Source organism: Carica papaya, chromosome 9, assembly GCF_054855325.1.
Source record: "Carica papaya isolate Zhongbai chromosome 9, ASM5485532v1, whole genome shotgun sequence".
NCBI classification, from domain to species: domain Eukaryota; kingdom Viridiplantae; phylum Streptophyta; class Magnoliopsida; order Brassicales; family Caricaceae; genus Carica; species Carica papaya.
The window spans coordinates 19,693,110-19,765,198 of NC_142317.1; the positions used below are offsets into that span (position 1 = coordinate 19,693,110).

Below are 72,089 nucleotides of genomic sequence, written 5' to 3' on the forward strand. Positions count from 1 at the left end.
ACGGTTAAATAAAGACATTAATTGAGAACAATTGAAAATGCTATATCATTTGTTAGACAAAATGATCCAGAAAATCCTTAATTATATATTTTTATAAATATTGAACCTTTTTAACATGAATATCATTTAAATTTCTTGCCCCAATGTATAAATTACTTAAAATCTCACTTCTGTTTAGTTATGAAAATTAGATATGCATTAAAAAAACATATATCATGTAAAATAAAGAATAAATTTCTTGCTTTCTAGTAATACTCTATTGAACTCTCTATAGTAATATCAAATGCAACAAACTCCTTACAAGATATAGGACAAGGAACAACTGGTGATTTTATACATCTCAAAAGTGCCCAATTAAGCCCATCAAAAAACTGGTGTCGTTTGATTGCCATTGCACCCATTGTGGACCCCATTTGCCTAGTAGGGTCCTTGATTAATAACCATGTGATCAAATCCTTTGCTGACTCCAAAACCACGGCTTCTTTCGGAAACTCAAGTGCTCAAGCCATAATATTCGCTAGGGGCAACTCTTAGTCAACTCCCTTACACGACGTCGTCCCGTATAACATTTTGAATATGAATATCCTTAGTGTTCACTAATCAATTATGTTTCCATGCCCTTCACCAGACACAATTTTTTGGTGTTAAGTACTCGTGGGTCCCAATAAAAGACATTGATTGGACATTGATTAGCTTTGTGATGTGTTGACTTTTTTTTCTATTTGTTTTGCCTAGGGTGTAAGAAGGAGGTTACTGCAGGTGTGGTACAATTGGGTAGAATGCATGAGGAATTAGAAAAGTTGGGTTGACATTAGGATAATAACTTGTTTTTGTGATTGATGATGCATTTTGATCAGAAATTATGTGGACTGTTGACGTGGAATTATCGTCTTTTCGTGAGAGATCGAAGTCAGTCGACGAAATGTGGCCATCGAATCTTAATAACACGTTTTTGAGCTTTAAATCTTGCTAAACTATCTCCATCTTGTGTAAGTATTCTATGGCCACTGTGACTTCATATGCATAAAACCTGTGAAGAAAAGAGAAGGTTACAAATCTTTTAAAAATAAATAAATAAATAAATTTAAATAAGTTCAAAATATGTAAAATTGAGTTTGCTAAAGTTATGTGAATAGCTTGTTGAAAATTTTAATACTTTATTCTATTTAATATATTTAAGAATATGTTTAATATACTATTGAAATATAATTATCTCTTGTAATATTATACAGATTACTAAAAATATATAATATATTTAATTTATTAATATATAGATAGGTTCGTGAACTTGTAAACCAAATTCCTTCATATTTGAATTTGGCTTACTTTAACATTTTGGGACCAAATTAAAATATGAAAAGATGATTTTATTAATTAATAAAGATGAAAATGAAGATGGTATCTATATATACACATATATATTTATGCAGAAATATGGTAGAATCAAGAAGGTGAAAAGGGAAAGTGTTAGAAACTTCAAAGAAGATACTTATAATTGGGAATTATATAAATATATAATGTGTGTGTGTCTACATATATATATATAACCTTCTCAATTTATCAATATATATATGTGTGTGCGTGTGTATATAGATAATGTATGTACATATATCGCAATACTAATTGCGCTGAATATCATAATAATAAATTAACGATTCGTATAATCATATAATATATTTTTATAGATACAAATAATTAATGCTATTGTACATATATACTAGGCAGCAGCTTCATTGAAGCGTTTATCCTGCTGCCTTTGACAGAGGACGTGAAGATTGACACCAGAACAAAACACAGTGAGTAAACCCAACCATCAATCACAAATGAATTTCATGCCTATTGGTGCCACATATGATTTATGCCACATTGATTGCTCATACGCCATCATATGTATGATTTATATGTTTATATATATATATATATATATATACACACTTATCAAGGCATCTGATGAAAAGAGTAAGGAAGGGTATACTTTCATACATAATTGATGACGTCATAAATAAGATCAATTAGTGAATAGAATTTCATACTTATTTTTTATTGTATATATTATTTATATATTTCTTTTCTGAGTTTTTTTAAAAGTTTTTTTAAATTTTTTTTTGTAAAGGTGCATAGGCAGTGAATGCAACCAAACATGAATTCTCAGTAATGAAGGAAAAAATAAAAATCATTCTTGGGGTAATATTCTATTTTATATATTTTATGAAATTTATTTTCATATATATCTTTTTCTCTTATAGATTTCGTAAAAATTTTAATTGAATTTAAATTTACAGACTTATACATTATAAAATATTCTACATTTCTAATAGAAGTTAAACTCATAAATTTTAAATAGAACATAAGAGTTTTAACTACTATCATTTTATTATAATTCATTATAATTATGTAGGGGGCAAAACAGATTTTCAACGAAGTACAAGTCTTCCTTTATAAGTATGCAAATTTAAATTCAGTTAAAATTTTCACAATGTCCAAAAGAAAACAGATATATATATGAAAACAAAATTTTACAGAATATATAAAATAGAATATTACCTTAAGAAGAATTTTCATTTTTTCCTTCACTAATGAGAATTCATGTTTGATTGCATCTAATGCTTCCATGCACCTTTTTTTTCCAAAAAAAGAAATTTTTAAAAAAAACTCAATAAAATATATTAGTAATATCTGCAATAAAAAACAAGTATAATGTTCATTTATTACATGAATATATAAAGATTGTTAATTAATTTATGACGTCAATTGTATGTAAAAGCTTACCCTTCCTTACTCTTTTTATGAAATGCCTTCACGAATTCCTCACATTTTAATGCCATTTGACAAGCATAAAGGCTGCAATTAATATCGGCTAATTATTTTTTTAAAAATAAAAATTGGGTACATCTATTAATTAAGTGATATGGATCAATCATAACATAATACAAATAATCTCCAAGTAAGAATATACATAAAAATATAGTTTGACTTGAGATTAGTAAAGTGATATACAGTAATTACAAAACAATACAAATAACTTTCAAATGATGACACACATAAAAATACAATCTGACTCGAACTTATAATCTCTTGTAAAAGAATAAACAAATCAACTATTAAACTAATTATTTAATTAATTAAGTATACACATATATAGTTAATTAAATTAATAATTATTTATCTTTTGGGTAGATATCTAAGTACTTTTATCCTTATCTATAAGAGTATGAGTTCAAATCAGACTATACATATCATGATATATCATTTAACTAATAAAATGTACAAATTTTTACTAGCAAAAATTGTATTTGAGAATTTTTATTATTAAATATATATTATAAGATCAATAATAACACACATAAATATTTCCAATTAAAGAGTTTTGAGCTGTGATGATTAGTATTACTTACATACCTTGAGGAGGCTCTTTTAATCTTGATCCAAAGTTCACAAATTATAGAAAAATCCGCATCAGATACTGTTTCCTTACAAATTAACATAAGAAGACCAAATAACTAAAACCCATCAATTAATCAAATATGGTTAATAACTACTCAAATCTATATCGAGATATATATTATGTACAAATATAAAGCTTTATCCATGTTTGATAAGGTGATTTCAGATTCAGCCACGAAAGTGGAAAGCAGATCATAGAAATAATTAGGACCGCAACCAAAATCTTTTAATTTCATATGCTGCTGCAAGAAAGTGATCTACCATATCCCTTTAACAAAAATTGAATGCAAATCAATCAACAACATTGATATATATACATGATTGGTAAACTAATAGGAGAAAAATATATCAGATATTAAGCATTAAACCTCTTGTTCCATCGAGTGAATCATGTAGAGGAGCTGAGCACTTAGATCCTCCTATTCGAAATGATTGGGTAAGAGCTGTAACAACCCATACCTGCATAGGGAGTCGGGGTAACATAAGAACTTATATTCCTAACACAAAAAATACAATAAACATCTATCGCCAAATAAAAATAACTATGTCCAAGTGTAGTGTTCACATTCTTTTGCCAGCGAGGGTTAACTATTACATCTATCTAAAATCAAGAAAAAATCCTTCTTTATCCATGTCTGATAAGGTGATTTCAAATAGCTGCGAATTTTCTTCCTCTCCCTCTTATCCTTCAACCTGACGTCCTCATTTAAAGTGAAGGAGGAACTATCAGAACTATTGAAGATGACAATGAAATCCCTAAATTAAATAGAGATTACAAAATAGTTATTGATAATTGAGGCATAATCAATATTTTTACTCTTAATAATTAAGGTAGAAACTAATAACATCTTCTTAAATATAATTATATAATTATATATTTAGTTTTTGAAAAGAAGATTTTTATCTCTTTAATTGATTTAGTAATCAATTTTTTAAATTTTAAAGACTAATGAAGAAAAAAAATCTCTAAACTTTGACTTTTAATAAGCATTCAATTCTCTAAATTTAGATATTCTTTAAGTCTAATCTTATAATAGTTTTTTTATAGATAACATAATGAAAATAATATTAAAACTCTACAATATTTGATTACACAAGTTCAAAATAATGAAAATAAGATTTGTATCTCTTTAATTTTTAAATTTTAAAGACTAGTGTAGAAAGAAATCTCTAAATTTTGACTCCTAATAAGTATTGAATTCTCTATATTTAGATAATTTGTAAGTATAATCTTGTAATAATTCTTTTAGAGATTACATACTTTAGAATGAAAAATAATGTTAAAACTCTAAAATATTTGATTACATAAGTTTAAAAATAGATTATTACACTTCTATTTTTTTTTCTTTCTTGATGTTTTTGGCTTTTGTTTCAATCTTTCTTTAATGCTATGATTTATATTTATGATGCAATATTTAGAAAGAAAACAATAAGATATTTTTTTTTAATAAAATTAGCTTCATTAATTTCTTCACCACAATATAATTTCTTCATAATCTTATCCTCACATTTGTTATTGTATTACAATGGGATCAATTTTAAGTAATCTAGAAAGATAAGAAGAGTTAGAAAATAATTGGGAGAAAGAGGAGGAAAAACATAAGGAAATGAAATAGGAAAACAAGAGTTAGATTAAAGGCATTATAGAGGTAAGTTCTCTTTTTTTTTTACCTAATGTATAACGCTCAATTAGGTAGTAATTATAAAGTAGATTCGTTATAAGGAGTCATATTCTTCCAATGATTCCTAAGTTTCAAACTGCAAACTAACTCAAATCACATAATTGACTTTCAATGAAATTACCTCTTTACCCTAAATAACAGAAAAACATAAAAGTACAATCTAAATTAAATATATCCAAAAGTAAATACGTGTACTTACATTAAGCGATATTAAATCTATCTTATTCATTGGATTCAATTTTTACCATTTGTGTAATTACTAGTAATCCTTTACATATTGAATTAGGTATATATTCATTAATTTTATTTTTAGACCACTTATATTTTTTGCTTGAATTCATTGAATGAAATCTTTTTCATAATCCTTCATATATAAGAAGATCAATTAGAATTCAATTCTCGAAAAACATAAATAAGAGAGCTTAAATATTAAAATTGTGATATATTGTTAAATTATAAAATATTGGAGAAATGTAACAATTAAATTTCTTAAGAAAATGATGACGGTTGTTTAGAAATTAAAGCAAATGGGACAATTAGATACATATACAAATATTTTAACTTCTAATACTATACTATACTATGTCTATTTTTACAATATAGTTTCTCAATGAATAGTGTAATTTGACCCACAACCTAAAAATTTCTATGTAATTTCTTCATTACAAATTAAAAACATATACATAGATATATGAGGTTAATTTCTATTATTGTTGGAAATATATTTATTTTTTGTGGCACAGTTTGAGAGAAGGATTGTGGCTAATGCGAGAACCAGATGAAGCAAAAGTTGTTGAATGTTATATGTTTAGTTTCCTTTATAAGCTCATGCTAAGAATTAAAAACTTACAAGTCTGTAGTAATGCAAAAATATGTAATGAATAAAAATATGAGTTTGCAAGAAATATCTTATCATCACTCTCTAATCACTCTTTGAGACAATGTTTTACATACCAGTTGAATTTTTTCAACTTATATGGAATCAACAGAGAAAATGTATTAAAAAGTTCTATTGTCAAGCATTAATTTAGATGACACGGTGATGATTTATGAGACAGAAAAATACCATAATAAATCCAAAACGATTTACTAGATATAAAAAATGTTATAATTGAAAAATAGAGTTAAAATAATGTAAGGGTATTCTTGATTTACAGTGAACTCTTTAAAAGAATGCTACTATATATATGATCTAAAGTTTGTAAACAAGAAACAATTGTTTAATCTCCGATGCAGGAAGATGTTTCAAGCTAATGCTAAATCAACATATCATCTTTACATTAAGATCCTATCATACCCGAATCACTGCTCAAAAGCTTTAACCTCTAAATAAAATGAAACATAAACCACTATTATCATCACCTTTATACATTTAAGTTGTTCAGATAGGTAAGTTGAGCCACAAATTGAAGTTACCTATCCTTGTGTGAAAGTAGCTTTAAAATCTTATATTACATAAGTCTTTTAGGAGTTCTTCTGACCACGCTTTCCCTTGGGGTTAGCACTTATCATGCAAGAGAAGGCATTGGCATGCTCAAAATCCTCTTCAGTTATCAGAATTTTGGCTATACTTGGGGGTTTGCAAGTAGAAGCTTAGCCACCAAGTATCTAACAATTGACCATGTTTCCAATAACCGTGCTTGCTTCCCAATGAACCTTCCTCTTTTCGTGTCATAGTATTAAGGCCACTTATCTCTTGATATGCGTCTTTCAGTATCTTCAACAGCTCTTGCAGCAATTTTTGGCCTTTTCGTCTTTATGGCTTTAATAGTAAGCTGCAAAAAGTCTAATTTTAAATTTTTAAGCTGCACTGCCAACATTCCTTCATTATTACTTTATTTTATAAAACAACAACAAGGTGCCATATCCTATTGGATCTAAGCATGACAACTTAGGAAACTTATTCCTAAATATAACTTCTACAAAGGGTCTGGAGCAATGAACAAAACATTAGTAGCAGAGAGAATATTTAAGCATAATAAACTAACCTACCATAGCAGAGTTGGCCAAGAATCACCATTGTGGTAAGACTAAAGCCTACATTAGAAGGAAATAAAGTGAGAAATGTTGAAGATAATGATGAAATAGATCATAAATAAATAATACGAGAATAGTTATCTTACATGATTTTAGGATCACTACCAGTGATTATTTGCCAGTCCTGACCTTAAGGAGCATGATAACATATCTTCAATGGCATGTCTGCTACCAAATCTACCCATTTTGCTTCAATAAGATCAAGTATGGCATGTGACTGATCAGTTGTTGCCAGACTGCTTACAACATAACACATGTTTCCTAAAGAACAAATTAGAAATCCATATGTGCTGCCTATAAGTTTCCAAATAGATAACCTCCTTTCTTAGGCATCCATTCCACCAACCAAGGAAAAATTTGATCTGTGTAAATGTTGAACTTATTAACTGCATCATATGAGTACTCCTCAGTCTTGTAACGATAAATCTCATTTGGTTTTCGCAAATTAGTCCAATAATACTCCCTGATGTGGAATGAAAGAGCAAGTAGGCGATCATTCAGTGCCCGAACAAGATCAGCTGATCCATCTTCTGGAGCAAGCATTTCATGTGCACAAAGTAAAGCAAAATAAAATAGTGCATGCAAGAAAAAAAATGGATTAACTAGAGATACCACAAGAAAAGAAGGTAAATAAATAAGATCTCTTAGTTACCAACTTATAAATTTAAATAATAGCTTATTCATGTAGGCTAGTCTGTCATATCATAATCTACTGTTTCCACCAACATGTTACAAACATACTTAATGCACAAACTAGATCTCCATGGTGTCAAACATGTAAGCTATGAACTATCTCAAAAATTATAAGCTATAAGTTATACAATCTCTATAATTCTAGGGAGTTGCACCATTCGGAAGGAACCAAAAATACAATGAGTAATAATTCCAATTGTTGAATATTTTCTGAACTGACCAAACTGGAATCATATACTTATTACACCTGCCAAAAACTCACTTGAGAGGCACCAAGATATGATATCAATTTAACTCAATCTTGTCAAGTACTTAATCCTAGCTTTATTTTCAAACTTCCATTATTGTTTCCCAAATTGATTTAGTTTTATAATTTCACTTCCACCATAGTTGCTGCAAAAAGCCCCTATTACACCATGTGTAGAATTATTTTGTATAACCCCTCTTTTCCTACAAAAATTGCAAGCACTAAAAAATCAAAAATTAAATACCAAATGTCCATTACCATTTTAAATGAACAGTAAAGACAATTTTTTCCTTAATTAAAATAAACAATTGATGAGCAAATATGGTAGTTCAAACAACTGTTAGAATAAAAAAAGAATCTACCCTGATGATTCCTTCATTCCACATAATAGAGTTAATTATCTCCCCTTTTTACTGAGAGGGTTAGGTTTTGAAACTTACAAATGTAAATTGAATGAAAATAGGAATTGACTTGGTCTAGTACCAAGTCAGTGTTGGATGACCGTATTTTCCATTTGCTTTGTTTGGTTGTAAGATTTATTGTTTCTAGCAGTGAGACCTTTTTTCACCATAGAAAAGTTATTGTTGTTTCTCTCAATAGTCTATCAATTGGCACGTAAAGGGTGACCGATGGATATGGTGGATGGCGTGGTGTCGTCGTCGATCGTAGAGGAGGAGGATGGGAGCTGGGACTTAACTGAACTTCTCCCTGACGAAAGCGGTTGTGAAGTTTGAACCGATGAGGAATACACTAGCAGATCTGTGGAGGCCGATAGGGAGAGTAAATATTATAGATCTGAGTTTCGGCCATTACTTGTAAAGATTTTTATACGAAGTGGATATCCAAAGAGTGCTCAACAGAGGGCCATAGACTTTTTACAACCACTTGTTGGTTGTGCACCACCTTAGGGAGGGAGAACATCCAATGAAAGTAGCCATTGACACGAGACTCTTTTGGGTACAGATTCACTCACTCCCACCAGGTTGGGTATCGGAGACAATGGCTAGGCAATTTGAGAACTAGTTGGGGGCTTTTTGGACTATGGCACATGTTCATCTTTTATGGCTTGGATGGGGGGTTGTCTGTGGGTTTGGGCGACCATTAATGTCTGAAATCCTCTTTTCAGAAGAAAGAGGCCAACCTGAGAATTGGAGAATCAACATTTTCAATCTTCAAGTATGAACACCAGCCTTTATTTTACTTCTTGTGCGGTCGGTTGGGGCATTCAAAATCTTTATGCAAACTCTACATCCATTTTAGTGCGGCGCCGCTTCAGCACGGGTGGGATGAGTCTGTTCGCGTAAATCCCCGATAGAATAGTGCTCCAACGAGCAGACGGTTACGAGATTAGCGGGGGCAGGGGGGAGCATTAACAGAATCATGAGCGATTATCCCAGCAAGTATCTTAGGGATAGGGGGAAGGAAGGAAGAGACGAGTATCTCGACCGAAGCGAGAAAAAAGGGGGATTCTTCAAATTTTTATTAAAAAATATAAATTTATACATTTTATTAATTATATAATACTTATCCAGTAATAATAACACAACTTATGAATAATAATATATAAAATGTATAGTTCATAGTTCGAACTATAAATACAACTTTTATAAATAATGGTTAAAGTATAAATGATTTATCTAAAAAATATTAAACCTTGATAAATTTATATTTAATTAAATTGTAAAATTTTAAAATAATTTTTAAGAAATAAAAATTAATTTTATGTAAAATTAGAATAAAAATTTTAAATTCAATCAATTTTTATTATTTTCTAATTCGTTTCATCTCGTAATTAAATGAAATAAGAATTTTCTTATCACCTTAATCAATAAACTGGAATTCACTTATATTTTCTTACGATTTGATAATTGATACAAACCCAATAAAAGTAACTATAGTTTTTTAACTTTTCTTATCGTTAGATCTTTTTGAGAACTACACACACAAACACACAGATATATATATGTGTGTGCGTGTGTTTAATAAATTTAAAGGGCTATTGTAACTTGATGTAATGCTAAAACACTATAAAGTTTTCAGTAGAATTTATAATAAGAAGTGGATATGATGATGATGATTATCATATCGTACATAAGAATCAGTAAATAGATATATATATATATATATGAGAAAAAGAAATACATATTTTGGTTCTGATAACTAAAAGTTGAAAAATAAAGGAAATAAAAATTATAATATTTTGTTTGGTTTAAATTTATAAATGAAAAATAATTATTAATATTAGTTATTAATATAATGATGAGTTAGCTACTGAGAATCAAAATAGAATTTTAAAAGAAAATTAATCATTTCCTCTTTCCTCTTTCATGAAGAGTTCTTATGTGAAAAAAGATTTATTATTCATGAACGATAGCATAATTAATAAGAAAAATATTTTAGTATAAAATACAAGTCTATTTCTTCTTCTTTAATATTTCTGTTAATAAATAATATAAGAAAAATGCTAATTCAGATTTTTTTGCTTATTATAATTATTCTAATTAAAAGAATCTAGTCTTTACAGAATATTATTTTCGTTTGGATATGTCATGACTCTTTAGGACAAAATGCAATTTCATTACTATCTCTCTACCAACGCAGTCATAAGCTAAATCTTTTGATTATATTGAATCAAATATTATAAACAAATCATCATTAATCCATATAATTACATCTAAAAATTGATAAATTTTACATTTTAATAAGATTCAGACTTGTTGTCTTCAAGAAAAATGTAAGAATCTTAACTGTTCAAACACTATGTTTATGATAATTTATGAAAATTCTTAAAAACTTCATTGTAGTGTGTGCTTAATTTTGATAAATAAACAATTGTCACAAACTTTAATGGGCGCATTTTTGGAGCTTGATATCACAAACTTTAGTGGCTATTTTCTCTTTTGCAATGATATCATTCTATGTTTACCTTATAAATTGTTAGCTCCTCTACTCTATCCTATCTTATTGCTACATTTCTCTCTTGCTCTCCCTTTTATCTCTTTTCTATCACTTTCACTTTTCCCCAAATTTTCTTGAAAGATTTCGAACTTTTACTTTCCTAGTTGTGCAAATTAATAAAATCTATGATCTACAGCTAAGCTTATTGTATCATGCAATAAACATGTCAAAAATCTCTTTTCTATACTCACCTTATCTGATGACCTAGTGCACACCTCAATCCTTATAATGTATCCTCAAACACAATTCCTATTTGTATAAAAAGTAAATGTTTGAGGTAAATTCTTCTATCTTTTCTAGCAAGATACTTTTACGTGAAACTATTAAATATCAATGATTCATCCCAACCAACAGCAACAAAATTTACAATTTTTTGAAACAATACCCTTTAGTTTGTAATTATCTCAGCAAAATAACTTTAAGTTTCAAATAAAAAAATTAAAAATTAGGTCGAGATTTGGACCTACTGTAGTTCCCTCAACTAAGTGAATCTAATAATCATGAAATGTTTCTTTTGCCTAAAAACATAATAGGCACATTTAGATTTAACTCAATTTAATCATGACATCACCATCAACATAAAAATAAGTTAGAGTTTAAATTTGTTTTCCATGAAAAAGGAATACTTATTACAACCTACAGAGAATTTATTGGTATTGATTTTTAGAAGCTTTCATCCACCCCATCTGCCCAACAAAAGAAAACATAATTACTTTATAATATTGTTATTGAAAGCGATTAAAATAGATAAAATACTAACAATGAAAAATTAAATATTGAAATGAACTTTTATAAATTAAATAAAGGATAATAATTACTTTAGTTAAGTTACAGTAATTAAAAAAATATACAAATCTTATTTTATTCTTAATTAATTTAAATTTGAACTGAATTTATTAAAAAGAAACTGTATTTGTTACAATAGCAAAATATTTGAGAGTAATATTATTCATTTACTAGAACTATTCGAATTAAAAGATTAAGGAACTAAAAAAATAAATAAGAATCAAATTAAATAAGTTGTAAGAAGCAAGAGTACCTTAATTTAAAGGAGTGTGTTTGCGCTTGAGATGGGTGGTGCTACCTTCTAAATGCATCACCAGACATACCCATTTCAGCGAATAATAATAATAATATTATTATTATTATTCTTCTTTTAAAATCAAAATCTACAATGTTTAATAATTTTTAAAAAATAGTTTTATTTTTTATTAAGATATAAACTTTACATCTTTACTGAAACTTAAACTCGTAAATAATAAATAAAACACAAAAATTTTAACTACTACCATATTGTTATAATTCATTATAATTGTTAATAGCTATAATTATGAGTCGAGAAAATAGATTTTCAATATATATGCAAATAAAGGAAGCCACTTGTCCATTTCATGCAAAATCTATTCATTTCTTTGGAAAGAAATTATTTAACTTCTATATCGGCAAAATAAATACATAAGAAGCTGGAAATAAAATAGTTCATCTTTATGTACTCAAACCTAAAGAAAATTTGATCTCTTCTATTATAAGACATCAAAGCTTCTATCTTTGTATTAGTTGCATCTCATTACAGTCGCCATCGATCACCTCTCATTATTTATTAAAGCATCAGTTCTCTTGATCAATTGTCAAAACACTATATTTTTAACAGTAAATGTACGTCATTTGATTCATTCATTTGTATGAGATTAAATAATTCATTCAAGTTAAGTTCTACTTTGTTATTTAATTGACCTACAAAATTTGTCTTATTTCTTTCTAGTACGGTGTTACTTTATACAATGTAAGTCAATACAATAACAACGATTACATTTACATTTTTTTAAGAAAATGTCATCATCCATAAATAGTAAAAACAGTTTTGCTCAAGCAAGTCAACAAAAAACTTAGGCTCATGTAGAAATATATATCTTTCAATAGTCCTTACTACATTTCTAGCTAAGTTATGTTCTATTCGATTAAACTTTTAAGCTAAGAAGAAAAAAAAAGAAAATACAGAATGAAAGCTTAAACATCCTTAAGTACAACCCAAAGTTTAGAAAAATATTCATCAATTATAAAATTTGTATATGGTATCCTTGATAAGGATCTTTGTCATGCCCTGATACTCGATATGAGGCACAATTCCTGCTCAAGCCATTTCATGCTGTGGGCCCATAAAATATATACATGCGTGGATAAAAAAATATAATACAACCTACCATCTCATGTGATATGTACAGTAACTATATATACAAAACATGAACTTAGAATTTAGAGTCTAACAAAATAAAATAAAACTCTTCAAACATATGCACAAAATATATAAAAATAAGAACTTTTTTACAGGTTCTACTCGTCTAGCAATGATGCTAACTCTTTATTCTCTCTGAAAAATATCTTGACAAAATTTAATGTGTAACGACCTCAAAAATATCCGAAGGAAATAAATTATAAATTAAGTGCGGAAGCGTAGTAAATGTTCAAGGTTTACATTCCCTACAAAATAACTTCAAGAAAAAATTAAATATCTTAAAAAAATTGCAAGAAATAAGGAAATAAAAGGAAAATAAAGAAAAGTAGCATCTATTCGCAATCCTCTTGTGGTTCAAGCTTTGTAACTTGGTTCTCTTGATCTAAAATGGTTAAATAAGGAATGGGCTACACTAGTCCAGTAAGGACATCACACTATATCACTGACAGAGAAATAAAGGTTGGTAGAAAATCAAAAACCACTAATAGAGCACTAAATTTAGCAAATTCATTTATCAATCATAAAATCATTTACCCTCCACTTATCGTAATGGAATTTAAAAAAATAACCTATACAGACAATAACATTATACTGATCATGATTTCATATATAATCAGCAACATAGCACATATATAATTATATATCCATCATCAATAAATCAAATAATAACTGTCACTCTTCTTACCAGCCTGCTGGCATCCATAGAAGTTCATAGGGAACCCTTTCCTTTAACATTCTCCATTATGGGCTGTCCCCATACCCCGTCTGGTATGAGCGCCAAATTATAAAACCTCAATACCCTATCTGGTATGAGGGTGAAGCAGGCCGTCCCCATACCCCGTCTAGTATGTGTGCCAAATTATCAAGTCTCAATACCCCGTCTAGCATGAGACAACGTTCACAGTAGGGTTCCCTACGTACCTAGTCTGTCCACCATCTCCCAGGATATCCAGTAAGGCTGTCGTTTTATCCATTCACTTAATCACACAATTTTTACCGTTAAACCTTCTTTTTTTCCCAATTCAACCGTAAACACATAGAATAAACCATACATGCATTCAAAGCCATAAAATAAATTAATAAGATGCCATCATGTATATAAACTATAAAAACAATCAACAAACAACAGTAGATAATTTTCGGTCCTGGCTCCATTAGTAATCTGCAATTAATTATGCGCATTTTCTAAATTCGCACAAAATACCAGATTATTATTTATTTATACTTCAATTCTATGATAGGGAATAGGGTGAGGGATCCTTACTCAATTTGATGCCCAAAAAGCTAAGTTGTTTGACTGCGCATACAGGCGATTCTCAAGCTCCTTAAATTTTTCTTCGGGAATTAAAACGCACTAATAGTACCTATAAATGTCCCAAACAAACCATAAATCAGTCCCAGGGACAACATGGCAAATTTAAAAATTTCAGCATAGCAGCTCTGCTGTGCTCTAGTGACGGTGCTGCCACCCGCAGCGGTAGTCCACCTCGGGTTGGCTATTTTTGGCCGAATTTGCATCAATCCCTATGAGAAAACACATTAAGCGACCTCGGTTGGTCGAAAAAAGTTAAAAAATTAAAACTTACCGGCGGTGGTGCACTTCGGTGAAGTGGCTCCTCCAGTTCACGGTACGGTTGGGTGTTTTGCTCCGATCAACCTGTATAGAAGGACACGGTTATCACAATAGTAGAAAAATTATACAGAAAAAGAATCGGGAAGGGCCCCATCGGAGGCGTTTTGTGAAATTCCCCACGACAGTGCTGCCGGGCTTCGCCTAAATTTTTCAACCAATTAGCCGGTCCTTTTGCTTCGATTTAGCCATGGGTGTGTCTAGATTTGGATTTTGAGCAAAAGAAGAAATTTTTACCTTTTTTGGCCATCAGAAAGAGCTCCGATGCGGCGGCAGGTGGCAGTGGTCTCCTTCCCGGCAACCGACTCTTCTTATCCGGCGAGGGGGTATGGTGGCTAGGGTTAGTGTTTGGTGTGGATAGGAGTTATTTATATCTATCTGCTTTTCATATGGGCCATCCATCGCGTTTGATCTATACCATCTGATCGTTATTAAATACAAAATGGATCTAGGCTGTTCATCGCAATCCAATTTGGGCCATCCATCGCGATCAAATATGGGTCATCTGATCGCGTTCAAATTTGATCGTCCAATCGTGTTTGGGGAGGGAATGCATCTGGCCCGTCCGTGCGCGCGGGAACGGATTTGTATCACTTGATCATGGGCATGCAGATAGCCCGCGTGGCCTCCTGCGTAGAACCGCGTGAGCGTCCGCTGCCACGCGGCGCGTCTTGATTCATTGGGCCTGCTAATCGGGCATCTGATGTATCAAAACTTTTCTAAATTGTATTTTGACCCTTGGTTTTTAATTTTTCTTTCAAAAATACCCCCAGAACCCAAATTTTCACCCATTTTCCCAAAAATTGTTTTCAATTTCATCCTCCTTCAATTTTTACTTCATTTTTACTCTAAATTAAATTTAAAAAAAATTAAAAAATTATATTTATTAATTTTAAATTACATTTCAATTTCATTTTACGGTGTTACAACTCTCCCCCCTAAAAAAATTTTTTCCCTCAAATTTGTCTCTCTCACTTTCAATCAAACAATTGGGGATATTGGACTCTTAAGTCTGATTTTACCTCCCATGTAGCCTCTCTCGGTGTGTGATTCTGCCATATGACCTTTACAAAGGGAATTTTCAGTAGAGAATTTTCAGTTGCAGAGTAATCTGTTCTTTCGATCCATAATGCTGACCGGTACTTCCCGTAGGACAGATCTTCCTGGAGTGGAAGAGGCTCATGGTTCAAGACATGAGAGGGGTCTGGGTTGTATTTGCGTAGCATGGACACATGAAACACATTATGAGTCCTGAAAAGTTCTGGAGGTAGTACCATTTCTATCTAATATTTCGAATGGTCTAATAAATCGGGGATTCAGTTTCTTCCTCTTGCCGAACCTATTGATTCCCTTAAAAATAGTGACCTTAAAGAACACCTTATCGCCTTTCTCAAATTCAAAATCTCTCCTCCGAGTGTCCCAAAACTCCTCTGCCTACTCTGAGCCATCTGAATGTACTTCCTGATCTTAAATATTTTGGATGTAGTCTCCTCTACCAGATCTGGGCCGAACAGCTTTTTATCACCCACTTCCTCCCAAAAAATTGGTGATCTGCATGGGCGCCCATATAGCTCCTCACACGGAGCCATGCCAATACTTTCTTAGTAACTATTGTTGTAGGCGAACTCTATCAGGGGTTGATGGTCATCCCAATGGCCCCCGAAGTCAAGATCACAAGCTCGGAGCATATCTTTAAGTGTGCAGATTGTCCTTTCTGCTTGCCCATCGGTCTGAGGGTAGAATGTAGTACTAAGGGACAGTTTCATTCCCATGGCTTGCTGAAGGCTAGACAAAAATTGAGAAGTGAACCTGGGATCCCTATCGGACACTACTGTCACTGGCACTCCATATAATCTGACTACTTTCCGGATATACATTCTTGTCAACTTATTCAAGAAATCAGTCATCCTGATGGCCAAGAAGTGGGAAGACTTAGTAAGCCGGTCAACAATCATGTCCTGAGCATGCCTTAGGTAATCCTATCACGAAGTCCATGGTGATATATTCCCACCTTCACTCTGGGATTGGTAATGGCTGAAGTAGCCCACCTAGGCATTGATGCTCTACATTGACCTGCTGACATACCAAATACTTAGAAACAAAGTCAGCTATATCTCTTTTCATCATGTTCCACCAAAATCTGGGTCGCATACTTTGGTACATCTTAGTACTTTCGGGATGCATGCCAAACTATGAGCTATGGATCCTCTGTCATAATGTCCTTTTTAACTCACTGTCACCTGGAACACACACTTTTTCGTAGAATCTGAGTAACCCATCGGCGGAGACTCAAAATTCTAAGTTAACTCCCTACTCTACATCTTTCTTGAGGACTACTAGGGTGGAATCGGCGAACTGAGCTTCCCTTATTCTCTGGATTAACTCAGGCTGAACAGTTAGGTGGCCCAAACGTGTGACTCTCTTCTGATCCTGAAGCCATAATTGTTATGCGGCCCCTATCTACCTGCATTCTGAAACCATCAAATGGGCTAATGTACCTGCACTTTTCCTACTGAGTGCATCGGCTACCACGTTGCCCTTACTAGGGTGATACAAGATGTTGTAATCATAGTCTTTGAGAAGTTCTATCCACCTTCTCTGATGCATGTTGAGATTCTTTTGAGTGAATATGTATTTTAAACTCTTGTGATCGGTATAGATTTGAAAGGTCTCCCAATACAAATAATGGCATCAAGTCTTCAAGACGTGTATGATTGTGGCAACTCTAAGTCATGGGTGGGATAGTTTTTCTCATCACTCTTCAACTGTTTGGACCCATAGGCTATGACCTTCCCATGCTGCATTAAAACACAACCCAAACCTAGGTAGGAGGCATCACTGTAAACTGTATATCCATTCGATCCACTCGGCAAAGCCAACATAGGTACAGTAGTCAGTCGCTTCTTTAATTCTGAAAAACTTCTTTCACAGTCCCTGTCCCACTCAAACTTGACATTCTTCTTTGTGAGCTGAGTAAGAGGAGCAGCTAGACTAGAAAACCCTTCCACGAACTTGCAGTAATAACCTGCCATCCCCAAAAAGCTATGGATCTCCTTAACCAATGTCAATATTTCCAAGCCGAGCACTGCTTCCAGCTTTTCAGTGTTCACTGACAATCTATCCTTCGATATGATGTGTCCCAAGAAGGTAAACTGCTCAAGCTAGAACTCACACTTACTCAATTTTGCATACAGCTTTTTTTCTCTAAGAACCTGCAAAACTTGAGTCAGATAGTGGGCGTGTTCCTCTCTACGTTTTGAATAAACCAAGATGTCATCGATGAACACAATAACAAACTGATTTAGGAATTGTCTGAAAACCTTATTCATCATGTCCATGAAGATGGTTGAAGTGTTTGTTAGTCCAAATGGCATGACCAGGAACTCATAGTGTCCGTACTTGGTTCGAAAGGTTGTTTTAGGGATGTCTTCTACCCTAATTTTTACTTGATAGTAACCTGAACATAGGTCTATTTTGGAGAAGACCTGGGCACCCTACAACTAGTCAACAAGGTTATCAATCCTGGAGAAGGGATACTTATTCTTGATCGTGCTCTGTAATCAATACATAACCCCAACGTCCCATCTTCCTTTCTTGCAAATGTGACTCCGGCACCCCAAGGAGACACACTATGTCAGATGAACCCACTGTCCTGCAATTCAGTGATCTTTTTCCTTAGTTTCACCATCTCAACACGGCTCATACGGTAAGGAGCAACCGAAATCGGTTGGGTGCCTAGCTAAAGGTCTATAGTGAATTCGACTTCTCTATCCACTAGTAGTCCATGTAGTTCATCTGGAAACACATCTGAAAAGTGTCGGACTACCAGAATCTCTTGAATACAAATCTCTTTCTTGGGTTTGCCTAGTTAGAGAAAACAGCAAGGTTAAAGTACTTGATAATAAGAAAATTTTCCATGAGGGAACAAATACTAAACGATTTTATTAATTTATAAATGGCTCCTCATTAAGAGGATTGAATGCAACCTTCTTTCTAAAATAATCTACAGTAGTGTGATACGCCGCTAGAGAGTTCATTCCTAAAATTACATCAAAGTCCTCCATGTCTAATTCTATTAGATCCACACTCAATTTCCTATCTACTGTATCTACGACACAGACTCTGTATACAACTTCTCTCAATAGTGTCATACTCCCAACAGTAGACACAAACAACACAAAATCAAGTTTATCAGGTAATACATTAAATTTTGATCCAAAAATAGGTAAAACAAATGAATGCGATGCACCAGTATCAATCAAAATATAAGCAAGATAGTTACAGATAGTGTACATACCCTGTACCATGTCTGGGTTGGCTTCTGCATCCTGCTGGTTGAGATTGTAAGCCCTACCCTAGATAGGTGGTCTAGCCTGATTATAATTCCTCGAGCACTCCCTCGCATAATGTTGGGCACTACCACATATGTGACAAGTGTTGTTGAGGCGATAGTAGGGTGTGTCCCCATGATCCCTACCACAATGCTGACAGATCTTACCACGTCCTGCCACTAGAGCCTGAGGGGAAGCCTGACTCATCGGTCTGGTACTCTTGTTCTATTGAACAGGTGCAGTAGGTGCTTGTCTGCGAGGTGGAGCTGAGGGCCTGAGGTTCCCTGCTGCTTGAGAGAAGGTACGCAGGCTCCTCTCTACTAACTGTGCCTTGGCCAGAACAGCCAAATAAGTACTGAACTCAAGCATAAAAAATTGCTGTCTGATCTTTGGACAGAGACCTCACTCGAACCTTCTAGCCTTCTTGCCTTCATCCAACAATGTCTCAGGGGAATATCGGCCCAACTCTAGGAACTTACGAGCATATTCTGATATAGTCATGTTCTCCTTAACCAACTGTACAAACTCCATCTCCTTCAAATGTCGGAGATGCTTTGGAAGGTACTCTGCACGAAAGGCCGACAGGAACTGTTTCCAAATAATTGGAACAGGTAGGGTGGTCTGTTTGACTTTCCACTAGTGGTCTGCTTCTCCCACTAGCATATAGGTAGCAAGGATGATTTTCTATTCGGGAATCACTCCACTGGTCTTGAAGGCCTTCTCTATCTCTACTAACTAGTACTCGGCATCTTCGAAAGAGGATCCCTCTATAAAAGTATATGGGTTTAATCTTTTATACCTCTCTATGTAGCCTGGGTCCATCATGGGAGGAGCTTGGTCCCGTGTAAGAGGGACTGGGTTGTGCTGAGGATGGACTTGATGGCCCTGCAGTGGTACTTGCTGATATGGTGGGGGCACCAGATTATACTGTGTTGGTGCAGCGGGGTACTGGGTTTGGGGCACCGGATCATACCGTGGTGGTGCTGAGTGGTATTGTGGAGGAGTAGGGTCGTACCGGGGTGGCGCTACCCTGTGGCAGCGAGGGAGGGTCAGGTAGCTCTCTCCTTTTCTCCTGGCCCTACTAGGCAACAATGAGTCTCTCTAGCATCTCAAATATTTGGTCAACATCTTCTCTAAGTGAACCATCCCGGGCTGCTCAGTTTAGTGGAGGTCTTCCTCTCCTTATCTATCTGTACCTGCATTTCACAAGGAATGGTTGAGTAATAATCTATTGTTTTGGTGTTCCTAAGGATTTTATACAAGGAATGGGTCCGAGAAACGTAGCTCTGATACCAACTATAACGACACCAGAAATATCCAAAGGAAATAAATTATAAATTAAGTGCGGAAGCGTAATAAATGTTCAAGGTTTACATTCCCTATACAATAACTTAAAGAACCAAACGGGTCTACGGAGTTCAGTCTTAAAAAAAAGTATAAGAAATAAGGAAATAAATAGAAAATAAAGAAAACTAGCATCTATTTGCAATCCTCTTGCGGTTCGGACTCCAGAACTTGGTTCTCTTGGTTTGAAATGGTTAAATAAGGAATGAGTTACACTAGCTCAATAAAGACATCACATTATATCACCGACAAAGAAATAAAGGTTGGTAGAAAATCAAAAACCACTAATGGAGTACCAAATTTAGCAAATTCATTTATCAATCATAAAACCATTTACCCTCCATTTACTGTAGTGGAATTTATAAAAATAACCTATACAGACAATAATATTATAAAGATCATGATTTCATGTATAAGCAACAACATAGCATATATATAATTATATATCCATCATCAATAAATCAAACAATAACTGTCAATCTTTTTACCAGCCTGCTGGTGTATGTGGGGGTTCATAGAGATGTCCCCGTTACACATGAACCCTTTCCTTTAACATTCTCCATTATGGGCCATCCCCAAACCCCGTCTGATATGAGTGTCAACTTACAAAATCTCAATACCCCATCTGGTATGAGGGTGAAGTAGGCTGTCCCCATACCCAGTCCGGTATGAGTGCCAAATTACCAAGTCTCGATACTTCGTCCGGCATGAGACAACGTTCACGGTAGGGTTTCCTATGTACTTGGTCCGTCCACCATCTTCCAGGATATCCAGTAAGGCTGTTGTTTAATCCATTCACTTAATCACACAATTCTTATCGTTAAACCTTCTTTTTTTCTTAATTCAGCCGTAAACACATAGAATAAACCATACATGCATTCAAAGCCATAAAATAAATTAATAAGATGCCATCATGCATACAAACTATAAAAACTATCAACGAACAACAGTAGATAATTTTCGGTCTTAGTTCCATTAATATTCCATAATTAATTATGCACATTTTCTAAATTCGCACAAAATACCGGATTATTATTTATTTAGACTTCAATTCTATGATAGAGAATAGGGTAAGGGGATCCTTACTCAATTTGATGCCCGAAAAGCTAAGCTATTCGACTGCGCCTACGGGCGATTCTCAGGTTCTCTGAATTTTTTTTTGGGAATTAAAACGCGCTAATAGTACCTACAAATGTCCCAAACAAACCCAAAATCAGTCCCAGGGCCTATATGGCCAATTTCGGAATTCCAGCACGGCGGCTTCGCCATGCTCCGGCGATGGCACCGTTGCTTGCGGTGGTAGTCTACCTCGGGTTGGCTATTTTCAGCCATTTTTGGCCAAAATTGGCAGACTTTGCATCAATTCCTGCTAGAAAATACGTTAAGGAGCCTTGGTTTGCCCAAAAAACATAAAAAATAGAAACTTACCGGTGGTGGGGCGCTCCGATACGGCGGCTCCTTCGGCTCACGCTGCGGTTGGGTATTTTACTCTGGTCAACCTGTAGAGAAGGATATAGTGATCATAATGGTAGAAATATACATAGAATAGAAATCTAGAAGGGTCTCATCAAAGGCGTTTTGTGAAATTTTCTGCGGCAGCACCGCCAGGCTTTGCCTACGTTTTTTGGCCAATTGGCCAGTTCTTTTGCTCTGATTTTGCCATGGTTGTGTTTAGAATTTAATTTCAAGCAAAATGAAATTTTTTTACCTTTTTTGGAAGTCAAAAAAGGCTCCGGTGCAGTGGCGGGTGGCGGCGGTCTCCTTCCCGGCGGCGGGTCTTCTTCTCCGGTGAGGGGGTCTGGCGGATAGGGTTAGGATTTGGTGTGGATGGGGGTTATTTATATCCGTCCGCTTTTGATTTGGGCCGTCCATCGTGTTTGATCTGGACTGTCTTATCGCGATTAAATAGGGAGTGAATCTGAGCTGTTCATCACGATCTAATCTGGGCCATCCATCACGATCTAATATGGGCCTTCCGATCGCCCGCGTGGCACCGCATCAGTGTCTGCTACCACGCGATGCGTCCTAATTCATTGGGTCTGCTAACCGAGCATTTGACATGATAAAACTTTCCTAAATTGTATTTTGATCTCCGATTTTTTATTTTTCTTTCAAAAATATCCCCAGAACCCAAATTTTCACTCCTTTTCCTCAAAATTGTTTTCAATTTTATCTTCCTTCAACTTTTACTTCATTTTTACTCTAAATTAAATTTTAAAAAATTAAAAAATTAAATTTATTAATTTTAAATTACATTACAATATCATTTTGGGATGTTACATAATGAGCTTCACTAACTCAATAAGTATTATTGTTCTCTCAACCCAGATAAAATATCATGCAAAACACACAGTAAAAAACAAAAGTAATAAAAATATTTCAGTACAAATTCATGTTCTTATTTTTACTATTTCACATGTTCCTGATCGATTGGATGAATTCTCTCGAATATCATATACAAACCTCAAATATCTATTCCCATACTCTCGAAAGTCATAAATGCACTCGAATATCAATCGTCATTTTGAAACATAATCGAACAGACAAAAGATCACATATACATTCGAATATCGTTCATAATCTCGAAACATAATCACACACATACAAAAGATCGCAGATACACTCGAATGGTCATTTCTATGGTTTCATCGCGCGATGCCGTTTATGTCATTATTGAAAATATGTGAAATGGATTCCCCAATTGCATGGATAGCACACACACAATGGCCACAATAGGTACATTTGCTAGGTGGCCTACACTCACATGAATGCCTATCCACGTCTGCATTAGGTTTCAAACTCTATGAATGTGCAGGTTCACCATTCTTGCTGAACGTCAGCCACACACACTCACTCTCTTCCTCGATTCAGACTAAACAAGAAGATATTTAGGGTCCCTACCCTATTTACTCATACCCTCTCATTCCAAAATTCTCATTTTGTTTAAATAATCATTTGTTAACCTCAATTATTTCTTTTCCTTTCTTATTTTTACAATATTATTTTTTTTCCTTTTTCTTTTTCAATTTTTCCTTAATTGGGAATTTTTCTTTTCAATTTCATATTTCATAAGTCAAAATAACTCAATCTAGATAACTCTCAGTCCGTTGGGTCTGTTTTCTGGTTTCGTCTCTCAATAGGGTTCTAATTGCTTAGGTTTACTGATCATAATTTGAGTTCTATTTTTCCATCGAAATTGAGCCAATGTCCCTTCAAATTTCAAAATTCATAATTTTTATAAAATGAATGCACTTTTCAAAATTTAAGCTTGTTGAGATTTAGAAATACTTACTCTCCTTAGCATCTTCCCAGATCCACCTAAATGTCCAAATTTTCCTGTACACACGACATAATTAATTAAAATACAGTGAAATAATAAAAATTAATTTAATCAGATTACTGGTTCCAATAGCCACCCAATGAAATACCTGAATCTATCAGGATTCGCACCCAAAAAACCTTTGGCTCCACATTCAGCGAATTGGATTCCCATTTTTTGAGAAAGAATTTTTAGCTTCCCAGGAAAACTGAATTCTCATTTCCTGAGGAAGAATTTTTCAACTTCCTAGATGAAAAATCAGAACCCAAAATGGTGGATCGGATTTCCATGCTCGGGGAAGACCCTTTGGCTTCCCGAATGGGTCGGCTATCCCAATTCTAGAAGAAGCCTCCTCGATTCCTGTGCATGTGGGTGGCCTGGCTGAGCCAGTGATGTTAGCCCAACATCAGCCCCACCCCACTGCCACTCAACCACCACCAAAACATTAAAATAGAATAGTTTTACCTTTTGGCGTGGGCGATTTGGCCTCGTCTATGCTCCCGATCGATTCCTCTCGGTCTCCCACGGCTCCCTTGCATCCTTGTAATTAGAATAGTGATTTTTACACCTAAAAATTTGATTACTGCAAAATAGAAATAGATTGAATGGAAATAGGGGAAGAAAAGATGAAAAGGACGAACTTTACCTCGCTTGCCTCGGTCTCCCCCGTCACATGACGTCTCGATTGTTTCCTCTTCCTCCTTCTTCCTTTTGTTTCGACTTCCACACTCTCCTGCCTCCGCCCCTCGCTTCTTTTCTTCCTCCCTCGTGGCGGTCGCTTTTTGGCTCATTTTTTTTTCTTGTTCGGCCCCGCTTATCTTTTCTTCTCCTTCCTTCTTTTTTTCTCCTTTCCCTTCTCTCTTCCTTCTCTCTCCGTTTTTCTTCCTCTCCGCGTCCCCACATGACCCTCTCTTCATCTTTCCCTTCTTGATCGCTCTTCTCTGTTCTCCCTCTCTCTTTTTTGGCTACTCTCCAAAATGAGGAGAAAACCCTAATCTCTTCCCTTTTTATACCCGTTTCTTCAACCATTGGATCTTCATGACTCGATCTGGGTCGTCCTTTTTCTTTTAAATCTCCTCCATCCGATCTCCTCAAGTGGTCCAATCTAGGCCGTCCATTCTCCTTATTTCCTTTTCCCCCTTCCACTTCTCCTTAGTTATGTGTTTACCTCCTTTTTTCTTACCTACTTTCATTTAAGTCCTTAAATTTACTTAAAAGTTCAAATTTTTGAAAATTTCTTTCATTTATACCCAAACTCCAAATTTTATTTACATTTCTTTTCCTTTAAGTGGATATTACAGTCCTATTACAGCTAAAAATAAGACAATAGACGATATAATTTTAGCGGTTGATTCAGATTATAACAAAATTGAAATGTTGCTAGGTAATATGCCATAAATAGAGGAACTCATGTGTCCATTTTGTGCCCACCCTATCTATTTCTTTACTTGAAAAAAAAAATTGTTTAACTTTTATATCAACAAAAAAGAATACCAAAAAAAATTAAAAATAAAATCGTTCATCTTTGTCTTAAACCTAAAGAAAATGTGATCTACTTTTTTACAAGATACCAAAGCTTTTATTTTTGTGCTGGTTGCATTTCATTGTTGTCACCATCAATCGCCACTCATTATTCACTAAAGTGTAAGTTCTCACAATTAGTCATCAAATACTATATTTTAAACAATAAATATACATAATTTGATTCACTTATTTATTATAATATTAAATAACTCATTCAAATTAGGTTCTATTTTATTATTTGATTGAACTATAAATTTAGTAGTATCTATTTTTAGTTCTGAATCAACTTATACAATGGAAGTCAGTACAATAGCATCCAATATAACATTATTTTTTTAAAGATAAAATCATTATTAATTAACATCAAAAACCATCATGCTCATGTAAATGACCAAAACCATCATGCTCAAGTAAGTGAAGCAAAAACTGAGGAGGTTCATGAACAATTATCTATCTTTCAGAAGTCCTTACTCATCTCTAACTAAGCCATGTATTATTCTTATTATACTTTTGAATCCAACCAAGAAAGGAAACAAAATGCAGAACGAAAGCTTAAACATCCTCAAGTAATAACTTAAACTCAGAGAAATATTCATCAAGTATAAAATTTGCCATATAACTAAGTAAAACAAAATCTATACTAGATTAAATGCATAAAACCTGTGCAAAAAGGAGGTCACAAATCTTTTAAAAAAAAAATAAATGAATAAATTTAAATAAGTTCCAAATATATGAAATAGAGTTTGATAAGTTATGTGAATGGCTTGTTAAAAATTTTAATACTTTATTCTACTTAATATATTTAAGAATATGTTTAATATACTATTAAAATATAATTATTTCTTCTAATATTACCTAGATTAGTAAAAATATATAATATAAATAATTTATTAATATATAAATAGGTTCATGAACTTGTAAACCAAATTCCTTCATATTTGAATTTGGCTCTTATACTTTAACATTTTATGACCATATTAAAATATGAAAAGAATATTTTATTAATTAATAAAGATGAAAATGAATATGGTATCTATATATACATATATATATATTTATGAATAAATATGATAGAATCAAGAAGGTGTAAAGGGGAAAGGTTAGAAACTTCAAAAAAGATACTTATAATTGGGAATTATATAAATATATAATGTGTGTGTCTACATATATATATATATATATATATATAACCTTCTCAATTTATCAATATACATATGTGTGTGTGTGTGTGTATAGATAATTTTTGTATGTATATCATGATACTAATTGCGCTGAATATCATAATAATAAATTAACGATTGTATAATCATATAATATATTTTTATAGATATAAATAATTAATGTTGTTGTATGTACATACCGGGCAACAACTTCGTTGAAATGTTTACTTGGCTGCCTTTGATTGAGGACGTTAAGATCACCGTCAGGACAGAACTTAGTGAGTAAACACGACCACCGATCACAAATGAATTTCATACTTATTGGTACCACATATGATTTGTGCCACATATGATTGTTCATACACCATCATATATATGAATTATATGTTTATATATATATATATACACACGTGTCAAGGCATCCGATGAAATGAGTAAAGAAGGGTAAACTTTCATATATAATTGACGACGTCATAAATCAAATCAATTAGTAAATGAATTTCATACTTATTTTTTATTGTACATATTATTTATATATTTCTTTATTGAGTTTTTTTAAAGAAATTCTAAATTTTTTTAAAAAAAGGTGGCCTAGGTAATGAATGCAACAAAACATGATTTCTCAGTAATGAAGGAAAAAATAAAAATCCTTCTTGAGGTAATATTTTATTTTATATATTGTATAAAATTTATTTTCATATATATCTTTTTTCACGTATAGATTTCGTAAAAATTTTAATTGAATTTAAATTTACAGACTTATACAGTATAAAATAATCTACATTTTTAATTAATGTTAAACTTATAAATTTTAAATAGAATATAAGAGTTTTAACTACTATTATATTGTTATAATTCCTTATAATTATCAATGCCTATAATTATGCAACGGTCAAAACAGATTTTCAATGAAGTAAAACTCATGCTGTATAAGTATGCAAATTTAAATTCAGTTAAAATTTTCACAAAGTCTAAAAAAAAAGATATCCATGAAAATAAAATTTTATAGTATATATAAAATAAAATATTATCTTAAGAAGGATTTTCATTTTTTCCTTCACTAATGAGAATTTGTGTTTGCATCTAATTCTTCCATGCAATTTTTATTCAAAAAAAGAAATTAAAAAAAAAAACTCAAAACAGAGATATATTAGTAATATCTGCAATAAAAAATAAGTATAAAATTCATTTACTATCCTTCCTTACTCTTTTTATCAAATACCTTGAGAAATTTCTCACATTTCAATGCCATTTGACAAGCACGAAGGCTGCAATTAATATCAGCTAATTATTTTTAAAAAACAAAAATTGGCTACATCTATTAATTAAGTTATATGCATCAATCATAACATAATACAAATAATCTCCAAGTAAGAATACACATAAAAATACAATTTGATTCGAGATTAGCCAAGTGATTTACACTAATTACAATACAATACAAATAACTTTCAAATGATGATACACATAAAAATACAATCTGACTCGAACTTATAATCTCTTGTAAAAGAAGAAACATATAAACTATTAAACTAATTATTTAATTAATTAAGTATACACATGTATAGTTAATTAAATTAATAATTATTTATCTTTTGGGTTGATATCTAAGTACTTTCATCCTTATCTATAAGAGTATGAGTTCAAATCAGGCTATACATCTCATAACATATCATTTAAATATTAAAATGTACGAATTTTTACTAGCAAAAATTGTTCTTGAGAATTTTTATTATTAAATATTTATTTTAAGATCAATAATAATACACATAAATACTCCAAATTAAAGAGTTTTAAGTTGTGATTATTAGTATTACTTATATACCTTGAGGAGGCTCCTTTAATCTTGATGCAAAGTGCATAAATCTTAGGAAAATGCGCATAAGATAATTTGTCCTTGCTAATTAAGAGAAGAAAACCAAATAACTAAAACCCATCAATTAATCAAATATGGTTAATAACTACTCAAATCTATATCGAGATATATATTACATAAACATACAAAGCTTTATCCATGTCTGATAAGGTGATTTCAGATTCAGCCACGAAGGTGGAAAGCAAGTCATAGAAATAATTAGGACCGCAACTAGAATCTCCTTTCATTTCACACATTGCAATAAGAAAGTGATCTATGATATCCATTTTAGAAAAATTGAATGCAAATCAATCAACGACATTGATATATGTACATGATCAGTAAACAAATAAGAGAAAAATAGATCAATTGTTAAGCACTAAACCTCTTGTTCCATCGAGTGGATCATGTCGAGAAGTTGTGTGCTTTGATCCTCCTATTTGAAATGATTGGATAAGAGCTGTAACAACCCATACCTCCATAGGGAGTTGGAGTACCGTAAGAACTTATATTCCAGCGCGAAAAAACTTCTATCTCCAATTAAAAATAAGTACGTCGAAGCGTAGTGTTCACATCCATCGGCTATGAGGGTTAACCATTACATCTATCTAAAATCAAGAAAACATCTAATTAAAGTTTGTGTAGTTCATCCTTTCCTACATGTGCATTATAGAGAACACTGCCTCTCCTCACCGAGATCGTCTCCCAGAGTTTGTTTGTTATGTTGTTAATCCTATTCCTACTTCCAAACAACATCACTTTCACCCTCACAGAGAATATTGTCTCTGCTCACCTAGATTTGCCTCTCAAAATTTTATATTTATTTATTTTTTAATCCCTTTCCAGTTTGTTTCCCTGTTTATGCTAAGGAATACCACCATTTTCCAAACAAACGTAAAGGGAATTAAATACAAAAGATAACAGAATAATAATTTGCAAACAGACATCATATTCATACCACTATTTCCCCCTTTTTTTATTTCCTATTTCTCTACCATTCCCATCCTTTTAATTTTCCTCCAATGTTTCTAGCATATCTCCTCTGTCCTCTCCTCATAGCTGTCCACACAATAATTCCATCATTTCGTCTGATCTTCTGTTTGTCCTTAGATCTCACTCTCCATTTTTTTTATTTTTACTCCTAGTTCTAATATGATTTCAAGAAAATATACCTATTCCCAAATAAACTCATTTCTTTCCAAAAATATCTCAAAGAATTTACAAGATTCTACTCAAGTGGTGAGAGTCAAATTTCACTTACCTTTGTTCTCAGTGACAGCGTTAATCTAATTAACGGATTCCTCCCATGTTCCGCTCCTGATTTCACCACTAGCTGATTAATCTGATTGAAGAATCACACAAATTCTTCCTTTCAGTTTACCCTTGTTGCAAATTTTCTTCCTCTCCCTCTTCCCCTGCAACCTGACGTCCTCTTTTAAAGTGAAGGAGGAACCATCAGAGTCATTGAGGATGGCAACAAAATCCCTAAATTAAATAGAGATTACAAAATAGTTTTTGATAATTGAGGCATAATAATATTTGTACTTTTAATAATTAAGGTAGGAACTAATAACATCTTCTTAAATATAATTATATATTTATATATTCAGTTTTTGAAAAGAAGATTTTTATCTCTTTAATTGCTTAAGTAGTAATCAAATTTTTAAATTTTAAAGATTAATGAAGAAAAAAAATCTCTAAACATTAACTTCTAGTAAGCCTTCAATTCTCTAAATTTAGTATTCTTTAAGTGTAATCTTATAATAGTTTTTTTATAGATAACATAATGAAAATAATGTTAAAACTCTAAAATATTTGATTACATAAGTTCAAAATAATGAAAATAAGATTTCCATCTCTTTAATTTTTAAAATTTGAAGAGTAATGTAGAAAGAAATCTCTAAATTTTGACTCCTAGTAAGCATTCAATTCTCTATATTTAGATATTTTTTTAAGTATAATCTTATAATAATTCTTTTAAAGATTACATACTTTAGAATTAAAAATAATGTTAAAACTCTAAAATATTTGATTACATATGTTTAAAAATAGATTATGACACTTTTATGGTTTTTTTCTTTCTTGATGCTTTTGACTTTTCTTTCAATCTTTCTTTAATGCTATGATTTATATTTACGATGCAATATTTAGATAGAAAACAATAAGATAGTTTTTTTATAAAATGATCTCTATTAATTTCTTCACCACAATATAATTTCTTCATAATCTTATCCTCACATTTGTTATTGTGTTACGATATGATCAATTTTAGGTGATCTAAAAATATAAGAAGAGTTAGAAAATAATTGGAAGAAAGAGGAGGAAAAACATAAGGAAATGAAATAGGAAAGCAAGAGTTAGACTGGAAGCATTATAGAGGTAAGTTCTCTTTTTTTTTTCCTAACGCATAACGCACAATTAGATAGTAATTATAAAGTAGATTCGTTATAAGGAGTCATATTCTTCCAATGATTCCTAAGTTTCAGACTACGAACTAACTCAAATCACATATTTGACTTTCTATGAAATTACCTCTCTACCCTAAATAACAGAAAAACATAAAAGTACAATCTAAATTAAATATGTCCAAAAGTATATACGTGCACTTACATTAAGTGGTATTAAATTTGTCTTGTTCATTCGATTCAATTTTTACTTTTTCTGTAGTTACTAGTAATCCTTTACAAGCTGAATGAGGTATATTCATTAATTTTATTTTTGAACCACTCATATTTTTAGCTTGAATTCACTGAATGAAATTTTATTTCAAAATCCTTCATATATGGAAGATTAACTAGAATTTAGTTCTCAAAAAACATAAATAAGAGAGTTTAAATATTAAAATTGTGATATATTGTTAAATTATAAAATATTGGAGAAATGTAGCAATTAAATTTCTTAAGAAAATGATGAAACTTGTTTAGAAATTAAAGCCAATGGGACAATTAGATACGTATACAAATATTTTAACTTCTAATACTATACTATACTATATCTATTTTTACAATATAGTTTCTTACTGTGACGCACAACCTAAAATTTTTTAGTAATTTCTTCATTTACAAATTGAAAATATATACATATATATGAGGTTAATTTCTATTGTTATTAGTAATATATTTATTTTTTTATTTTTGATATTTTTTGCGGTACTGTTTGAGAGAAAGATCGTAGCTAATGCTAGAACCAAATGAAGAAAAAGTTGTTGAATGCTATATATTTAGTTTCCTTTTTGAGCTGATGCTAAGAATTAAAAACTTATAAGTCTGTAGTAATGCAAAACTATGTAATGAATAAAAATATGAGTTTGCAAGAAATATCTTATCATCACTCTCTAATCACTCTCTCAGACAATGCTTTACATAGCAGTTGAATTTTTTTAACTGATCTAGAATCAACCGAGGAAATGTATTAAAAAGTTCTATTGTCAAGCATTAATTTAGATGGCACGGTGATGATTTATGAGACCGAAAAATACCATAACCAATCCAAAATGATTTACAAGATATAGAAAATGTCATAATCAAACAGTAGAGTTAAAATAATGTAAGGGTATTCTCGATTTTGAATGCCTTTCACTCCTATAGTACTATGTATATGATATAAAGTCTGTAAACAAGAAACAATTTGTTTAATCTCCAATCTAAGAAGATGTTTCAAGCTAATGCTAATCCTAAATCAACATATCATCTTTAAATTAAGATCCTATGATACATAAATCATTGCTCAAAAGTTGATTGTTATATATTTAAGTTTTTCATATAGGTAAGTTGACCCACAAATTGAAGTTATCTATCCTTGTGTGAAAGCAACTTCGGAATCTTATATTTTATAAGTCTTTCAGGAGTTCTTCCGACAACACTTTCTCTTGGGGTTAACGCTTATCATGCAAGAGAAGGCATTGACAAGCTTAGAATCCTCTTTAGCTATAAAAATTTTGGCTGCACTTGGGTCTATAAATAGAAGCTTAACCATAAGGCATCCAGTAATTGATCATGTTTGGAATAACCGTGCTTGTTTTCTGATGAACCTTCCTCTTTTTGTGTCAATGTATTCAAGCCATCTGTCTCTTGATATGCATTTTTTAGCAACTTCAATAGCTCTTGCAGCGATTTCTGGTCTTTTCATCTTTATGGCTACAACAGTAAGCTGTAAAAAAGTTCATTTTTAAAATCTTAAGCCGCACTGCCTTTATTCCTTTATTATTGCTTTATTTTATAAAACATCAACAATGTATCATATCTTATTGGATCCAAGCATGACAACTCAGGAAACTTATACCTAAATATAACTTCTACAAAGGGTTCTTTGGAGTAATGAAAAAAAATTAGCAGCTGAGAGAATATTTAAGCATAACAAACTAACCTGCCATAGCAGAGTTTGGCCAAGAATCACCATTGTAGTAAGACCAAGGCCTGCATAAGAAGGAAATGTAGTGAGAAATGTTAAAGATAATGAAGAAATAGATCATAAATAAATAATACGAGAGCAAATATCTTATGTGTTTTTAGCATCACTACAAGTTATTACTTCTGGTCCTAACCTTCAAGAGTGAGATAACATATCTTGAATGGCATGTCTGTTACTAAATCTGCCCATTTCACTTCAATAAGATCTAGTATGGCATGTGATTGATCAGCTGTCGCCAAAGTTCTTACAATAGACCACATATTTCCTAGAGAAAAAAAATTGGAAATCAATGTGTCACCTGTAAGTTTCCAATTAATAACTTCCTTTATTAGGCATCAATTCCACCAACCAAGGAGAATTTTGATCAAGGTAAATGTTGAACTTATTAACTGCATCAAATGAGTACTCCTCAGTCTTGTAACAATAAATGTCATTCAGTTTTCATAAATCAATCCAATAATACTCCCTGATGTGGAATGAAAAAGCAAGTAGGCGATTATTTAGTTCCTGAATAAGATCAACTAATCCATTTTAGAGCAAGCATTTCATGTGCACAGAGTAAGGCATAATAAAATAGTGGTTGCAAGAAAAAAAATAAGGATTAACTGGAGATACCACAAGAAAAGAAGGTAAACAAATAAGATCTATTAGTTACCAACTTATAAATTTAAATAATGGTCGATTCATGTAGGCTAGTGAGTTAGATCATAATCTGCTATTTGCACCAACATGTTACAAACATACTTAATGCACAAACAATAACTCCATGGTGTAAAGGATGTAAGCTATGAACTATCTCAAAAAATATAAGCTATAAACTATACAATCTCCATCATTCTAGGGTGCACCATTCCAAAGCAAACAAAAATACAATGAGTAATAATTCCAACAATTGAACATTTTCTAAATCAACCAGATTGGAATCATACACTTATTAAGCTTGCCAGAAATTCACTTGAGAAGCACCAAGATATGATATCAATTTAACTCAAGCTTGTCAAGTACTTAATCCTAGCTTTATTTTCCAACTTCTAATATTGTTTCCCAAATCGGTTTAGTTTTATAATTTCATTTCCAGCATAGTTGCTGGAATAAGCCCCTATTACACCATGTGTAGAATTATTTTGTACAACCACTCTTTTGCTCCAAAAAATCAAAAATCGAATACCAAATGTCCACTACCATTTCAAGTGAACCATAAAGACAAATTTTCCCTTGCTTGAAATAAATAGCTGATGAGCACATATGACTATTCAAACAACTTTTAGAACAAAAATTAATATGCCCCAATGATTTCTTCATTCCATATAATAGAGTTAATTACCTCCCCTCTTTACTATGAGGATTAGGTTTTAAAACTTACAAATGTAAATAGAATGTAAATAGGAATTTACTTGGTCTAGCTCCAAGTTAGTGTTGGATGACCCTCTTCTCCATTTTCTTTGTTTGGTTGCAAGAGATATTGTTGCCAGCAGTGAGACCTTTTTGCACCATAGACAAGTTATTGTTGTTTCTCTTAATAGTCGTTTGATTGGCATGTAAGGGGTGACCAATGGATACAGTGGATGGTGTGGCATCATTGTCAATCACAGAGGAGGAGGATGGGGGCTGGGACTTAACTAAACTTGTTCCTGAACAACAAAAGTTGTATGACCTCTGTTTGGTGAGAAGATTCTTGATGGAAGCAGTTGTGAAGTTTGAACTGATGAAGAATACATTGGCAGACTTTTGGAGGCTGATAAGGGGAGTAAATATTATAGATCTTAGTTCTGACTGTTACTTATACAGATTTTTCTGCAAAGCTGATATCCAAAAAGTGCTCAATAGAGGGCCATGGACTTTTAACAACCACTTATTGGTTGTGCACTACCTTAGGGAAGGAGAACATCTAATGAAAGTAGTTATTGACACGAGCCTCTTCTAGGTACAGATTCTCTCACTCCCATCGGATTGTGTATCGAAAACAATGGCTAGGTAGTTTGGGAACCTGTTAGGGGGCTTTGTGGAATATGACACAAGTTCATCTTTTATGGCTAGGATGGGGGTTTATCTGTGGGTTTAGGCAGCCATTGATGTTCAAAAGCCTATGTTCAGAAGAAAGAGGCTCAACTTAAGAAATGGGGAATCAACATTTGCAATCTTCAAATATGAATGCCTACTTTTATTCTATTTCTTGTGCAGTTGGTTAGGGCATTTAGAATCCTTCTGCAAACTCCACATCCATTCAAGTGTGGCACCGCTGCAGCAGGAGTGGGATGAATCCCTCCACGCAAATCCCTAATAGAACCCCGCTCCAATGAGCAAATGGTTACGAGATGAATAGGGGAAAAAATTGATGGAATCATGGGCGAATATCCCGACAAATATCTCGGGGATAGGGGGAAGGAAGGAAGAGATGAGTATCTCGGCTGAAGCGGGATAGAAGGGAGATTCTTTAAATTTTTATTAAAAAATTAATGCTTTCCTCTTTCCTCTTTTGTTAAAAGTTTTTATGTGAAAAAAAGATTTATCGTTCATGAACGATATCATAATTACTTTTGAAATAATTAATAATAAATATTTTAGTATAAAATCTAAGTCTATTTATTCTTCTTTAATATTTATGTTAATAAATAATTTAAGAAAAATTCTAATTCGGATTTTTTTGCTTATTATAATTATTCTAATTAAAAGAATCTAGTCGTTACAGAATATTATTTTCGTTGGATATGTCATGACTCTTTACAACAAAATCCAATTTGATTACTATATCTCTACCAACACAGTCATAAGTTAAATCTTTTGATTCTATTGAATCAAATATTATAAACAAATCATCATTAATCCATATAATTACATTTAAAAAGTGAAAAATTTTATATTTTAATAAGATTCAGACTTGTTGTCTTCAAGAAAAATGTAAGAATTTTAACTATTCAAACATCATATTTATGATAATTTACGAAAATTCATAAAAACTTCATTGTAGTGTGTGCTTAATTGTGATAAATGAACAATTGTCACAAACTTTAATGGGGCATTTTTTGTGCTTGAAATTAATGTTCCCATGTTAATGGATGTTAGTGGCTATTTTCTCTTTTTCAGTGATATCATCCTATGTTTACCTTATAAATAGTTAGCTCCTTTACTCTATCCTATCTTATTGCTACATTTCTCTATTACTCTCCTATTTATCTCTTTTTTTTTACTTTCACTTTTTCTAAAATTTTCTTCAAAGATTTCTAGCTTTTACTTTCTAGTTATGCAAATTAATAAAATCTATGATCTATAGCTAAGCTTATTGTATCATACAATTAACATGTCAAAAAGCTCTTTTTTATACTCACCTTATCTGATTGACCTAGTGCACACCTCAATCCTTATGATGTATCCTCAAACTTCAATTCCTATTTGTATAGAAAGTAAGTGTCTAAGGTAAATTCTTCTATCTTTTCTCACCAAAATATTTTTACATGAAACTATTAAATATCAATGATTCATCTCAACCAACAGCAATAAAATTTATAATTTTTTGAAATAATACCCTTTAATATGTAGCTATCTCAGCAAAATAAGTTTGAGTTTCAAATTAAAAAATTAAAAATTAGATCAAGATTTTGACCTATGGTAGTTCCCTTAACTAAGGGAACCTAATAATCATGAAATGTTTCTTTCACCTAAAAATATAATAGGCACGTTGAGATTTAACTCAATTTAATCACGGCATCACCACCAATATAAAAAAAGTTAGAGTTTAAATTTGTTTTCCATAAAAAGGAATACTTATTACAACCTGTGGAGATTTTATTGGTATTGATTTTTATGAAGCTTTTATCCACCCTATCTGCCCAACAAAAGAAAACATAATTACTTTATAATATTGTTATTGAAAGAGATGGAAATAGATAAAATACTAATAGTTAAAAATTAAGTATTGAAGTTAACTTTTATAAATTAAATAAAGGATAATAATTACTTTAGTTAAGTTACAGTAATTAAAGAAAAATATAAATTTTATTTTATTCTTAATTTATTTAAAATCAAATTGAATTAGTTAAAAAAAATTGTATTTGTTACAATAGCAAAGTATTCGAGAGTAATATTCTCCATTTACTACAACTATTCGAATTAAAAGATTAAGAAATTAAAAAAAATAAATAAGAGTCGAATTAAATATGTTGTAAGAAGCTAGAGTACCTTAATTTAAAGAAGTACATTTGCACTTGCGAGGGGTGATTCTTGCTTCCAACTACATCACCATACATATCCCATTCAGTGAGTAATAATAATAATAATAATAATAAAGATTTTAAAATCAAAATCTACAATGTTTAATATTTAAAAAAAATTACTTTACTTTTTATTAAAATATAAACTTTACATTTTCACTAAAACTTAAACTCATAAATATTAAATAAAATACAAAAATTTTAACTACTACTATATTGTTATAATTAATTATAATTGTTAATAGCTATAATTATGAGCTGACAAAGTAGATTTTCATTTAAATAAAACTCGTACTTTATGAGTCAACAAATTTTAAATTCAATTAAATTTTTTATGAAATCCATAAGAGAAAAGGATATATATGAAAATAAAATTTTGCAAAATATGTAAAATAAAATATTACCTCAAGAAGGATGTTTATTTTTTCCTTCATCAATGTGAATAATTTTTTATTGCATCCAATGCCGCTACACACCTTTTTTTTTAAAAAAAGAAATTAAAAAAATTAGAAAAAAACACAATAAAGAGATATGCTAATTGATTTATGACGTCAATTTTATATGAAAGCTTACCCTTCTTTACTCTTTTTATCATATGCTTTGATGAATTCCTCACATTCGACAAGCACCAAGGTTGTAATTAAAATTAGCTAATTATTTTTTAAAACAAAAATTGTGTAAATGTAATGACCTAGCTTGCGCAAGTTAGAATTTGAATGCAAAATCATGCTGTAGAGAGTTTATTTAAGCATTAGAGGAATTTTCAGAAGTAGAAAAAAAAAAGGAATTCTAAAAATATAAAAATACAAAATATAATCTAAAAATAATAATAAGAATAAATAATAAAATTGGGAAAATTACCAAATTGATAACAAATTTGGGAGTTTATTCTACGCCATAATTAAATAGAAGTCCAAATGATTAAAATTACAAGATTTGGGGTCATTCCAAAATTTTCAAAAAATCAACCTATCTGCTTCAAAATGACACGATTTTGATTTAAAAAAAAAAATCAACGGTCTAGATCTCATCTCGCAATAGATGGCCACAATTTGATCTTATTTACTATATAAAAGTTCATGTTCATAACAAAATAATAATAAGAAACCCTAGGAGTAAATGAGCAGCGGCAGAAAGGAGGAGTAGAGGGGAGATACATGAAAGTGAAAGGGAAGAGAGAAGATTTTTTGGCATCTTGTTCGTTGAAAGGCTAAGGTAGGTCGCAGTGAGGCTAGCCTTCAGTTGGTAAGACGTAGTTGCACGCTTTCCTCTCGTTCAATATCTTCTTCTGTTGTAAATAAAGACAAATCAATGATGGGTTTTGTAGGTTAGGTAAAGAAGAGTAGTTAAAACTCCTGTGAATCACCTCGCCAAGGGTAAGAGTAGTTTATACTCTAAATGCCTAGATTTAAGCTAATATATTTGATTTAGATCATTATTTATTATAGGATCATAAATAATAAGGATTGATTATTGTGGATACTATTCAAAGAATATGTGATGACTGAGAGAAACTTGAATTGGTTGTGTTATGTGATGAAGATGGAGGCTGGAATTGAATGTGAAGTGCAACTAGGGTTTTCAAAGGTTGAAGAAAATGAAAGGGGCTTCAAGTAGGTTGGGTTGATTGTACCTGTGAGGCCCAGGCTCGGTTTACCCTAACGGGTCCGAGCCGATAAGGATTTGTAGGACAGGCTTAGTAATTAATTTGGAAAAGCAAAATGAAATTGAAATGAAAGGGTAAAATATATATAAATATATAACGAATGAGTAACCTATAAAGAAAGTCAGGTATATGAAGTTCCTAAGTAAAGTGGGCTTAATGAGGGGTCCAAACTTTTAGTGGATTGAATCTAATGAAAGGAAAAATAAATAAACATATAAAGAGGGAAAGGAAAGCCCAGCTCGAATGGGTTGAGCCCGTAGGAAGAATAAAGGAATTCTAGTGGTGAATTGGGACAAACCTGAAGAAATTAAGCAAAAAAAGAAGGAAATTAAATCTAGTGGGTCTATCCTATAGGAAGGGGATAAGAGTAATTAAAATTACAGTGAGCCCAGCCCTTAGGAATGGGTTAAGACAGAAGGATAAAATTTAGTTTGAGAGGTTACATTAATTCAAAGCAAATGGAGATAGGAAAGAATTAGTAATATTGAGAAATTAACAAATGGGTTGTTTCATTGGGCTTCTAGCCCATGAGCAAATAAAGTAAAGTTGAATGAAATATTATATGGGCTCCAAGTTTATAACCCAACAAGCAGGGTCAACTACATTTCAGGCAATGAATATAATGCCTTAAATAAATATTAGATATGTAATTTGGTTCAATAATTAATGTTGTGAATAAGCTATTTACAAAATTATAGAGAAGTCGCGATTAATCAAATTTTGATAATAATGTGTACAATGAGAAAAACATAGAAATTGTTGGGTGACTATGAATTAGTGGGGAAGTTGAATCATTTATTATGTGAATAATTTAGAGTTTAAATGTTGTGATCCATCTTTTAATATTCTAGATAAATTAAGATATTTTAAAAGTTGATGAGTTCTAGAACTTGGGAGTAATTTACGCTTGAATAAGTATGAAATTAAAACTCCCCAGAAGAATAGAATGAGGATGAATTAAGTAGAAATGCCAAGGTATTATATGATGTAAAATATCATAGAGAATACTTAGGATTAGCAGTTTAGATTTTTTGTATCATTGAAAAGTGAATATATATGCATTTCAGGATCAATATGGAATGATTATGAACTCTATCTCATTGATCATTTATTGACTATAACTATGACTGTGTCCCTGGGTGACGATGTGAATCGTAAATATGACTGTAACTATGATTGTGTCCTTGTAAGATGATGTAAATCGTAACTATGATTGTAACTATGACTAACTCCTTAGGGATGATGTTAATAGTAACTATGACTATAACTATGATGGTGTCCTTGGGGGACGATTTGAATCATAACTATGGCTGTAACTATAATTTGTGGGAGCTATGATTTTGTCCATGTTGATAGTGTGAAGGGGATGATGTGAATCATAACTATGGCTGTAACTATGACTTATAGGAGCTATGATTTTGTCCATGTTGATAGTGTGAATTATCATCTCCTTCCATGATTGTGACTGAATGATATTATGTGATACGATAATGAGTCTATGTGCATATGTGATTGGTTGTGTTAGTGAATGATGAGAATATGTTGCTATGTGAATATGTATTTTAGATAGGGTATTCTACACGTTTAAGGAAGGATATCATATGTGTGGGAATATACGCTCAAGAAAAGGTATTAGATGTGTGATATGTGTTTAAAAAATTTTATTCTATGTGTGGATAAGAATTTAAAGAATGGTATTCTATGTGTAAGCATGTGCAATTAATATGAACACGATATTGCATTTATTAAATTATGAATAAACCAAAAGTAACTTATGAGAATGTAGTTATGTAAATTATGGACATCTTTTGAATGAAATGAGGTATATGAAAATGAAAACATGTGAATAGTAAGATTGATATAGTTGTAGTAGGGTGTGGAAATCAGATGGTGATGAAGGGCCTGATAAGCTTGAGGTAAAGGTAATGGTTCGAATCAGTATATTATCTATGATCTTCGGATTGGAGTTTTAAATTATTCTTACTGAGCAAGTGGTGGCTTACTCCTTTTTATCAATTCCATAGCAGAAAGACCAAGACCAAGTTCATGGTCAAGGAAGACTTAAAAGAATCCTTTTATGAAATTGGGAAATTGTTTGTAAAGTAGATCCAAAAATTCACTGTAGAAATGTCATTAAATATTTTGTGAACCTCATGAACTGTAACTTTGAGCAAGGGATGTATGGGTCAGTTTTAGATTTTAGCATATTGTTGCTCTATTTATTAAGTTTTATACGTGTTGTAGCACTCATTTCTTAGATGAGAAATCAGGTTGTTACAGTTGGTATTAGAGCCCACGTTCCTCAAAAACATCCCTTTGTATCATGAGGTCTAGGACTCCTATAAGGTTAAGACCAAAAGAAAATAGGTAATATGTGTCTTTGGAGATGTTTTAGAACTTCCTCCTAAACATCTGGGAATGTGAGAAAGGAAAATCATAATTTCAAAAGTTCGAAGAGATGGGAGTTGCATGGGTTTGAAGTATGATAAGGCTAGGAAATGAAATGTTAGGGCCTCACTCCAAAGGCAACTAGGGATGGTGAATAAGCAACAACCATAATCAATCATAGAATATGAAACCATAGGAAGCTTAAATGTAACGAAGAAAATTACACAATAGGAGAAAATGAATAAAGAAAATTTCGGGAAGAGAACTAATTTCCCTTGAGTTGGGAAAAGAATCTTAAAGAGGTGAAGATCACCAAAGTTAAAAAAAAAAGTTTCCCCAAGTTGAAGAAAGTCCCCTAACAAAATAAATATCTCCCAAGTAGTTATGCTTTGGAAGGAACTCCTCTAGGTCACGAGAGACAAAAAAAAGGAAAAAAAAGGGGAAAGAGAATGTTAGGTGACCAAATAAATATTAAGACCTTGATGGTCTTTGGAAATTCTTCATGAATATTCTCTAGAAAGAATGGATATGCTACATGTTCAAACTCCTTTCAAGTTTCCACATAGGGATTACAAAATTGATTTAAGATTCTTAGTCATTAAACAATCATATGCTTAATGGATAAAAGCATTTTGGGAGATTGAGTAAATCATGAGCTTGGTGAGTATGAAAACTCCTACTAAATGAAACAAAGTACAGCTAATTAGGATTTCTCTAAGTTTGCTACAGACCTGAAAGAAAATACAATCCTTTAAACCAATAAATCATATATAAAAATATTCAAAAAATTGAATAAGCATTGAAGACTTAAATATGTTTTTGAGGTTCAAATATATATTTATAGAATAGTAATAATAAATATTCTACTTATATAAATTCTTATCAAGATGCCACACGGGAGTTGTATTGAGGTCAGAAACCATTGGACCTTAAATCCTCATGTGCTTGATAGATTAAAAGACTTTTGTCTTGGATGAGACAGAGTACACTTAACTGGAACTCTTCTTCCTGACACTTTTTAATCATTCTAAAGTAAATTTCCAAGGAAAAAGAGAATACATAAAGACATGTTATGACAACACACTATTAGTAATATGATAATAAATCCAAAACATGTTTTTTTTATCCTTAACAGGGACGTAAAAGATGATACAAGGTGTCAACATATTAATTCAAACCTCTAGGGTAGATATTATTTGAGTGACGCAGTGGAAGCATAGTGTGGAGTCATAACCAACAATACATATGAAAGATTTCTCTCGGGACCAACAAAGAGAAATTGTTAATGGGATAAACATGAAACTCACGCCCTAAGACTATACTCTTGGATGATCACACGAAAATCATGAAAGCCAAACCTAGTCTTAGAAGAACTTAAAGACTAAATTCACTCACTACTAGCAAGACTCTTAGATAATCCTTCCACCTAAGGAACTCCTAATGGTTGTCGATAATAAATATGGATTCAATAACTCACTATGTATTGTGTAGTGGACCATTTTTTTTAAAAAGGGGGTCGATTAAGTATTGAGGTATTTTTTATATCATTTAAATTTTCATGACTTTAGAGAGAATATAATTCAGTAGTGAATAATTTACACTAATGCACTAGATCCCATCGAACTCCGTGGTTGAGTGTTTTGGCGAGAGTAGTACTAGGATGGGTGACCTTCTGGGAAGTCCTCGTGTTACACCGGTCTTTTTGCAGATGGGGTGTTAAACGTTATGCGCGATAGGAACCATAGTCCGCCGGCGTGAGTCGCGGCGCCAGAATATTTTGCTTAATCCTTTTCGTGCATTCATTTATAGTCCACCACATGATAAGAGTGTCATTACGAGCATCTTACATAGTTGAGCAACGAAAAATGAGGTACGACAGACGGTCCGTTTATCTAGGCGTGAGTCGAGGTGTCCGGACATTTCACTTGATATTAGAACTAGAAACAGAGGTATAGTGTGCACGCACAGCGAAACAAATGACGGGAGGGGGGAGAGAAGGGAATGGAAGGGATGCGATCATACCAACACTAATGCACTGGATCCTGTCGAACTCTACATCGACTCACCACAACAATAAAAAATGTCTTAAATATCCTAACATCATATCGAATCTATGAATAATATTTGGAAGTCAAAAAATCACCGCACCTATTAAATCTTAATGCTTACCTATTCTTAAGAGTTTTGAGCAGAAAATGAAATGCTAAGGTTAAACCCTCATCTTTATAAATCTTCACATTTAAGTACGACCAAGTACATAGAGAACATATGCCAGCTAGTCACAAAATAATTTCAAAAAATTAAAAAGTATTCAAAATAATTTGGACACATGAATTTTGGGATACCCTAAATTTATCATGACATCGAGGTTGCTTAGGTAATTAAGTAAATACATTTATGAAAAATAGAGGATATGAGATATGTTATTAAGAGATTAGAAATATACTATAACATTGAGGTTACAAAAAAAAATGGGATGAATTTAAGATATGATATATAGTTACTGAGAAATTCTTATGATAATTATTAAACTAGGAATGATGTTCCTAAGTCATGTCAAATAAAAATAACAATCGCATATAATATAATGGTATAACACTACGCTTTGATGCATTTTGAGGATAAAGATAGTCCCATATGATAACCAGAGATTTTATTAAAAGACATATATGGTATATTCTAAATAATCACATACTAATGTTCAAAAATTGAAAAATAATAATTTAAATGAGGTTATGAAATTCTAGAGGTTATAAATGCTATGTTATTGAAGTTATTTAGATAATTAAAATTTATTCTTGTGCTGAAATTAGATGTGATATATATTGTTGAGAGATTATTAGAATGATGGATAAATTAGAAATGATGTTTTTTAAAAACCATGTGGATGTAATAACAATTACATATAATGTGGTTGGGAGACATTATGCTTTAATGAATTTTAAGGATCGATATAGTCCAAGATGGTAATCCTTTTGCCAGATCAAATGTTTTTGAAGAAACTATAGGGAGATACCAACAAACCCTAAGTATTAAAATATTTGGAATTAAGAGACGAATTCTTAACAATTATACATTTCTTACCTAAATTAGAAAGTAATGGATTAAGAACTAAAGAGATCCTATCAGTGATAACATTGTAACGAAACCGTTAGGTTAAAGAGGAAACTTGGAAATAAGCAAGGATATTTCTGAATCACCTAATCACTGCAAATTTGGAGGACCAAATTTTTTATATGGGGAGAAGATTATAATGACTCATTCGCATAAGTTAAAATTTGAATGCAAATTCATGCTCTAGAGAGTTTATTTAAGCATTAGGGGAATTTTCAAAAGTAAAAAAAAGGGATTCTAAAAATATAAAAATATAAAATGTAATCTAAAAATAATAATAATAATAAATAATGAAATTGGGAAAATGACCAAACTGAAAGCAAATTTTGGAGTTTATCTGCTCTGTAATTGAATAGAAGCCTAAATGATTAAAATTATAGGATTTGGGGTCATTCCAAAATTTTCATAAATTAATCAATCTGCTTTAAAAAACTCTGTTTTAATTTTTTTTTTTTTTAAAAAAATTAACAGTCTAAATCTCATCTCACAACAGACGACCATGATTTGATCTTATTTACTATATAAAAGTTCTTGTTCACAAAAAAATAATAATAAGAAAACCTTGGAGCAAATGAGCAGTGGTAGAAAGGAGGAGTAGAGGGCTGATACGTGAAAGTGAAAGGGAAAAGAGAAGATTTTTTGACGTCTTGTTCGTCGAAAGGCTAAGATAGGTTGCGGTGAGCCTAGCCTTCAGCTAATAAGCCATAGTTGCACCATTGCCTCTCGTTTAATATCTTTTTCTTTTGTAAATAAAGACAAATCAGTGATGGGTTTTACCGGTTGGGTAAAGAAGAATAGTTGAAACCGCTATGAATCACGTCGTCGAGGGTAAGAGTAGTTTATACTCTAAATCCCTACATTTAAGCTAATATATTTGATTTAGATAATTATTTGTTATACGATCGTAATAAGGATTGATTGTTGTGGATACTGTCGAAGGAATATGTGATGACTAATCGAAACTTGAATTGGTTGTGTTATGTGATGAAGATGGCGGCTGGAATTGAATGTGAAGTGCAATTAGGGTTTTCGACGATTGAAGAAGATGAAAAAGGGCTTCATGTGGGTCAGGTTGATTGTACTTATTAGTCCTTGGCTTGGTTTACCCTAACGTGTCCGAGCCCAAAAGGATTTGTTTAATGGGCTTAGTAATTAATTTAGAAGAAGAAAATGAAATTAAAATGAAAGGGTAAAAATATATATAAATATATAATAAATGTGTAACCTATAAAGGAAGTCGGGTATATGAAGTCCATAAGTAAAGTGGACCTAGTGAGGGGTCTAAAATTTTAGTGGATTAAATGTAATGAAAGGAAAAATAAATAAATAAATAAATAAAGAGGGAATGGAAGGACAAACTCGAATGGGTTGAGCTCGTAGGAAGAATAAAGGAATTCCAGTGATGAATTGAGCCAAACTTGAAGAAATTAAACAAAAAAAAAAAAGGAAATTAAATCTAGTGGGTCTAGCCTATAGGAAGGGGATAAGAGTAATTAAAATTTAAGTGAGCCAAGCCCTTAGGAATGGATTAAGATAGAAGATCAAATTTAGTTTGAGGGGTTACATTAATTCAAAATAAACAGAGATACGAAAGAATTAGTAATATTGAGAACTAAACAAATGGGTTGTTTCATTGGGCTTCTAGCCCAGAAGCAAAAAAAGTAAATTTGTTTATTATATGGGCTCCTAGTTTACAGCCCAACAAGCAGGGTCAACTACATTCCAAGCAGTGAATAGTAATGGATCAGAAAACAATAATGATTATGATGGGCTTGAGATCTAGAATATGGGTTGAGGAAATTCATTACGACTTTGAAAAGATAAATCATATAAAATAAAACATTATTAATGAATATAATGCCTGAAATAAATAGTAGATATGCGATTTAGTTTAATAATTAATGGAGTTAATAAGCTATTTACATAATTATAGAGAAGTCGCGATTTATCAAATTTTGATAACAATGTGTACAATGAGAAAAACATAGAAATTGTTGGGAGACTATGAATTAGTGGGGAATTTGAATCATTTAAGATGTGAATAATTTAGAGTTTAAATGTTGTGATCCATCTTTTAATATTCTAGATAAATTAAAATATTTTAAAAGTTGATGAGTTCTAGAACTTGGGAGTAATTTACGCGTGAATAAGTATGAAATTAGGACTTGCTCCAAGAATAGAATAAGGATGAATTAAGTAGAAATGTCAAGGTCTTATATGAAGCAAATTATGATAGAGAATACCTGGATTAGCAGTAAAGATTTTTCATATCATTGAAAAGCGAATATATGTACAGTTTAGGATTTGTATGGAATGATTATAAACTCTATCTCATGGATCGTTTATTGGCTGTAACTATGACTTTATCCATAGGGGATGATGTGAATCGTAAATATGACTGTACGATGTGAATCGTAATTATTACTATAACTATAACTATGTCTCTGAGGGATGATGTGAATTGTAACTATGGCTGTAACTATGACTTGTGGGAGCTATGATTTTGTCCATGTTGATGGTGTGAATTATTATCTCATTCTATGAGTCTATGTGCATATGTGATTGGTTGTGTTGGTGAATGATGAGAATATGTTGCTATGTGGATATGTATATGAGCTAGGGTATTCTACATGTTTAGGGAAGGATATTATATATGTGAATATGTGTTCAAGAAAAGGTATTATATGTGTGATATGTGTTTAAAGAATGGTATTCTATGTGTGGATAAGAATTTAAAGAAGAGTATTCTATATGTTAGCATGTGTAATTAATATGAATACGATATTACGTTTATGAAATTGTGAATAAAACAAAAGTAACTTATGAGAATGTAATTATGTAAATTATGGACACCCTTTGAATGAAATGAGATATATGACGTAACACCCCGCCTATTACTGTGCTAAAATGATTTAGAAACTCTATTTATTTGGGCCTTTGGCAACTTTAAACTTAATTAATTTATGCTATTTAACATTTATCGTGATTTGTAATTTTGATTGATTTTTATTTATTTAATTAATTTGTATTTATATTTTATTTTATTTAAAATTATTTTATTTTATTGTAAATTATTATGTTTTAGTTAAATTGAATTAAAATGAAAATTTAGAAAAAATGAATTGGAAAACGGCGAAACAACAAAAAAATGCTCGCGGGAAAAATCCTGCGAGAGGGCCATTTACGCGTGTGCGTACTAAGCATTGTGCACGTGCGACTGCGCGCACAGTGGCCGCTGGACGTCCGCACAGCACGCACGTCTTGTCCGCAAGCCCGCACACACAGGATGTGTCCACAAAGCACACCTCTCCTCCGCGCGCACGGGACATGCGCACAACGCGTATGTCTTTTTCGCGTGCATGCGATGTGGGGGTTAGGACCTGCCCCCTCATCCTATCGCGCATAGGTGAGCCATTAGTACGTCACCTCACGCGCTGACATGTGCCGCACAATATGCGTGTGTCGTTCCTGCAACAAGCTTGTGCGAATAGGCCTTGTGCGCCTGGGACCTGCGTAAATGGCACCCAGCGCATCTAGGCCCTATATGCGTGGCAGTAGGCGTGTGCGCCTGCAGGCTAGCCTGTAGTACGCTAGCTAAAGCATTGCTTCATTGGGCAGTGCACCACCGTTGCCTTGGGCATTGCACCATGGCCGGCGGCGGAGGAGTCTGTCCTCCCTTTATTTTTTGTGCTGAACATCTTTTTCTTCTCTCTTTTTACCAGATTTTGCCACTTAGCGTGATTCTAACAGTTCCAAAATTCTATAAATTACCCACCCCTTACCTTCCTCTCAACACTTCCATTTCTTATTTTTTTCAAAGGTTTAGGATAGAGTAATTTAGTGAGAGAAGAAGTGAAAGAAAGGGGAACGATAAAGAAGAAATTATAGAGATTTCTTAAGGAATCTAGTATTACTTTTAATGTCTTAAGGACTATTTCTAGATAAGAAAATCTAATATGATTGTTAATTTGCTTATTTTGTATGCCTCTGTGTTCATATGAGTCGAATTGTTCTTGTTTTCAAGCATGCTATGTGAATTGTAGACACTTGATGAATTTGCATGTAATAAATATAATATGTAATCGGTAACAATAAAAGTAAAAAGAAAAGAAAAAGAGAAAAGTGGAATGAAGCTTATATGGTTCGAAATGTTTCTGTATTGACATGCATATTGTATCAAGTGTCTTGTTAGGCTTTTTATCTCTGAGGGGTATCTATTCCCATTGCCCTTCGAAGTATCTATTTTTTCCTCCCATATCTGGTTTGGAAAGACTTATGAGACCACTCCTAGTGGATGACAGCATGCCCTCTGACGATAGTGGTGTCGTGCTATCTATAGGGGTCACCCGTGGCTAAGTAATGTCATAACTATAGATATCTATTGGTACGTCCATTGTCATAGATTGTACCATGGTTTTGCCAGCCGAAAATAGGCCTAAGAAAATTGATGTATTTGTATATGATCTTATCATTCCACTTGGGTAGTTGGAAATCTGTATCTGCTCTTAAAGATGGAAGTTGTAACGACTTCAAAAAGCATGACATGAAAATCTGGCATGATGTATGTTTGATTTTCTATGCTAACGTATCATTTTCTTAGTAAATAAATGTTCTTTTTATAATATGAGATAGGTAAACAAAGAAGTTAAACGGTAAGATAAAATAATTAACTTTTAAAATCTTACGATGTTAATTTAATATTGTTTCCTTATTGAGCATATGAAACTCACTCTTTCTATACCCCCCTCCCAGATGAACAAGAAAATGAGGAACCGCAGGCAAATTTACCATTGGAAGTTTATGAGGATCCCATGGATCCACAAGTCTAAGTGCATGACCGTTCTCACACTCTGAAGAATCTAATAGCATAGTGAAAGAAGTGGCCCTTATATTTTATATTTTGTAGCCACTTTTGTTCTCAATTTATGTATGAATTTAGAACTCATATATATTTGTAAGGGATTTGTTATGATTTGGTTTTGCTGCATAAATTTTATCATGCATTCGTTATTCTGAATCTGTATCTGACACCCATTTGCCTTAATTAGCACTTGGGATGTCACATATGAAAGTGAAAACGTGTGACTAGTAAGATCGATATAGTTGTAGTAGGGTGTCGAAATTAAATCGTGATGAAGGGCCTGATAAGCTTGAGGTAAAGGTAATGGTTTGAATCAGTATATTATCTATGATCTTCGAATTGGAGTTTTAAATTATTCTTACTGGGCAAGTGGTGGCTCACTCCTTTTTATCAATTCCAGAACAGGAAGGCTAAGAGCAAGTTCATGGTCAAAGAAGATTCAAAAGAATCCTTTTATGAAATTGGGAAATTTTTTTGTAAAATAGATCTGAAAATTCACTATAGAAACATTATTAAAGACTTTATGAGCCTCATTAAGTGTAACTTTGCACAAGGGATGTATGGTTGAGTTTTAGATCTTAGCATATTAATGCACTATTTATTAAGTTTTATACGTGTGGTAACACTCATTTCTTAGATGAGAAATGGGGTTGTTACAGTAAATCTATTGATTAAGTTATATACATCAATCATAACGTAATACAAATAATCTTCAAGTAAGAATACACACAAAAGTATAGTTTCACTCGAGATTAATTAGGCAATATGCACTAATTGCAATTCAAAACAAGTAACTTTCAAATGGTAACGCACACGAAAGTATAATCTGACTCGTACTTATGATCTCTTGTAAAAGAAAAAATGCATCAACTATTAAACTAATTAATTAATTAATTAAGTATACACATATACCAATCAAATATATATATATTCGGCTAATAAATATTTGATTAATTAAATTATTAAATATTTGTCTATTAGTTAGATGTCTATGTACTTTTATCCTTATCTATAAGATTATGAGTTCAAATCAGACATACATCTCATGATATATCATTTAACTATTAAAATATATGAATTTTTACAAAAAAAAATTGTACTTGAGAATTTTTATTATTAAATAAATATTATAATATCAATAATAACACACATAAATACTCCAAATTAAAGAGTTTTGAGTAGTGATGATTAGTATTAATTATATACCTTGAGGAGGCTCCTTTGATCTTGAAGCAAAGTTCAGAAAGCTTAGGAAAATCTGCATCAGATACTTTGTCCCTACAAATTAAGAAAAGAAGACTAAATAATTAAAACCCATTAACTAATCAGACGTGGTTAATAACTACTCAAATCTATATTGAAATATATATTATATATAAATACAAAGCTTTAGTTATGTCTAAAAAGGTGATTTTAGATTCAGCTACAAAGGTGGAGAGTAGATAAGAGAAGTAATTAGGACCACAACCAGGTACTCCTTTCATTTCATATGCTATACCATAAAAGTGATATACCATACCCTTTAACAAAAATCGAATGCAAATCAATCATCAATATCGATATATATACATGATTAGTAAACATCTAAGAGAAAAATAGATAAGATGTTAAGCATTAAACCTCTTGTTCTACCAAGTGGATAATGTCAAGGAGCTGTGTGCTTCGATCTATTCTATTCGAAACAATTGAAAAAGAGAAACATGGTTTTGCTGAGAGGAGAGTGATTGTTTTTTTTTTTCAAATCTACCGTGCTCACCGAAATGGCGGAGAGTTATAATGAGTTTAGTATTTATAACAGATTGCTAATAATCTAGGTCATTTATAGTGATTAATATTTAGCTTATCAATATTGTATGCATTAATGAACTTGCATATTTTTGAATTTTATGTTCTAAGTTTCGATTAATCTTGCTAACAGTTTGATGATAAAAATTATTTATAAAAAAAAAAACAAGAGTTTAATTTAATCCATTTTAATATTGTATGAACAACAAAGATGGTTTTTCTCCAAATAAATTACTTCAACTAATAAAAGCTATTATATTCGCACATTTGAGAACGGTTAATTGCTACTAAAAGTTAGACTATAGACGATCAAATTTTACTAGCGAATTTATATTGTCATAAAAAATAGAAATGCTACAACATAAATTTGCAGCAAACTTATCCATTTCATGCACAACCTGTCCATTTCTTTATTTTTAAAAAAATTATTTAACTTTTATATTGACAAAAAGAAGTACAAAAGAAATAAAAAATAAAATAGTTCATCTTTATGTTCTAAAATCTAAAGAAAATTCAATCTCCTCTGTTGTAAGACACCAAAACTTCTCTCTCTCTGTTAATTGCATCTCATTGCAGTCATCACCCATCACCTCTTGTTATTCATTGAAGTATCATTTTTCCTTATAAGTCATTAAATATTGTATTTTAAACAGTAAATTTACGCCATTTGATTCATTGATTTATATGAGATTAAATTATTTATTGAAGTTAAATCATACTTTATTAGTTTACTAAACTATAAATTTAGTCGTATTTCTTTCTAGTATTGTATAAGTCAGTAAATAATGTAAGTTAGTACAGTAACATTTAATACTACATTTACTTTTTCCATTTAAAAAAAACGTGGATAAAAACCATTCTGATTAAGCAAGTGAACAAAAACTAAGACTCATGAACAACTATATATCTTTCTGAAGTCTTTACTACATCTCTGGCAATGTTATATACTATCTGATTACACGTTTACATCCAATTAAGAAGAAGAAAAGCAAAATGTGGAATGAAAGTTACTTTTAAATCTAACTAATAATTAGACAATAAACGACACAATTTTAGCAACTAATAGACATTATCACTAAAAGTCAAAATGTCACTAACTAAATATACAACAAAAAAGGAAGCAACTTGTCCATTTCTTTACTTGGGAAAAAAATTTACTTAACTTTTATATCAGCAAAAAGAAATACATGAGAAGCTGGAAATAAAATGTTCATCTTTATGTATTCAAACCTAAAGAAAATTTGATCTCCTTTATTATAGGACACCAAAGCTTCTATCTTTGTATTCGTTGCATCTCATTGCAGTCGCCATCAAACACCTCTCATTATTTAGTAAAGTATCAGTTCTCCTAATCAATCATCAAATACTGCATTTTAAACAGTAAATGTACTTCATTTTATTTATTAATTTGTATGAGATTAAATAATTCATTCAAGTTAAGTTCTACTTTGTTATTTGATTGACCTACAATATTAGTCGTATTTCTTTCTAGTACGATATTAGTTTATATAATGTAAGTCAATACACTAACATCCATTAGAACATTTACCTTTTTTAAAGAAAAAACCATCATCCATTAATTGTAAAAACCATTTTGCTCAAGCAAGTCAACTAAAAACTTAGGCTCATGAATAAATATATATATCTTTCAATAGTCCTTAGTACATTTCTAGCTAAGTTATGTACTATTCGATCAAACTTTTAAATCTAACGAAGAAGAAAAGAAACAAAATACAGAATGAAAGCTTAAACATCCTCAAGTAACAACCCAAACGTTAGAAAATATTCATCAAGTATAAAATTTGTACTTGGTACCTTTAAAAATGGTCCTATTATAGCTAGAAATTAGACAATAGACAATATAATTTTAGCAGTTCATTCAGACTATCACAAAAGTTAAAACGTTTCTAGGTAATATACAACAAATAGAGGAACTCATGTGTCCATTTTGTGCCCACCCTATCTATTTCTTTACTTGAAAAAAAAAAGTTGTCAACTTTTGTATCAACAAAAAAGAGTACAAAAAAAATAAATAAATAAAATAGTTCATCTTTGTCTTAAAACCTAAAGAAAATGTGATCTACTTTATTGCAAGATACCAAAGCTTTTATTTTTGTGTTGGTTGCATTTCATTATAGTCACCATCAATTGCCTCTCATTATTCACTGAAGTGTCAGTTCTCATAATTTGTCATCAAATACTACATTTTAAACAATAAATATACATATTTCGATTCACTTATTTGTTATAATATTAAATAATTCATTCAAATTAGGTTATGTTTTATTATTTGATTGAACTATAAATTTAGTAGTATCTATTTTTAATACTGAATCAACTTATACAATGGAAGTCAATACAATAGTATCCAATATAACATTATTTTTTTTAGGATAAAATCATTATTCATTAACAATAAAAGCCATCATGCTCAAGTAAATGAGCAAAACCATCATGCTCAAGTAAGTTAAGCAAAAACTAAGGAGGTTTATGAACAATGATCTATCCTTTAAAAGTTTTTACTCATCTCTAGCTAAGCTATTTTGTAACAACCCGCTTTCTCTTTTGAGAAAGGAACACTATTCCACACACATAACTTGATAAATTTACACAGCAATAAGCAAAAAATTAAGATTCAATCATCTTTATACGGAATTACAAATTATGAGGCCTATAAAATTCTTTACACTACATGACTATAATATAATTAAACTAACTTTACAAGACGAACTTTCACTGCCACTAAAGGTTCTACAAAGTCTTTCTTCGAACTTAAACTTGCTCTTGATTTGAACTAATCTGCATTGGGGGGGTGTTAATTGGAGTGAGCTTTACAAACTTAGTAAGGAAAAAGGGCAGTGTCCATAACAAAGATATGCAAACACTCAACCACACAAGATTTACAAAACATATGCATATTTTCTTAAAACCAATTATCAAGCAATGCAGTAACCATAATTTCACATATCTCAATAATTCACTCTTTCACATGTGATTTCATAAACATCACAAATAGTCTAACATCACATCTACATAAATAAATAATATTATTCACTAGTTTCGTAGCACTTGCACTTGTACTTTCTAACAATCACTTGCACTTGTTACTGAATTACTTATCATTGCATATGTCAATATGACTTTCACCTTACATTGTTCACTTATCACTTTTCAGTTTTACTTTCATTCTCATTTACTTTTCTATTAAGGTTTATACTTTATATTTTTCGTATTTTAAGAGTTTCATAGTGCGATGCCGTTTTTGCTGGCATCAAGGAGAGTAGTAAGGATCGCCTCTACCATATGAATACATTCCAATTTAATTCACAGTTCATAATTTGCAGTACACCGTATACAATTCAAAGTTCTCATTACTTCACCACATCTGGCAAAATCCGTATCCACAGGTAGGGTTCACCACAATCACATGCTAAAAGACTACACACACACCCATCCCTTATTGATACCAATTAAATGGATTTTCTCGTCATTTAAAGATTCTTATGTTATTCTTTTACTAATCAAGTTCATCATTGGATGACCTACTTAGGCATGGACCTACTTATATATCATATATGTTATACATCAACATGCTTATGCAATAAGCATAATATATACCCTTTATATACACAGTTATCAACTCAAATAAATATATATGTACATGTAACACATATAACATGAATATACTTGTATATTTACAAAAGTCATATGTGTATCCTATAAGTAGGCACATACAAGTTATTCACTCATATATGTACATGTTACACAACCTACAATTATACATATATATATATCACACACACTTATAACACGATAACTAGCATGCATAAAATCTACATATATATACAAGTAACAATATGAATACATAAACATACATCATACACAATATCATGTAGGTGTCCAATCATATATAATTGCACATATGCATATATGGTGTTGCAGAACTCATGTTAGAAAACTTAAATAGTTTGCAAAGTCTGTAAACAATTCATTTAATGGAAAACAAAGTTTCATAAAAATAATGGGGTCTTTGACTGAATCTAACCTTATCCCTTACCGACATTTGAATAGAAAATTTTTGGAATCCTTATTAGCTCAGGTCTATGCTCTCTTCTAAATCCGGTACTGTTTAAATAATTCTCTCATTTATAAATAGAAAACATGTGGGTTAATAATGGACACTTATAGAAATAATTAAAATACAAAAAGGAGATCAAGTTTTACCGTAGTGCGATCTTAGTCACCAGAATCGCCACACGCCACCGTACGCGTATCCTTGATTTCCTATGCATCACTGTAGAGCACTACTGCTGAATCATCATCGCTAGAGCACCATTTGGCCATTGTACATCACCATGAAACTCTGTGAATTGACCAAAATTCACCACAAAATGATTTGTGCACTTAAATCCAGCGCGTTTATGGTAAAATCGCACCAGAAGAAGCCAGGGATAAACGGAATCGTGCGACCAACTGTAGTGGATCTACTTCTTCTTTGAATGTATTTTGTCATATGATTCTCCTTCTGGTTTCTAATCGCACAGATCATCGGCCACTTAAACTCCTCTACTTGTCGTGAGGAAAGTCATGCACCATCATAGACTGCCTCGTGCAGGTCGATGGCAGCCCTGGCTCCCTCTCACAGGTCTTATTCTCTCTCTTCACATAACTCTCTTTCTCTCTCTATGCACAGATCTCTCTATCTCCTCATGTACAGGATCTCCATCCCATAGAACAAGTCTCTCCCTTTTTGTGGGAGGAGAAGGGGAGCCCTACACATTTCTTCTTTTTTCTTCTCCAGTGTGCATGTGTGTTCTTCTACTCCTCCTTCTTAGGCTTCTAGAGGCGTGCACACCTCTAGTTGCCACCTTTTTTTTTAATCAAAATGGCACCATTTTGGGGTTTTCCAAAATGACATCATTTTGTCCCTTACTTTTCTTAATGCCTAGTTTTGGGTTGGGTTTCTATTTCCTAAGCCGGGGTGTTATAATCTCCCTCCCTTAAAATAAATTTAGTCCTTCAAATTTGCAGTGACCAGGTGGTTTGAAGACACCCTTACCCGTTTCCATGTTTCTCTAGTTTCGTTATAATGTTGTTACTGGTGGGATCTCTTTAGTTCATAATCAGATCATTTCTAGCTCCCATAATCAAGATATACTTGCTAAGAGTGCATCTCTCAACTCTAAATGTTATTTATGAATTTACTAATATATTAGGGTTTTCAAGAGCTTTTCCCTCTCTTATTCAATGACTTGATATCTACATAGATTATCCTTTAACTAACTCATATAGTTTCTTTAATTTTGTCAAAGACAGAAAAATTCCAAATATACCTCTCATTCTCTATTCTTCATAAGGATGTGTTCTTAATTATTAAAATACCCCAAACACTATGGTATGTTTACCTTCCCTCAAATTTCATATGTCTTAAGTGAAAATCATTTGTTATCTAATTTTTTAAAATTACCTTTGGAAATTTTGAAAATGTTTTAGTATCGAAACTTCCTCCTCTTTACTCAATGGGTCCGGTGCCTAAATAAGTTACTATTAGCTTAGTCAAATTGTACTTCTACCCCATCAAGGTTTGAATGATTTCCAAGGCACCTTAGTACTTGATCAGATTTTTCTTAAGGTCCTTTTAAGTAAGTTATTATGAAATTCATACTCTTACTAGAACTTATTAGGAGTCTTTGATAGAGGGGTCATATAATGGTCTAGCTAAAAATGATTATACTCTCTATCTATTCCATTCCTCTTATGGTTAACTACTACACATTTTGCTTCCCAATGTTGGAAGTGATGATTCTTAGGTATGACACTAAGATAGGACTCGTGGGTTTATCATAGTCTCATTTAGTCTTTGTTGACTTGAAAAGCATTTCTTCAAGTGTTTAATTTGAGAGTGTCTAATTTGAAGATCCACCTTGATAGATTTATATGATGTACAAATTTTACATTTCAATTGAAGAATAAGCAAACAATATACGAGAGTTATTCACACTAATTGTTTTGTTATTAGAAAATATAATCACAACTAATGGCTAATGAAGGTTTAGTTGGGTTAATTCTGGTTATCTGAATTTACTATTAGTCGTACTATATTTAGAAACTTTACCTTTAGGAAGGTTGGTTTATAGTATCCTGATCAAATTTCGATCTTGTAGGATATTGGATTTATAGTTGTCTTCTCTTCTTTTTTTTTTCTTCATGATTGGTCACATTTACCTAGCATACTTTTCATCAATGGTTGAGAAAATTTAAGGTTCTTTTCTATATGAGAGAGTAGAGAGGTTGGATACTCTCATATTGGAGCCAGTCTGTAGCAATAATAGGGTTGATCATATGGTTTCTATTATGTCTAGTTCATTTATAATGATTCTTAGATGGTTTACTCTTTCATGTGTGGTGGTTTATGTGTCCATACCACATTTTCGTTGTGCCACTCTAAATAGTGTTTAGTTTGAAGGTTTATCTGTGTGTATTGCATTATTTTTGTGTCATCTTTTGGCATAAAGAAATTATATTCAGAGTTATTATTATATTATTAATGATTTATGGTTAAAATATGTCCTTAGGATTCCTCTTTCCTCATGGAAATTTAATTTAGGAGGGATAAAGACTTTTAGAAAGAAGGGTTCTAATGCATACACTAATCATCTGACACAATAGTTTTTTTTCCATCAAGGATATGATGATTTATTGCCTAAGGGTTTCTGAAGCAGCATTATAACTCCTATATGACATCTTAATAAGGATTTGAAATGGTTAGGGTATTCGTTCTTCCTAAAGAAGATTCATAAGAAATTCTATATTTTATCAAAGTACCAAATAATTATTTGGTCTCCCAAAATGCTTTCTTTTGAGTCTACTTGTTTTAAGATTTCTTTTTTTTTATTGGTCTCTAGCGAATTTAGGAAAAGCTCTTCCATCTCATAAGGAATTGATTGGAGGTAAATTACTAACTGACCAAAATATCCCCAATAATATTTATTGCTGAAGATAGTGATATTAGAGCATTAAGAATCTAACTATTTGCAAAAACACTGGTAGGAGAAGTAAGAGGCTAAAAGTTGTCTTAATTCAGAAAAATATCCTCTATGATGAAAACTAGAATAATATCCATATGATAAGTAAATCAAGTAAATAGGTTGCTCAAAGCTCTCTAAAATGAAAGAATGGTCTAGACCTCTAAACTCTCTATATGTGATGATTTTGATGCAGATCGCGACATAATCAACAATAACAAACTCTTTAGTCCTTTATTTCACAACATAACAAATTTATAACTTATATTACTAATTGCATCTCACATTTAATATCCTTATGCAAACTGGAAATTAGTTGGGTTATGGGATATGGTTGGTTAAGAAAGATAAGAATCATCATATATAACTATGAAGAAAAACATGTCTATAAGTAAACATTGATGAAGACAACTTGAAAGACATGATTCAACAATGGACTAGATACCATACTTGCTATAAGCAAATCTGATGGTAGCAAAAGCTTAAGCCCAAACATCGTGTATTGGTTCAAAAGTGCACCTAAACAAGTCCTCAAACTACCTCTTTGAATACATTATCACATCACTAAAAAGAAATGGTTGGGAACATATCAACATTGTCCAAGGCTAGACACTTCGTAAGGTGAAGGTGTTGGCCTCAAGGATGAGAGAAGGTTCTTATCATTCCAACCCTTTAGAATATTACAGTAATTATCTGATTACATAAGAGGACTCTTCTAAAACCCACTTACTTGAGGGGGTTTATTCTATTTAGGAGAATTTTCTCTCACCAAAGGTTGTTCTCCTCTTCGAGGGATTTTTTTCTTACTTTGGGAAATCTTCCTCTTTTAACACTCATTTCCCAACTCGAGGGAAATTAATGGTCTTTCCCAAAAATTTATTCACTTATTCCTAGTAATTAATCTCTTTTAGTAGTATTTAAGCTTTTTATGTTTTCATATAATACGATAGATTACGGTTGTTGCTTATTCGCCATCTCCAGTTAGCTTCAGAGTGAAGCTGTAATACCCCACCTACCACTGTACTAAAATGCTTTAGAAACTCTATTCATTTGGGCCTTTGGCCGCCTTAAACTTAAATTAATTTACGCTATTTAACATTTCTCGAGATTCATGATTTTGATCTATTTTTATTTTTTATTTATTTTATTTTAAAATATTTTATTTAATTTCAAAGAAAAAATTTGGAAAAAAATAAAAAAATAACAAAACGAGAGAAACCTGCCTGCAGGAAAAATCCTATGAGAAAAAAGTTTGCCTGTGTGGGTGCTGGGCACTTTGCACTCATGGCCCATCCGCATGCACACACGCACGGGACATGCGCACTACGTGCACGTTCCATCTGCGCTCATGGCGCGGGGTTAGGACTTGCATGCACGTCCTGTCGAGCGCAGGCTAGCCATGCGCGCATCACTCCACCGCACAGACTGGCACCGCACACTGTGCATGCACCGTCTGCACAACAGGCCTACGCAGACAGGCCCTATGTGCCTAGGGCTTGCGCGCAGTAGGCCTGTGCATGTGGCACCCAGTACGCCAAGGCCCTATGCGCGCATAGGCTAGCCCATGCATGCACAGTAGGCATGTGCACCTGCAGTGCATCGGCCATGCACTGCCTTGAGCGGCGCGCTATCCCTACTAGTGGAGGAATTTTCCTCCCTCATTTTTTATGCCAAAAATCTTTCCATACCTCTCTTCATCTAATTTTGCAACTTGGCACGAATCCAACGATTCGAATATTCTATAAATTGCCTTCTCCTTCCCTTCCTCTCCACAGTTCAACTTTTTTCATTTCTCAAAGGTTTAGAGAGAGAGAAAGAGAGAGAGATAGTAAATTAGTGAGAGAATAAGAGAAAGAAAGGAAAATGGTGAAGAAGAAAACATCAAAGTTTTGGTAAGAAATCTAGTATTACTTTCAACATCTTAAGGAGTATTTTTTAGATAAAAAAATTTGATATGATTGTTGTTTTTTCTTTTTTGCATTGCTCTATGTTCAATTGAGTCGACTCGTTCTAATTTTCAAGTATGCTATGTGAATTATTGACACTTGATGAATTTGTATGTAATATATGTAATTTGTAGTCCATAATAGCAAAAGTACAAAGAAAGGAAAAAGAGAAAAGTGGAATAAAGCATGTATGGTTTGTAGTGTATCTGTATTAACATGCATATTACATCAAATATCTCGTTAGGCTTTTTATCTCTGAGGGGTATCATTTTGCCTTGCCCTTCGGGGTATTTATTTTTTCCTCCTTTATCTGGTCTGGAAAGACGTAAGAGGACCACTCTTAGTGGATGACGGCGTGCCTTCTGACGAGAGTGGTATCGCACTATCTGTAGGGGTCACCTGTGGTTAAGTAATGTCGTGATTATAGATATCTATTAGGACCACTATAGTTAATACGATCATGGTCATAGATCATACCATGGTTTGGCCAGCCAAAAGTGAGCATGAGCAAATTGTCGTATCTGTATCTGATCTGGCCATTCTACTTAAGCAGTTAGAAATCTATATCTGCCCTTAGAGATGGAAGTTTGTAACGACTTCGCGAAGCATGACACAAAATATCTGTGCATTTCATGATTTATTTAATTTTCTCTATTATTTGGCATGATATATGATTTTATGTGCTAACGTATTATTTTGATATTCAAATAAATGGTTTCTTTTTCTAATGATGAGTTAGGTAAACAAAGAAGCTAAACGGTGAGATAAAATAAATTTGTTTTGAAATTTTACGAGGTTAATTTAACTATTGTCCTTACTGAGCATATGGAACGCATTCATTCCATCTTCTCCCTAGATGAGGAAGAAAATGAGGAACCGTAGGCAAACTTACCCTTGGAAGTCTATGAGGATCCCGTGGATGCATAAATCTGAGTGCATGACTGTTCTTGCATTCTGATGAATTCCAGTAGCATAGTGAAAGAAGTGGCCCGTATGTTTTGTATTTTGTTGCCACTTCTGGTCTCAGTAATGCATGTATTTGGAACATAAATATATTTGTAAGGGATTTTTTAAGGTTTGATTCCGCTGTTTAAATATTATCATGCACTCGTTATTCTGAATTTGTATCTAACACCCATTTGCCTTAATTGGCACCTGGATATCACAGAAAGCCCTAATTCTTTGATCTCTAGATTTATCACATTCAAACTCTTGTAATGTCTATCTTTTTAGGTTTTTAGAACAATAATCCTACTTCTTCACATCCACAAATGTTTTGGAGGAAGTTCCAAAACATCTCCTAAGGTGTGTATTATCTAATTTCTTTAGACTATAAACGTTATAAGAATCCTAAACCTCATGATATAAGGGATGGTTCTGAGGAACGTGGGCTCTGATACCAATTGTAATGACCCACTTTTTCTGTTGAGAAATGAGTACTATTCCACACACATAACCTGATAAATTTATGCAGTAATAAGTGAAGACTTAAGATTCAATCATCCTCTATATGGAATTATAAATCATAAGGCTTATAAAATTTTTTACACTACATCACTACAATATAATTAAATTGACTTTACAAGATGAACTTTCACTGTCATTATAGGTTCTTCAAAGTCTTCCTTCGACCTTAAACTTGCTCTTGATTTAGACTAATCTGCATTGGGGGTGTTAATTGGAGTGAGCTTCACTAACTTAGTAAGGAAAAAGGATAGTGCCCATAATAAAGACATGCAAACACTCAACCACACAAGATTTACAAAATAAATGCATATTTTCTTAAAACCAATTCTCAAGCAATGCAGTAACTATAATTTCACATATCTCAATAATTCACTCTTTCACATATGATTTCATAGACATCACAAATACTCTAACATCATATCTACATAAATAAATGATATTATTCACTAGTTTGTAGCATTTGCACTTGAACTTTCTGACAATCACTTGCACTTGTTACTGAATTACTTATCATTGCATATGTCAATATGACTTTCACCTTACATTGTTAACTTATCACTTTTCAGTTATACATTCATTCTCAGTTACCTTTCTATTAAGGTTTATAATTTGTATTTTTTTCATCTTTTAAGAGTTTCATAGTGCGATGCCATTTTCGCTAGCATCAACGAGAGCAGTAAAGATCTCTTCTACCACGTGAATACATTCAAATTTAGTTCAGAGTTCATAATTTATAGTAGACAGTATACAATTCAAAGTTCTCATCACTTTACCACATCCGGCAAAATCTGTATCCACAGATAGGGTTCACCACAGTCACATGCCAAAATACTACACACATACCCACCCCTCTGTGATACCAATTAAATAGATTTTCTCGTCTTTTAAAGATTCTTATATTATTCTTTTACTAATCAAGTTCATCATTGAATGACCTACTCAAGCATGGACCTACTTATATATCATATATGTTATAAATCAACATGCTTATACAATAAGCATAATATATACCCTTTATATGCACAGTTATCAACTCAAATAAATATATATGTACACGCAACACATATAACATGAATATACTTGTATATTTACACAAGTCATATGTGTATCCTATAAGTAGGCACATACAAGTTGTTCACTCATACATACACATGTTACACAACCTACAATTATACATATATATATGTATCACACATACCTATAAGTCGGTAACAATCATGCATAAAATCTGTATATATATAAAACTAACAATATGAATACATAAACATACATCATAGACAATATCATGTGGGTCTCCAATCATATACAATTGCACACAGACACATATGATGAGTTCACAGAACTCGTGTTAAAAAACTTAAATAGTTTGCAAATTCTACAAACAATTCATTTTAATGAAAAATAAAGTTTTATAAAAATATGGGGGCAGTTGAACGAGACTAGCACAATTCATTACCTATAGTTGGATCAAAAAGTGTCAGAATCCTTATTGGCTCCGGTACATACTCTCTTATAAATCTAGTATTGTTTAAATAATTCTCTCATTTACAAATAGAAAACATGTGGGCTAATGACAGACACTTGTAGAAATAATTGGAATACAAAATGGAGATCGAGTTTTACCATAGCGTGATCTCGGTCACATGTAATTGCCACTCGTCACCATACGCATGTCCTTGATTTGCTACGCACTATCGCCGGAGTGCTCCTACCAGAGCACTGTTGTCGAACCACTATTTGGCCACCGCACATTATTGGGAACCTCTATGAATCAACCAAAATTCACTATGAAATACTTTGCGCACTCAAATCCAGCGCGTATATGGTGAAATTGCATAGAAAAAGCCAAGGATAGGCAGAATCATGCGACCAACTGTAGTAGATCTCCTTCTTCTTCGGATGCATGCTATCGCACGATTCTCCTTCTTATTTTCAATTGTGCAAATTGTCAGCCACCTATACTCCTCAGCTTGTCGCAAGGATGGTTGCGCACCGTTAGAGACCACCTCGCGTAGGTCAGTGGCACTGCGACCCTCTTAAGGTCTCGTTTTCTCTCTTCACATAACTCTCTTTCTTTCTTTATACACAGATCTCTCTCTCTCTCCTCACGCACAGGATCTGCATCCCACATAACGAACGTAACACCTTGCCTATCACTATGCTAAAATGATCTGAAAACTCTATTTATTTGGGTCATTGGTCGCTTTAAACTTAAATTAATTTATACTATTTAACATTTCTCAAGATTCGTGATCTTGATCTATTTTTTTATTTTATTATTTTTATTTTTATTTTACCTTAAAATATTTTAAATTATTTTATTTTATTTCAAAGAGATAATTTAGAAAAAAAATCAGAAAAGGGAAAAAAACATACTTGTGGGAAAAATCCCGCAAGAAAGTAGTTTGTCAGCGTGGGTGTTGGGCACTGTGCTCGCGAACATGCTTGTAGAGTGGCCACAGAGCATGCGTACAACACGCACGACCCATCCGCATGCTCGTGCGCACAGCGCGCACATCCCCTCTGCCCGCATTCATGCACGGGACGTGCGCACAACGCACAATTCCCATCCGCGCACAGCATGGAGTCAGGACCTACGTGCGTGTCCTGTCGTGCACAAGTGGGTCATTCGCGTAGCACTTCGCACATAGACTAGTGCCGCACACTGTGCGCGAGCGTTCTGCGCAGCAGTCTTGCGCGGATAGGCCCTATGCGCCTAGGGCCTACACATAGTTGGCTTGCACATGCAACAACAGGCCTGTGCGCCTACAAGCTAGCCTACAGTGTTGTTACCTTTGGCGGCGTGCCACTGCAGCCGGTGGAGGAAATTTTCCTCCCTCATTTTTCATGCCAAGAATCTTTTTCTCCTCTCTCTTTACCAAATTTTACCACTTGGAATGAATCCAACTGTTCTAAAATTCTATAAATTTCCCTTCCCCTTCTTTTCCTCTCCACACTTCCATTTGTTCCATTTTTTAAAGGTTTAGAGAGAGAGAGAAAGAGAGATAGTAAAATAGTGAGAGAAGAAGAGAAAGGAAGGAAAACGGTGAGGAGAAAAATATTAAAGTTTCGATAAGGAACCTAATATTACTTTCTACATCTTAAGGAATCTTTTTAGATAAGAAAATTTAATCTGATTAATATTTTGCCTGTTTTGTATGCCTTTGTGTTCAAATGAGTCGAATTATTTTGGTTTTCAAGCATGCTATGTGAATTAAAGACACTTGATGAATTTTCATGTAATATATGTAATATGTAGTCTGTAATAGCAAAAGTAAAATGAAAAAAAAAAGAGAAAAGTGGAATGAAGCCTGTATTTTTTGAAGTATATCTGTATTGACATGCATATTATATCAAGTGTCTTGTTAGAATTTTTACATCTGAGGGGTATCTTTTCCCCTTACCCTTCGGGGTATCTGTTTCCCCTTATCCTATCTAGTCTTGAGAGACGTATTAGAAAAGGTGGTATAGGCTGACCAAGACTTCCAATTTCTTTCTTATTCGAACCACGGACTCCACTAATAAGTTAGCTCGCCTATATGTAGATGAGATTGTTCAACTTCATGGAGTTCCCTTATTCATTGTATCCGACCGCAACCCCCGATTCACTGCTCACTTTTGGGACAGCTTCCAAGAAGCTTTGGAGTTTGGGCTATACTTCAGCATTGCTTATCATGCCCAGACGGATGGTCAATCTGAGCGTACGATCCAGACATTGGAAGACATGTTACATGCTTGCGTTCTCAACTTTTGTGATAACTGGTATAAGTATCTTCCTCTTTGTGAATTTGCTTATAATAACAGTTATCATTCCAGCATCGGTATGGCCCCGTATGAAGCTTTGTATGAAAGGCCTTGTCGTTCCCCTACTTGCTGGAGTGAAGTCGGGAACCAGCGCCATTTAGGACCAGATTTCTTTCAGGAGACCATAGAGAAGATCGCAATCATCTGCAAGAATTTGGCAACTGCCCAAAGAAGGCAAAAGAGCTATGTCGATAATCATAGGTAACCCTTAGAGTTTACCGTAGGAGATCAAGTTTTCCTAAAAGTCTACCCCTACAAAGACAAGATGCGGTTTAGAAAAAGAGGGAAATTGAGCCCTTGTTATGTGGGACCTTTTTCGATTGTCGAGCGCATTAAACCCGTTGCTTATCGCCTTACCTTATCCTGGGAGTTTGCGGGTTTACATGATATCTTTCATGTCTCGATGCCCAAGAAGTACCACCCTGATCTTTCTCATGTTATTCCTCGTGATGAGGTATAGTTACAAACCAATATGACCTATTAGGAGGTTCATGTGAAAATTCTCCGGTGCACTAATAAGGTCTTACGTAACAAGATGATTCTCATGCTAAAGGTACGTTGATAGCATCACACCTCAGAAGAAGGGACATGAGAGTTGGAGGATGAAATGAAGAAAAAGTATCAAAACTTATTCGGGACAAATTTAGGAACCAAATTTTTTTAGGTGGGAGGGATGTAACACTCCGCCTATCACTATGCTAAAATGATTTGAAAACTCTTTTTATTTGGGTTGTTGGCTGCTTTAAACTTAAATTAATTTACACTGTTTAATATTTTTCGAGATTTGTGATCTTAATCTATTTTTATTTTATTTATTTTATTATTTTTATTTTTATTTTATCTTAAATTATTTTATTTTATTTCAAAGACAAAATTTAGAAAAAAATCAATAAATAGCGAAACGGGAGAAAACCTGCTTGCAAGAAAAATAACCCGAGAAAGCAGTTTGCTCGCATGGGTACTGAGCACTGTGCGCGCACAGTGGCCGCGGGCCATGCACACAGCACGCACATCTAATCTGCTCACCAGCATGCACGTGGCGTGCACATAGCGCACACGTCCCCTCTATACGCACGCACGCACCGGACGTGCGCACGGTGTGTACTTGATGAATTTGCATGTATAATATGTTGTCCGTAACAGCAAAAGTAAAAAGAAAAAAAAAGAGAAAAGTGGAATGAAGCCTGTATGGTCCAAAGTACATATGTATTGACATACATATTGCATCAAGTGTCTCGTTAGGCTTTTTATCTCTAAGAGGTATCTGTTTTCCCCTCCCCTATCTGGTCTGGAAAGAAATAAGAGAACCGCTCCTAGTGGATGATGACATGCCATTTGACAAGAATGGTATCACACTATCTATAGGGATAACCCATGCCTAAGTAATGTCGTGACATAGATATCTGTTAGGACTACTATAGTTGGTACGACTGTGGTCATACATCATACCATGGTTTTGCCAGCCGGAAGTGGGTCTGAGTAGATTGCTGTATCTATACCTGATCTGGTCATTCGACGTGGGCAGTTGAAAATCTGTATCTACCCTCAAAAATGGAAGTTTGTAACGATTTTGCGAAACATGACATGAAATATCTATGCATTTCATAATTTATTTAACTTTCTCTATTATTTGGCATGATATATATATATTTGATTTTATGTGCTAACGTGCTATTTTGATATTCAAATAAATTGTTTTTCCTAATGATTAACTAGGTAAACAAGGAAGCTAAATGGTAAGATGAAATAATAAACTTTTGAAATCATACGATATTAATTTAATACTATTTTCCTTACTGAACATTTGTTACTCACTTTTCCATCCTCCCCCCCTCCCCCTGAGATGAGGAAGAAAATGGGAAATCGTAGTTAGACCTACCCTTAGAAGTCTATGAGGATCCCGTGAATTTACAAGTCTGAGTGCATGACTGTACCCACACTCTGATAAATTTTAGTAGCATAGTGAAAGAAGTAGCCCCTATGTTTTATATTTTATTGCCACTTCTGGTCTCACTGATGTATGTATTTTGAATATTATGTATATTTATAAGGAATTTGTTAAAGTTTGATTCTGCTGCATAAATATTATTGTGCACTTGTTATTTTAAATCTGTATCTGATAGCCATTTGCCTTAATTGGCACCTGGGATGTCACAACTCCCTTTTTGTGATGAAGAAGGGGAGCCTTACACGCCTTTTCTTCCTTCTTTTACGACGTGCAGGTGTGTTCTTCTTCTCATCCTTCTTTGGCTTCCAGAGGCATGCACACCTTTGGTTGCCATCTCTTTTTTTTTCCTTTTTAATTAAAACGGCGTCATTTTGTCCTTTGCTTTTCTTAATGCCCAAGTTTGGGCTGGGTTCCGTTTCCTGAGTCGGGGTGTTACATATGTATTATTCTTATTATACTTTTGAATCCAACTAAGAAAGAAAACAAAATGCAAAATGAAAGCTTAAACATCCTCAAGTATAAACCTAAACTCAGATAAATATTCATGAAGTATAAAATTTATACCTGGTATAAAATTTACCATATAACTAAGTAAAACAAAATCTATACTAAATTATATATTAGGACAAAAAATTTGTATCGTAGTGCAACATAACATTAAGAAAAAAAAAGAAAAGACTAAAACCTTACAATTTAGTTGTAACACCATAGTTTTAGAGCTTTATTAAGACCAAATACATACTTGAAACCTCATAGTTGTCTTAAGATAGGCTTAGAACACGAGAAAAATTTTAAAACCCTACACAAGCTTTTGGCAAAGCTATCTTGTAAGCTCATAGGAATCACAAAATAGCTCTAGAAGCCAAAAGTTTCCTTATCCTCTATTAACCTTGAACTTTAGCATTGTTTATCCCAAATTAGATAAGTAGTAATGAAGCACTACATAAGGACCCATGAGTTTCCCTGCTTGATATTATTAGTACTATCAGTTTTATCCAAGTAACACCTAAAAAGAGTATTACTGCCTCTTATACCACATATTAGAGAAATTAATATTACTTTTAGACGGTTAAGTAAAGACATTAATTGAGAACAATTGAAAATGCTTTATCATTTGTTAGACAAAAAGATCCAGTAAATCCTTAATTATATATTTTTATACATATTGAACCTTTCAACATGAATTTCATTAGAATTTCTTGCCCCAATGTACAAATTACTTAAATCTCACTTCTGTTTAGTTATTAAAATTCAGTATACATAAAAAAATATATATCATGTAAATTAAAGAATAAATGTCTTGTTTCCTAGTAATACTCTATTGAACTCTCTATAGTACTATCAAATGCAGTAAACTCCTTATAAAATATAGGAGAAGGAATAAATGGTGATTTTATACATCTCAAAAGTGCCCAAGTAAGCCCATCAAAAAATTGGTCTTGTTTAATTGTCGTTGCACCCATTGTTGACCCGTTTTCCTGGTGGGTCCTTGATTAATAGTCGTGTGATCAAATCCTTTACTGGCTCTGAAACCATGGTTTCTTTGGAAAACTCAAGTGCTCGAGCCACAATATTCACCAAGGGCAACTCCTGGTCAACTCCCTTATATGGTGTCATCCCATATAACATTTCGAATACCAATATCCCTAGTGTCCACCAATCAACCGTGTTTCCATGTCCTTCACCATACAAAAGTTATGGTGCTAAGTACTTATGGGTTTCAACAAAAGATATTGATTGGACATTGATTGGCTCTGTGATGATTTCCACAGCCATGTGATGTGTTGACTTTTTTTTTTAGGGTGTAAGCAGGACGCTACTGCAGGTGTGATACAATTGGGTAAAATTCATGATGAATTAGAAAAGTTGGGTTGATCATCAAGATAAAAACTTGTTTTGTGATTGATGATGCATTTTGATCAGAATTATGTGGATCATTGATGTGGAATTATTGTCTTTTCATGAGAGATCGAAGTTAGTCAACGAAATTTAGCCATTGAATCTTCATAACACATTTTCGGGCTTCAAATCATGATAAACTATCCCCATCATGTGTAAGTATTCTACAGCCACTATGACTTCAAATGCACATAAACTGTGCAAAAAAAGAAAATGCCACAAATCTTTTAAAAAATTAAATAGATGAATAAATTTAAATATGTTTGAAATATATAAAAATGAGTTTGATAAGTTATGCGAATAGCTTGTTGAAAATTTTAATACTTTATTCTATTTAATATATTTAAGAATATGTTTAATATACTATTAAAATACAAATATCTCTTGTAATATTACTCGGATTAGTAAAAATATATAATATATTTAATTTATTAATATATAAATAGGTTCATGAACGCATAAACCAAATTCCTTCATACTTGAATTTGTCTCTTATACTTTAACATTTTGGGACCATATTAAAATATAAAAAGAAGATTTTATTAATTAATAAAGATGACAATGAAAATGGTATCTATATATACATATATACATTTATGCTGAAATATGATACAATCAAGAAGGTGCGAAGGGGAAATGTTGGAAACGTCAAAGAAGATAATTATAATTAGAAATTATATACATATATAATGTGTATGTGTCTATATATATATATATAACCTTCTCAATTTATCAATATATATATGTGTTCGTGTGTGTATAGATAATGTATATACGTATATCACGATACTAATTGCGTTGAATATCATAATAATAAATTAATTATTTGTATAATTATATAATATATTTTTATAGATACAGATAATTAATGTTGTTATACGTACATACCGGAAAGCAGATTCGTTGAAGCGTCTATCCAGCTGCCTTTGACAAAAGATGTGAGATCGCCCCTAGGACAGAACTTAGTGAGTAAACACGACCACTGATCACAAATGAATTTCATACTTATTGGTGCCACATATGATTTGTGCCACATATGATTGCTCATACACCATCATATATATGAATTATATGTTTATATATATATACACGTGTCAAGGCATCTGATGAAAAGAGTAAGGAAGGGTAAACTTTCATACATAATTGACAACATTATAAATATAATCAATTAGTAAATATAGTAAATGAATTTCATACTTATTTTTTATTGTACATATTATTACTATATTTCTTTATTGAATTTTTTAAAAAATGGTGCGTAGGCAGTGGATACAACCAAACATGAATTCTTAGTAATGAAGAAAAAAATAAAAATCCTTCTTGAGGTAATATTCTATTTTGTATATTTTATAAAATTTATTTTCATATATATCTTTTTCTCTTATAGATTTCGTAAAAATTTTAATTGAATTTAAATTTAAAGACTTATATAGTATAAAATATTCTATATTTTTTATAAAAGTTAAACTCATAAATTTTAAATATAATATAAGAGTTTTAACTACTATCATATTGTTATAATTCATTATAATTATTAGTATGCAGCTGGTAAAACAGATTTTCAATGAAGTAAAACTAATGCTATATAAGTATGCAAATTTAAATTCAATTAAAATTTTCATGAAGTCTTAAAGAAAAAAGATATACATGAAAATAAAATTTTATAGAATATATAAAATAAAATATTAACTTAAGAGGATTTTCATTTTTTCCTTCATTAATGAGAATTCATCTTTGATTGCATAATGCTTCCACGTACTTTTTTATTCAAAAAAAGAAATTTTAAAAAAATAAAAAAACTCAGTAAAGAGATATATTAGTAATATCTGCAATAAAAAATAAGTATAAAATTCATTACTGCACGAATATATAAAGACTGTTAATTTATTGATGACGTCAATTGTATATAAAAGTTTGCCCTTCCTTACTCTTTTTGTCTAATGCCTTGACGAATTTCTCACATTTCAATGCCGTTTGACAAGCGCGAAAACTGCAATTAATATCAACTAATTATTTTAAAAAAAATAAAAATTCAGTACATCTATTAATTAAGTGATATGCATCAACCATGACACAATACAAATAATCTCCCAGTAAGAATACATATAAAAATATAGTTTGACCCGAGATTAGTCAATTGATATACACTAATTATAATACAATATAAATAACTTTCAAATCACGAACACATAAAAATACAATCTGACTCAAACTTATAATCTCTTTTAAAAGAAGAAACACATCAACTATTAAACTAATTATTTAATTAATTAAGTGTACATATATATAGTTAATTAAATTAATAATTATTTATCTTTTGGGTAGTATCTGAGTACTTTTATCCTTATCTATAAAGTATGAGTTTAAATCAGACTATAAACCTCATTACATATTATTTAACTATTAAAATGTGCGAATTTTTACTAGCAAAAATTATACTTAAGAATTTTTATTATTAAATATATATTATAAGATCAATAATAACATAGATAAATACTCCAAATTAAAGAGTTTTGATTTGTGATGATTAGTATTACTTATATACCTTGAGGAGGCTCCTTCAATCTTAATGCAAAGTGCACAAACTTGGAAAAATCCGCATAAGATACTTTATCCCTGCAAATTAAAAGAAGAAGACCAAATAACTGAAACCCATCAATTAATCAAATATGGTTAATAACTACTCAAATCTATATCGAGATATATATTATGTACACATACAAAGCTTTAGCCATGTTCGATAAGGTGATTTTAGATTCAGCCATGAAGGTGGAAAGCATATCATAAAAATAATTAGGACCGCAACCAGAATCTCCTTTCATTTCATATGTTGCAACAAGAAAGTGATCTACCATATCCTTAAAAAAAAATCGAATGCAAATCAATCAATGACATCAATATATATACATGATCGGTAAACAAATAAGAGAAAAATAGTTCAGATGTTAAGCACTAAACCTCTTGTTCCATCGAGTGGATCATATGGAGGAGCGATGTGCTTTGATCCTCCTATTCAAAATGATTGGATAAGAGTTGTAACAACCCATGCCTGCATAGGGAGTCTGGGTACCATAAGAACTTATATTCCCAGTGTAAAAAATACATAACCTT

At 32.2% G+C, this 72,089-nt stretch overlaps 2 pseudogenes; both read right to left on the minus strand.

Moving 5' to 3' along the window:
- Positions 1-6,548: 6,548 nt before the first annotated feature.
- Positions 6,549-33,127, minus strand: LOC110810515 (neutral/alkaline invertase 3, chloroplastic-like; annotated as a pseudogene).
- Positions 33,128-68,386: 35,259 nt separating this feature from the next.
- LOC148240155 (serine/threonine-protein kinase D6PKL1-like) lies at positions 68,387-71,833 on the minus strand (annotated as a pseudogene).
- Positions 71,834-72,089: the final 256 nt, after the last annotated feature.